A 72,089-nucleotide genomic window follows, 5' to 3' on the forward strand; every position below is an offset into this window, starting at 1 on the left:
GATCAGACTGAAAGTCAGGGTGGCCTACATCAGAAAAGTTGCATTTCACAGAACATTTGCTATTGATATGTTGGGAAAGTGTCAGACTTGCGGGAGGACTGGAGAGTATTTGCATGATACATTAATAAGAAACAGTTTAGTATACTAGATTACTAAAGCATGGTTAATTTTGAAGCCAAAACCCACACATTCTTAACTTTGTTTCCCAGCTTAGGAGCCAGTATACTCATGTATTGTACAGGAACTGGAGCGTTATTCTTTGAAAGCACACCCAGCATTCAGAAAATCCAAAACTGAGCTAATAGCACAGTATACAGGCATTGCACAGGATGTTATTTTAAGCTGCGATGCAGTAATGTCACTACACTTGATATCTTTATTTGCAGCACGTGTGTTTTGAGAAAACAGGTTACGTATGTTCTTGTTCCATGTGTACTGTGAAGTGGAGATAGTTTTACGTGTCTTGGGAAGCTCGTATCTGACAAGCAGCAGGAGGTACGCAAAGCAAATCCAAGAGGTTTTAAAAGAGGCAGGGATGCACACTACTTGTCTTTGGTTTTGAGGGGAAGCTACTTTTTGAGAAGGCTCTCCTCATCTCAGGAACACTTTGACAAGTTAGTTTCTGAACTGCAAAGTTTAACTCAGTTCAGCTGCATTTGCATTGCAACATAAGCGCTACCATGCTTGGCTTCTGAAAGTGTTAACCATTTTCCCCTGCCTTGAATTGAACAGTGAACCTATAGGGAAAAAAAATGATGTGTATCTAGAGCCAATTTTCAAGTTAGTATTAGCAAAGTATTCCCTGTTCCTAAAATCACATCAAGAATTACAGATAGAAAACATTAAATATAGTCTGAGTTTGATCAGTGTAATTGAAAACGAAGTCAACCTCCAGATCAAAACTAGGCATGGCATTTGTGTTACTGCAGAGAAAAAGATCATCAAATGCTTTGGTGATGGGTTTATCACCTGTAACTTCGATGTTAAGGAACTAAGTAGAAATTTTCAGTATTTTGATATAATTAGTGTACGTGAGGAAGAGCCTCTAATATCTTGATTAATTTTTTTTTTTCTGGGAGGAATTTTCTGTCTTGGGTGGGTAGCAGCATTTGCCTTGCAGTTGGTTTCATGTGAATTGGGAAGGGTAATTTCCACAAAGATGCTCCCTATTCCTCCCCCAGTGGTGCTGAGTCATCTGTAAACCAGTGCAGGTGGAGATAGCAAAAATGACATGTAGTTAGATAATAAGTCTGTTAGAAACAAACAAACAAAACCACAGATTTTCTAGCAGTAACTCCCTATCACTTTCTTCATGAAGAACCATGTGCCACTCAGTTTTAGGTGAAGTATTACGTTACTGTATTGCACAAACATTCTGGTGATGCGTGGAGGCATGACTAGGGTTTTTTTTTTTTTTTCATTAAATTTATGTGGAATTGGAAAATTAACATCAGAAATAATACCTTATTTGAATAAGAAGCCATATGTAGAAGCTGGCACTTAATTTTTCTTTCCTCTTTACCTCCTTTGTATTTCAATATTGTAGACTATTTATTGTGATTTTGTGAAAATCCCTTGCTTAAAAAAGATTAAGAACATTCTTGCATGGCATCAGAGAAAACTAATTTTTAATGTAAAATTAGGAGGATGGTATGGGCCAGACATTAAGTATGGGGTGAAAGAAGTAATGTATTTCTTGCATACAGGCAGTGAGAACCAAGTTTAAGCAGATACCTAGAAGTAAAAGATGTGAGATTTCTAAATGAAAGTGAGATGTTTAAAGTTGATGAGGCTGATTACTGGAAAAAAAGAATCAGTATAGTGAGTTGCATGTTCGAAACCTCAAGGTGGTAAAAACTACTAGAAAACATCCACAGAAATCCCTAGATTATGGTTTAATTTACTTCTTCCTGTTTATTCTCCTCACACCTTTGCTCTTCCATATCAGTTTTTGCTCAGTTCCCCATCATGTGAGTTCTGTGTTAATCATTCATCCTCTCTTTGATTCCTGGTACTTCTGCGGGTTTCAAAATTGCTGTTGAACTGGGCAGTCTGAGTCCTTTCAGTACCTACTATGTCAGGACGTATGCTAATGTTGGGGACTATGAACTAATATCTCATGTCTCTAGGGAGCCCAAAGAGAACTTGTCTGGGCTGAAGGAATCAGAAATATGAAATGAGAGTCATCCTAAAACCTAACATTTCAAGATTTCCATTAATCCATTATGTTTTGCTTTCAAAACATGGAAAATCTAATTCCAAGATGCACATAGTTTTCTACATACAAACTAGCATTTCATCTAGGTTATACATATAAATAAAATTGCAACTTTTTTCTAAAACATAAAAAGCAAAGGTCAAATGATGGAAATAAGGGGAAAAACATGTAAGTCTATTTGTTCTACATTTCTTGGCAACCAGTGCACTCAGTATTCTGGTGCTTGTTACACAGAAAAATAAAGCTGCCTACTATGGATACTGGCAAAAAAGGCAAAAGGACTAGTTCTGTTCTTCCTGTAACAGCATCAGACTTAAATGAGAAGGTCATTTAGGAGGATACTTTGCGTCACCACTTAAGGTGCAGGTACTAAATGATTCTGATTAGGCTCAGAGGATTTATATGCTAAGTAAGGCTGGCCAAAAAAAAAAAAAAAAAAAAAAAAAAAAAAAGTCCCAGTAACTCTTTCAGCTGAAAGAATCTGGGACACAGCAGGTCCTGGAACACAAGAGCCAAACTTTGGGATGGAAGCTTAGGTTGCTTACACAAAACAATATGGGTTGAGCCCTTTGGTTCAACATGAGTTTGTGGGCGTGGTGGTGAAGGGTTGATGGTTGGAGTAGAGGATCTCAGTGGTCTTTTCCAACCTTAATGATTCTATGATTTTCTTTTTTTTCTGTCCACTTTCACCGACAGACAGTAAAGAGAAGGGTTACCTATGGCACTGACATTAAGTGCTTTTCTCTGCTATAAATGAGGGAAATGCTTATTCATTCTTTCCCCATTTTTGTGGAAATTGCACATAGAATGTTATTTTTCTTCAGGCATCACATCTCCTGGAAAAAGCATACGTTTATAAGTGATAGGAAGCAGTCCTTATGTTGGCATTTCAATGGAAAAAAAACTTCTTCAACAGAAAAAAAAAAATCAGAATAGAAACAATCCCAGCTCATAAGTGGTCGCTACCAGATTCTTTTTTTCTTTTTAATCAAGTAGAGTCATGTCAGGCTGTTAGTAGGACAGAATGTGATTTAATGCTATTTAATGAACTGATAACCCACTGTAAATTCTTGTATTGCGGATGAGGATTTTTTGATTGTGTCATATTATAATTTCCTTCTACAGCAATAAACTAAAAACAAAACAAACAAACAAAAAAAAAACAAAACGAAACAAAAAAAAAAACAACCCAATAACCGTGGGAGTTTTCTCTAGAAGAGCATCTCTGACTTCGAGTTGTTTCTTGAATAAAGGCAGGGAATAACATTGAGCAATCTTACAGAGATGTAACCTTCTTCAGCTCCCTCTTAGGCAAAGCAGAGGCTACTGTTCTTCTGAAAGTTAGATTTTATTTTACAGTCTGTAGATGCAACATTCTAGCTTCAGAAGCGTTTGCTCAAGTCAGGTTTTTAAACCAAAGCAAATGATATTGTTACATTTGCAGTTTTGTATGCTTTTTTGCTTGGCATAGAGACTGCTTTTATCAGAAAGCACAGAATAGATGTAATAAATAGCAATCAGTTTTTTCATTGCATATTATAGCTAAGGTTCCACAATTGTTTCCATTCTAACTCCCTTTTCAGCCTTTTCTGCTGTTTTCATTCCTGAGAAGGGAATTCTCCTCACAGTTATTTTTCTTTGGAAAATTTGAGTAACTTGGCTCCAATATTGCAAAGAATATTGCAAAGAAAATGAGTGTACATGAGCTTGATAATTGTTTTTATTGTTTTAACAGCTTCAATATATGCAGCTGGGAGAAGGATGCTGAAATTTCAGCTGCTGCCATATCAAGTCAACCATCTTCCATTGTTTAGTTCAGTTAGGTAGCAAAGGTTTTTTGGCAAAAATAATTAAATAGCTTAGAGTAATTTTAATTAACTGGTTAATGTGTTTGACAACATTAGTCAGTGGTTGTTATTTTCACTGGTCTGGGAGTCTTTCCCTTTGCTTTTGTCATTCTCTCCAGGAGTGGGCATTTCCCCTATGAAGGGTAAATGGTCATCAGAGTAGCTGATTGAAATCCCGAGCTGTGAGTGACTGTGCCAGTTGCATACTGTGTCGTTAATTAACTGCAACACCATTCTAGCGTGTTTTAATGAAGAAGCTATTTATGAGGGATAACAATAACATTCAGTACTCATCTTTTCGGAAAAAATGATCAGTGGGACAAAAAATCATAAATATTTCAAAACAGTTTTATTGCATCATTTGCCTCCCTCCTGCTCATGAGGAGCATAGTGTTAGGATTTAGAATCTCTCAGGGCTGAGGTTGTGCCTTCTGCTCTGGCTGCTGCTTAGGCTGCGTTGTGGCTCAGTTGGGCCACGCAGCACTTTCATGAGTGGCTGGGCTGTCCAAAAGCTCCTGGGACTCTGGCATCTCAGGGCCATGCCCACTGCCCTAGGGAGCCTGTTCCATGCCAACCACCTTCTGGTGGAGAGCTTTTCCCTAACTCCCACCTGACCCTCCTCTGACACAGCTCCATGCTGGTCTCCTTGGTCCTGTTGCTGTCCCTTGTGAGGGGCTGCAGCTGTCATGAGTCCTCCCCTTAGCCTCCTCTCCTCTGGACTGCACAAACGAAGTGACCTTAGCTGCTCCTCATACGTCCTGCCCTCTAAAATACTGGTGGGAACACAGATTTAGTTCTAAAGAATGGTTCCCCTGCTGCTAATATGGAAATACCACCTGCAGAGAAGGGTTTTGTGGTGGCCATAGACTGCATTACTGTGGATTTCTGAAGCTGGCACCCATCTGTTTTTCTTTCGGGAATTGCACACCCCAACCCATCCTCTGGGCACTTTGCTGGGGCTACAGTCCTAGGACATGAAGCATATGGTGGGAAAGGGCCCCTCTTGTTATTTGTCCCCATTCGACATCCAGTGCCTGCACTCTCCTGACCCGGTACCCCAGTGTAAAGCCTTCCCCATGGGAGGAAAGAGTTGCTTGCTGGAGTTTGATTTGAGCTGAATAATGGTGAAGAAATAAAGAGGCAAATCCCAAAGGTGTCCCACAGAGAGATGGAGGACAGAGGAGAGGAAGGAACTCCTTAAATGTGCTTTTTAGAATAAAATGTACTGTTGTGCTGCAGTCTTAGAAAAACTGGCTATCACTTGATTGTCTTGATTGCATATTTTTAGTAAGAAATTAAATAAAGCACAGAGTAGGCCCCAGGGGCAGAGCTAAGGGAAATCACAGCCAAGCTGTGAGAGTTGCTGTAAGGGGCAATGGAAATTCAGTGCAGCTGGTGAAACAAAAAAATAATAACAAAAAAACAATACACCTCTATGTTAGAGAATGTCCTTCATACAAGAAGTATCCCAAAATGCTTTAAATAAAATTAAAAACAGATTTAATTTGAAGAACAGGTAATTTTGTTTATTTAAGAGAAAGGAAAATATAGGACGTTAGTCTGAACTAAAGCTGGTATGAATCAAAAACAGTTCAATTGAAGTCAAGGGGCCTAAAATATAGTTGCTGTAAAATATACAGGATTATAATCTGGCCTGTCATAGTTGGTGTTTATAATGGACTATTTTGGCCCTTTGAAGGAGGTCTAGTGAAGGATCTCCCCATTTTATTGTGTTGTATTTTCTTCCTTAAATTGAATATATTAATTTCTTATGTTCCATTATTTCTTGCTTTTATCTTCACTTCTAGACTCTGCATTTTCCAAACAATTCATCTTAAAAATAGTTTCAGAGGCAAAAGGAGAAAAGAAATTCAAAGGGGGGATAGGGGCAGGGTGAGAAAAAAGGAAAAGAAAAAAGATTGCTCTTCTTTTCCATCAGATCCCATCATCTACCTCCCAAAAATGAAAAAGGAAGAAGAAAGACTGCAATGAATCTAATTGAACTCCTTGGCAAAACATATAAAGAGGCAGACACAACTTCATACAGAAAAACAAAGAGTTAGTAGAAAAGCAGTTAAAATATTAATAATTCTCAATGAAAGTATCAACATATTGAAATACTTCATTGGCCTTTTTTGATTTTGGCAAGAGTTAGTAGTGAGCCTGGAAAAATTCTATGAAAATCTTTGTTTGTTTAAGGCCACTCATTTTTTTCCATTAAATTTGTAAGTGTAATTAAAAGAAACACCGAAGCATATGTAAAATAGAAATGTATATTTGGAGCACTTAATCCTCCAACTTTCATTCAGGGTATGAATGCCTGTTCTGGATCTAATTTCAAACTTTGTTGTCTCTCCTCCTTAAAGATGCAAATAAGACAAAAGAAAAGCCTACTTTTTTATACAATGTATGTTAATTTAGCCTAAGAGAGGTATAAATGCATAATTACATATTGAAATACTTTTAGCAATTACCTGTAATTGTTGATTTCATCAGTACTGTGGCTCAGTGAGGCAGTTCTCAATATTTGCAGCTGGATGTTCACTGGTTGTTAATGAATGTTTGTGTTAATGGATTCTAGGCACTGGAGGTGCCACCTCATGAGGACAGCTTATGCCAACCAGCCACCTGCACTCCTCTGGGGTGGGACCTGGACTCTCCTGTGGGTGCAGTGTGTGTTTGGTGGCCATAAGCACACAAGTTCTCTGAATCACAGGGTCTGGCTGAGAGGTGCTGAGATGGTAGTGTATTGCTACCTGCAAACCCAAGAAGTCTCATGACTGTATAGGTAATAGAGCAGACTTGCTCTCTGTAATGCAGTACTAGGTGATCTCTCATGTCACTCTAATGACTGTCTTGTATGTTACATAGCATTTGGCACTGAGTGTCATTTTCAGGGTAATGATTCTTCCATCATTCTGTACAGTTTGCTGCTAGATATGGATTTGAGCAAAAGATTATATTGCTCACAAGCATTTACCCGATGCCTTTGTTTCAGATGGAACAGAGCTTTTTCTTCAGAGTGTCTGGTATGATGTTGTGTTTTGGTTCTAGGAGAAGAACAGTGTTGATAACACACTAATATTTATAGTTGCTGCTAAGCAGTGTTGTACAGAGCCAAGGCCATTCTCACCAAAGGGCCCAAGTTGCTGGGAGGGATCAGAATCAGGATGGCTGACTTAAACTGACCAAAGGGATAATTCCATACTGTATGACATCATAAGAAATAAGTTTTGAAGGGGGTGGGAGTTCATCTTGCTCTCTCCCACTGCTTAGGTGGCAAGCTGGGCATTGATCAAGGGGTGGTGAGCAATTGCTTGTGCATCGCTTGTTATATACTTTCATGTATATATATATTTGTCATAATTACTATCCTTTTCTCTTAGTAAATATTAAGTCTTAGTAAACAATATTATCTCAAACCAAAAGTTCTACTTCATATATATATATATATATAAATTCTCTCCCCCATCCTACTGGGAAGAGGAAGAGTGAGAGAAAGCTCACTCTTTGAGTGTGGTGCTGAGTCACCTGCCAGGTTATACCCCAGAAATCAACTACACAGACACAAATACCTGGTCTTTAGCTGCTCCAAATTGGCCACTCAAACTTAGTGGAGGATTTGATGGCAGACTCGCTTTCTGCCTAATTTTCATCAGTAGGTCAGCCTCTGCATTGTGTGTTTCATTTTGTTAAAGGTATGAGGTTTTGTAGTTGGTTACTCTGGTAGATCCTGCATGGTACTTACATGCATTAGAAGCTGTTTGTACCTTTGAAATTCTAGATTGTAGTGCCTCCATACGTCCGAAAATTACAGATGCTTCTTGGTATTTTTGCATCTATACAATTTTTATTTATTTTTTTTTTTAGTTGATACTGTGAGGTAGTTCTGTGTCTTTAAAAAAACTAAGAACTGCTGCAGTGAGGAGCATAGGAAATCCACAATGAAGTTTGGGAGTCTGCATTTGACCAGTTTGAAGCTCAGGCCGAATGCTGATTAAAAGCAAAAATCAAAATATCACATAACCTATTTCTCTACAAGTATTATCTATTCTTTGCACAAATACTGTGGAGACAAACAAGATCTTATAGTAGTCACCTTCAGGCTTTTGTGAAAGAAGGAAAGAGAAAGAGGAAAAGAATTCCCCCAAAACATAGGTTTAGAGTCCTGAGCCTTCTGACTGTGCAGCTTGTTGCTCAGCAGATGCCTTGCAGTGAGGTGGGTTGCTGCTGCCTCTGGATTCAGCTGTTGGGACAGCAAAGCCAAGTCTGTTCCTGTTTCTTTAGAAATGCTGCAAGCTGTCTTCCCATCAGAGCAGCAAGTTACAAGATAGGTCTTGCTCTGTTGGAAGGATACCTGCTAATTTTAAATTAATATCTTTAAAGTCATTTGAATCCAGATGACTTATTAACTTCATCCTTAACTGAATCCAGAGTGATTAAAAAAAGTGAGTTTGGGTGTCTGTCTTTGAATGTCTGAAAAGCTTTGAGCTGTCTTCCACATTGTCTTCACATTTTTGAAGGATCTGAATTTACGGGGACTTTCTTATTTACTTCAAGGAAGTTTGAATGCAACTTGCTTCTTATATTTATTATGTAATTTTATTATGTTACTAATAGATATTTAATTCAGACACAATCCGCTTACAGCCTGGCCCTTGTACATGCTACGTGCCTCTCTTCAGTACCACACATGTCCATGTATTTCAAGAAGAGCTGGATGATACTTGCATGAGGTCATCGTATTGTGTTTCTTATTGTCATGGATTCTCGTTGTGTGTCTCATCTGCTTATTTTACCTTCTTTGTAATCCTCCCTTATTCAAGGCGACTTTGGTGGTCAGTGCTCCATTGCTGACTTATAAATTTCTGTTGCTTCCTCTGTAAAACAAGCACAGGCAGATTTCTTTTTTTTTTTTTCTTTTTTCTTTTTTTTTAAGATGTGCTATATCACAGCCAAAGCACAGATACAACATGTGGTCTTACAACACCCAATGAACTAAAACCTGCAGGTGTTATATGAATTTGGTACCATATATGAAGCGGGGCAGATTAGCACTAAGCCTCTGTTGTGACTTATGTGGAGAACATGATGAAGAGATATGAATTGTAACTTGTGTTATTCCCAGCAAGAACACAAAACGTGACTATGTCAGCCAGTGATAATAGGAAGAGGAAATTCAGGATTGACTTCTTATTAGAAATCAGGGAGCTGTCACTGGTTTATGTTTCCCCATTCAGCTTGGGCCTGTGTGAACAGGTGGGTGAGCAACTTCCTCCCTTGCGTGAGGATGCCCGTGCACACAGGCACATACACTGCTCATACATGTCCAAGTTGCCTGTTTGTGCTTTTACAGATTTGTTTGTGTGTTGATTGCTGTCAGCTTCCAAGAAAATTGCCTGCCGGAGCCTTTCCTGCCATTCTGCTAGTTGCTTGCACTGGCTTTGGAGCTTGAGAGGGGTGAGGGCTTGGTGACAAAAGTCAAGTCTAAAGCAGTCAAAAAGGACTGGCTTTTATTACTGTCTTGTGAGATTGCAAACTGCTTTCTGGTCTTCTTGAAACATTTCCTTGTAAATGTCATCAGGAGTTACTTATTTTACTTAGTTTTTCATTCCTTACCCCTTACATGAAGCTGAGTACAAGAAAAATTGAAATGAATTATTGAAATGAAATTAAAATGAAATTTTTAGTCTGAAATTTTAACGTGCTTGGCACAAGCAGGCTGCCTTGTGGATCCCAGGAAGGGAAAAGCAGCAATAAGAGCCAGTGAGCAGCTGTTGGATTTCCCTATAGGTGCAAGGGGATTGCTGGGCAGCCTGAGTGCCCAAAAGCCTCTGCCCCCAGCCTCATGGCTCTGCCACGGGTGGAGTGGAGGAGCAGAAAGAGGAGGAGGAAGAGGAGGAGGAGGAGGAGACATGGTGCTTTCGCTCCCGCTGACTGCATGGGCTGGGGCAAAAGACAGAAAAAAAGGAGGAGGGGAATAAAAAGTAAAGAGAAGGGGGAGAGAGAGAGAGAGTGAAAGAAAACGAAGCCCAGCTTCTGCCGGTGCTGCTTGGATTGGATCTGGTTTGAGTTTCCTCTCTGCTGGCTTATGCAGCAGGAGAGGAGGAGTGGGGGAAGTAACTTGCTCGCCGCCCTTCCTCCGGAGCTGAACAAACGTGCTGGGGACTGTGCCGGCGGCAGCTGCCCGGCTGCACTGCCTTGCAGCCTGTTGCTCTGAGTTACTAGAAAACTGCTTGGACTTCTCAAGAACCTGGAGGAAAAAGCCACCACTTCACAGACCCGCTTAGTTGCTCAGTGTCTGTAGACTTGACACGTTTTTGTTTTTGTTTTTCCTAGGGAATTCTTTTTTTTTTATTACTTTTCTCCCGTCTTTCTCAGAACAGCAGCTCCTTGAGTGTGTGGCATTGAAATCTGTTGCCTTATTAACAACACTGGGAGATATTTTTTCCAAACGTTTCTCCCCCCCCTCTTTTCCTTAAAAAAGAAAAAAAAAATCAAAATCGAAGGAAAAAATATAAGCCTTCTGGGGGGAGGGGAGATGATCGTGCTGATGTGGAATAAGTGCTCCTGCTGCCTCCTCTTACTAGCCGCGGTCCTGATCGTGGAGAGCTCCCAGCTAGACAGCTCCAGCTCCAAGGTGAACTCCATCAAGTCCACCCTGATGGGGGAGGCTCCAACTCAGGCAACCAACAGATCCGCAGGCATCCACCAGGGACTGAAGCTTGCTAGCAGTAAGAAGGGAAAAATGCTAGAGCAGATAAGAAAACCTCCCAAGCACTATCACCGGCAAGGAGAGGTAGGACATTGCTTCATTGCTCAAGTGTCTGTCCGTCTGCGTGCTATATGCAAAGAACTGCTAGTCTCCCTCTCAAGTTGCTTCCAAAGCTTTACTGTGTTGCATTAACTTTTTCAGGGTTGTCTGGCACGAAATAATATTAAAATAGGTGTTAGGAACTGTGAGAGTAGTCACTGGAAGGTCTTAAACCTTTAATTTTTATCTGTAGGATCAGTAACTGATGAAAGAAAGAGTAACCCAATGAAAATCATCCTCAGTATCTCTTTGTCTGCCTACAGCTGGAAGTAAAGGAAGAAACTTCTTGTTAACTCTCAGACAATAAATGAATAGAATTTTAAATAGATGAGGAAAATCTGAATACAAGGTGAAAAGATGTTTCTAGTGGTGAAGCAAATTTGCTTCTAAAAATCTTTCCTAGTAAATTAATCTAAGTTAATCTCTGATATCTTTCCCTGTGGTGAGAATGAACAGGCATTCTGTTCCTGTAGTATGGCTTAGGGCATGTTCATTTGCTTATTATGATAGAAAATAAATTCTAGGTTTCTTGTGCAGTATACACTCCATTGGTTGTGGAAGTTTTATTTAGTTACAACAAATTGGGATAGGTGGTGAATTGTGGTCTTGAATATGAAGTTTGAGTGTAAGGAAAAATAAAAGGTTATAGCAACTATATGGAAAAAAAGCAAAACCAAAATTGGACTTGGTTGTGAATTATGCTGTCTCTTTCCTCCTAAGCCCACCTGAAAATAGGAGAGCCTGATAGAAAACATTCTTTATTTCTGATAAACTAAAAAGCAGTATTTTAAACTGTCAATCCTTATTGATCCTCTAGTTCTCTTCCATCAAGCCTCAGTTTGGATGGTGTGAATGTTACTCATTTGTGGTGTTGAAGGAGTTAGACTTCTCCAGAAAATACAGTTTTTATACTATTGGGTATTATTAGTACCTCAAAATACAGCTGCTTTTCATAAGCAACAAACAGTGTGGCAGCAAGAAAGCTGCCAGCATTCAGGACTGAAAAGGCAAAATACTCAGTGCCCGAAGGGTCTCTGTCTTGCCTACATTTTCCTTAAAACAGCAGAGAAGCTGAAAATTCAAATGACCCACTGAATTTGTTACATTTCATATCAGCTTCCTAATAATTAAACGTTAGCATTTGGTTCTGTGTGCAGGCATAATAATAATGATGGTAGTTTTTGTTTTCAAACATGGTAAATTTGTTTTTAAACTACTCTGAGCTTTCTTTTCCCTAGCCACTCAATTGTTTTATAATTCACCCAGAATTTGGTTGCATTTCCTTACCTCTGAGCAAAGTTTAGTAACAGATGCTGCGCTCAAGTTTCATATTACTGAAGTACTGCACTTTTTCCTTGTGCAGTTTGTAATAAATATCATGCTAAATCACCTTGAGGAAATACAGGAGCATGGTATGCTTTCTTTTACGTTTGCCTTGTTTTTTCTTTAATGTGTATTCACCAAAAGTCAGCACATAGGGCCATTTTCCAAGTGAGCGTTACCTGTCTCATGTGTTTCAGTGCAGATCCTTGTGGGGCTGTGCTGTGCAGCCCACTCGCAATGGGTAATTTTGCCTTTTGGAGAAGTCTTGCCGTCTTTCTCTGAGTGCACCATCCTAATTTCTTGAGTGTATATTTATCGCAATGATGAGGATGATTGGGTGTAATTTACCCAGCTTCTGGAAAATAGGGTGTGCTGACCACAAGTTACATTTGGATGGTTTTGCCCATGTAAACATGAATTGTTTGCCATAGAATTCTAGCTACTGGCAACCCAACTCTTAAGGTGTATGTCAAGCAGGAGAAAGCATTTTAAGTGTCTGTAATCCTGGAAGAGGTGGCACACGCATTAAGATATCCTGTATGTAGCGCTTGCCGTGAGTTTACCTGAGGAAGCCTCTTTGTGCTTTTCCTCAAGCGACTTGCTGAGGATTGGTGGCTGTGGCTCCGCAGGGAGTGAAACCTCAGCTCCTGTCAGGGCTGTTGATCACAATTCCTTTCTCTCTACCTGGGACTGTCCCCGGGAGCTGTGTGCTCTCACACTGCTGTACATCATGAAAATGACTCAGATTTACTAGCAGTAATTGGAGGTATTATTTCTGATCCTCCACCCTGAGGCAAAACAATTAACATAGAATTGCTGCAGAAGGAAAAAAGAAAAAGTTACTCTTGCTACAAGACTTTATTGTTGGTGTTGCTTCTAGTTGCCGGGTTGGTAAGCCGCTGCATTCTTTACGGTGGTTTGACACATGGTTTCAACCAGGACATGACATTGTAATAATTGCTGTAAATTACTCTTTTATTAGATTGGTTATTGATTTGTTTAGGTTATGGGACTTTGCATTGAAATTTTGCGTGCCATTTGCCAGAAGAATAGAGATGTGTATGCCTTTCTTTCTAAAACAATCCTTTGCATTAATGGAATTTATAATACGTTGAAAATGGAAGTATCTTTCATATTTTGGTAATGTGATTTGAGTAATTTGCACAACTAGGAAATAATTTTACTAAGGAGTAGGGTTATGAATCTTGAATAGATTTTGCAAGGGCTGCTGTGACAGCTCTGAGGTGTGCAGTAACCTATCTGCTGATACCTGCAGTGGAAATCAGAGGACTGCCACCAAAACTGCTGGGAGCTCCACCAGCCAGCAACCTATTTGGTAGACCAACACGCTTGCAGAGGGTTTCTTCAATACATTAATTCTCAGGACTAGTAGCAACTTGGGAGTCTTTAATCAGCTATAAATCAACAGATACAATAGTTCATGGCTTATCTGAAGTGTTGATGTATTTCAGCTGGTGGTTACAGTGCATCTACCCAGAAAATGAAGATCCTGTGCTTTGCTGTCAGGCAAAGTTCCAGTTCAAATTAAAGAAATTACTTTTTGTGAACAAAGTAAGCTGATTTGGCTTGCTGGAGAGACTGTCAGGTCAAGCGTGGATCTTACTATGACTTGTCTTTTTATGTCTTTCTAAGGAATATTATTTATTTTCTGTTCTTATTCCCTTTGCTGCCTTGGATCAGTAGAGAATGAGTACTGACATGCTAAATTGGTGAGACTTCACTGTCATTGCTATTCTTCATTTTCACTCCCGTTTTCCCCTTTCTGCAGACTGTTAATGTTTTCCCATTTTCACAGGGAATCACAAGGTGGCTATAGCATGTGCACAAGAGAAAAGTATGCTCAGAAATCGGAGTGTACAGTGCATGTGTGATTGTTACTTTTCAGAGCACTCAGTTCCGTATGCTGTCTGCCACCAGTTTCCTTTCACAACTTGATTTAGAGGAATGACTTTTGGGAGCAGCCAACATTTTGGTAGTTAGCCACTTCTAGAAAGTTGTCATGGATATGTTGGATACATCATTTCTCTCAATAAATAAAATGCAGTGAATAGAGCCATAAATAAAAGAGGCCAGATTGGCAGTGTTACTTTTTCTGCATGTTAGATACAGCTTTCACTGCATTAGTAGGGAAAGCTCTTCTGTGTCATCGTTCTGCTACAGTGACACAACCTGAAAGGGAAATGCCCATATATCATAATTAGGATTGCAAGTCATAACTGTTCATAGATTTCTTTATGGTGGCACTGTAGCAATTTCAGTTCACCACATTTCAGATTTCTTCCCTCCAGATGGTGTTCCCTCTCTCCTCCTCCCTTGATCAGCACTGGAGTTTCCTCCTCCATCACAGTGATGTGGTAGGCTGAGAGCTACTGAGCTCCATTTCCAGCCATTTCCCTTCTTCAACCTGTAGGTTCCATGGCCTTCTACCTTTCCCAAGCCCTGGCTGAAAGCCATTCTTGCATTTCTCTTCCTGGCAGGTTGCATCTCCCATTTCCCCCACCACTAGCTTGTTGGGTTTGTGCCTCCTACCAGGACGGGCCCTCCCACTTCCTCACATGCACAGCGGGAGCAGCAGCAGTGAGGGAAGAAGTGGGACAGCCAGGAAAGGAGATGGGTATGTCTGCAGAGTGGGTGAGAGAGAATGAGGTTTGGAACAGAGAAAAAGGAGAGAAAAGCTGGGATGAGTTATAACACTACAGAGGCATGACGGACAGATACCAGCGAAGTCTTTGTGTTTCAGATGTGCTTGGCTTAATTTGATTTATCTTTTTTTTTTTTTCACTCTTGTGCTAAGAGACTTAAACCCACAGAGACCAAAGCATAAAGGCATTAATCAAAATGGCTACGCTGACACTGACCTCATCTCTATCAATACACAGACATGCATGCACTTCTTAAACAGGATGTAGTTACCCACAAGGACTTGCTAGAAAATGCTTGGATGGTGCTTTGCAGCAAGTAAAACAGCATGAAATTTAGTAATTGACTTCAGTGCCCTGAGAATGTTACAGAAGAATGCACCAAAGACACCAAAAATGCAACCACAATATCTTGAATAGCTAGCAACCAAGACAGTATGAATTATTTCTCCATTGAATTAAAAATAAATTGATTACAATACCTAGAAGTTAAATCCAGCAACAATCCAAAAATGAAAAAGAAAAAAGAAAAAAGACCAGGAAAAAAACCCAAACCAAAAAAAGCACAGGATTGCTAAATCTGCAGAGGTCACTAGAGAATGTATTCTTTGCTCTTCTTTGTGGAATCTGGGAGACACTGGCTTACTGGCAGCAGTCTTGCTAAATAGTTGAGTGGCTTGTCTCTTGATTGCAAAAATGGGATGTGGAGTATTAGCTCCTTCCTGGGTTATGCTTTGGTGCCCACTTTAATTTGTTGTTATTATTTGACTTCTTAATACAGAACAAAAGAGCCTATAAAGCAGCTTTTCTAGAACTACTTTCTACTAATGTTGCAGTAGCGCCGAGAAAATGTCTCGGGTTCTGATGCAGTGCCTGGTGTGCAAATACTTAGGGAAATTTAGTTTCTGTCTGGAAAATCTGTCAAGGTCTGAGGACAACACAAAAGATGAGGAAGCTCAATTACATTTTTCCCTCAGAAAAGTGACTCTGATTAGCACACTGTTTGATTCACTGATGCTTTGCAGATGCTAGTATAGCACAAGCTTAATTTTGTCCTTAATTATCTCAACACTGGCTCTGTCTTGCAAGCACTTTGTATCTCATGGCTTCTCAGCTGAGTCCTATCCTTCCACAGTTGTACACGTGCATCACTCTAGAAATGCTGTTTTGATGAAATTTAACTCCACAAAGGAGTCTCATGAAGTTCCTGCTTCTGTTTGTTCGCATGGCTCTCTTCAGCTCTGTAGTTCTTGTTAGACTGTATCCAAAAAACCTCTTTTATTATACACGTAGAAATTTTGATTTGCGGAGCACCTTCAAAGCAGAGACCTTTCCTTCCCACCTGGGCTGGAGGTTGCAGCCAGCAGCATGCCCCGCCTTGGCCTGTCAGTGCATGGTGCCGACAGGGTCTGCATGGCAGCCACCAGATGTAGGTAACAGGTCCAAGAATGTCAAGTTTTGTGTGATGTTTTGGAATGAGGAAGAACAGCAGGGACTGCCTCCATGCTTTAGCTCCACTGGTACAGCTCCGTGCGCATTTCGATTCTGCTTTGGATAACTGAGGGTTGACACTTTGAAAATCCTTGTCTTTCAACTGTGAGTTACATTGCATTTCTGGTATCTGTAAGTTGAAACCAACTTCTGTGAGATTCACGTCCATGGATGTGAATGGCCTATACAAAAGCCAGGAAGAGCAGATTCATTTTGTATATTTTTTTTTTAATGAACTTTGCTTGAAAAAGTATTTTAGAGAACATATACATTCATCTGTTCTCTTTTGATCAAGTGTAAGATGTGCAAACCCAAACCATCACTTTCCTTCAGTACAATTCCCTTTTTGATTGAATTACAAATTTACCTTCATAAAAAGCATCATGAAAAAGGCAATTTTCAAGTTGTAATGAAGGTAGGTGAATGTGTGGGATTTGCAAACTGCAGAATAATCTGCTTTTGAAAGAACCACAAAAGTAGAGAGAGAAAGATCATGAAAGTATACGTGTTGTTGTGCTAAATGATGAAAGCACAGCAGTTTTCAAATGAAGTAATCAGTTTTATTCATTAAAGCTAGTTTTCTCGCAATTGACTCTAAATCCATCTATGATATATACACTTGTGTTTGCACAGAAACAGAACTCAATTTATGATATGGATGGATATAAACACACAGAAGGAACGTGGAGTTCACTCATTCAGCATCTATTTTATTCTTACTTTAAAAAAAAAACAAAAAAAAAAAAAAAAAAAAAAAAACAACTGGGGCAATGCTACCAAAAAAGAAAAAAAGAAAAAAAAATTAAGGGTTGTTTTTTTTCCCCCCTCAAAGTACATAAGCACATGGTTCAGCCCCTTGGGACTTTCTTAAAGCTGAGCTTTGATATGATTGAATTTTCATATGCGCAGTAATGAATCTTGGAGACATGCATCTTGCACATATGCAGTGCAAATGGCACTGCTTTAGTGATTTTAGCAGTAAGCGAAGGTGGACTGCTCTGCACATGCTCGAGAATGAGGTGTTGCTTCACTATGCAAGCTCTCTGCCTCATTCTCTGTGCATCATGTAAGTGTGAACCAGGCTGTGCATGCCTCTAAAGCGTACTCATCAGGCCAGGGAGTGAGAGGACAGGGCTCAGTTCTGTGCATTTTGGCAGCACTCAGGGAGGGAAGCAGAGACTTGCTGTCAGTGCAATCTCTTTCTGCAAGTCTAAAATGACGACAATGGGATCTGTTAAAAGGAATTGCAAACAGAACATGTCTGTGTTGCTGTGGCAAATGTTTATTCCTAGAATCTCAACCTTAAGTAGAAAGATAGAAATTACTCTGAAAGTAATGCATCTCATGAGAAAAAAAACAATTCCTTTTTTCCTTTTTTTTTTTTCCCCTCCACAGAACAGAGTTGTTTTTGGATGCTCTCTTTGTTGTGTGTTCCTACACAAAATGGTGAATCTCTTCAGGACAGCCTGTTGATGCTGAAGTTTGGTATTTTGGCATAAGAGGGCTCTGGAAGGGGAGAGAGAGCAAGTCATTTGTAAAGCCACTAATAGAAATGAAACTAGTGTAACTAATCTGTTTGGAGTTAATTGAGTTCAATTCATTTTCAGAAGTGTCAGAAAGATTTAATCTGTATCAAAAAAACATAGTGACAGATGTGCTGCCGTTTTGTACTTAGTCTTTTTGCTTTCATATTCTTTCATCCCCTCCTTTTAATTTGGTGGGGTTTGTTTTTGTTGGTTGGTTTTCTTCTCTCTCAGTAGAGCTCTGTTGTTTCACAGAGGACACCATGGTGCTCCAGGTGGCCAGTGTCAAGTATTCAAGTCAGTTCATAGATATCTAAGTCCTTTTCAATTGGAGCTAGGCTCCCATCTCACATAGCTTAGTGAGGTTGTTTCCTGAAGTTGCAAATAAAAGCAGCTTTTGAGGGCTTTCTAATGCTCCAAGTTCTAAGAAATACTCCATCTTATCCTGTGATGGTTAGATTTTCTGGTGGGCCGCAGTGCCTTCTGTGATTTTCTTACTGTGGGTCTGTTCATGTGAAGCGTAACACAGCAGTACTGTTGCTTATACTGTGGAATTGTAGAATAGCTTGGGTTGGAAAGAACCTCAAGGATCATCAAGTCCCAGCTCCCCTACCACAGGCAGGGTATACGATTCTGTTCATAGCAAGTTTTTACAGAGTATAGATTTGAAGTAGGAAAACCTCTGTCCAACATGATGCAGAGCTGCAAGCAAAAGGTGGTGTTAGGGAACTTTGGGCTTGGCATGCATTTTATCTCCTCTGTGTGTCTTCAGCAGCATCTGGGTTAAAAGTGGCTAAATGTTCTCTTGACCTAAGCTGGCAGGGCCAGCACAGACTTGCCTTTCTTGTTTGTTTCTTCTTTTTAGGGTTGAAAAAGCAAAAGAGCAGAGCCTTCCACCCTTCTGGTTCGTAGCGAACTTGCTTAGGACACCCTCTTGTTTTTTGTGATAAAAATAAAAGTTTATCCACTTCTCTACATTGTGGGATTAGGTTGCACAGGATACAGAGACTGAGCTGTGAGTCACCTATGTCTCTTTGATAGGAGGAGTGTGGGGTGGGAACTTTTCTTCCTTCTCAAGCATTGTCTCCCTGTTGCTCTTCAGGAAGGAGGGAGGGGAAGAGGAGCTGTGAAATGACCATCTCCTCATTAGGGGTGGGGAGAACAATTACATTCCTTACCAAAGAAGGAGTTCCAGATTGTGATTTGATGGTTAACATACAACATTCACATGAGAGAGAGAGAGTACAGTGAGTAACATGAAGGGATAACAATAACAAAAGAAACAGGGAGGGAGAAAAAAGCTGGCTGTCATCTACCAGGGAACAGGGTGACTGCTGGGCAAACCAGCAAAGGTGGCACAGCTGGTATGTTTACTGATGATAAATTAGGCAGTGTTTCCAGAGATAAATACTATGGCATCATTATTGTACAATCAAGTACATGTGAAGACATCAGGTGTTTCACTCTTTTGGCATAGTCTGCAAATTTTATCAGACTTATAATTCTGAAATACGAGTTTTTCATCCTTTCAGGTAGCAATAATGATGCCATCTGACCTACCAAACCAACCATATTGTGCGATGTGTGAGCTAAACACTGCAGATTACTCAGTGAGGCTGAAGTTGTTCTTCTAGACCTTCTCGGTTCCTGTTACTCCCAACAAAACTAAATTTGCAATGTATATTACTCATAATAAAGTAGTTCAACCAGATATTGCGGCGGAAGCTCTTGTGGGTCAGTATTTGAGAATGGAAATGCTGGAAGCTGTGGGAGGACTGGGGGAAACAGGAGGTTGCCATCTGTTTTCTATACCTTCTCCTGGGTGGAGGCAAGTGCTGGTGCTGCCACGTGACTTTTTAGGAACAATGAGGAAAAACATCCATCCAAATGTAGGCCAACAAGTCTGTATTTTGGTGGAGAGGCTATACTGCTTAACAGCTTAAAATGTTTTTGCAATTGTTTGAATAAATACAGGGCTTTTTAAATGCTCTTCAGGAATGCTTTTAAACTTCTGTACTTAGTTTTGTCCCCATTGCTATCTTCCAGACACCCCATTCCTCACTGAGGAAATGGTTTTTTAACAACAAGAATCCTCTGGAAATTACTTTCCGAGGGGGTCCTCGCCACAGCAGCTGCAAAACATTGCAATTGAACTTTAGTCTCGGTTGTTTTTAAAGGATAAGTGAAAAAGTGAATACTAGTATTATAGCTCTAATTCTAGCTTAAAGAGAGTATTTATTAAGTATCAAATTGTAGTGTGTGGTGTTGTCTAACCAGAAGATTAAGCTTTTCTCTGTGAAGATAAATTTCTCTTAGACTTTGGACCTGTGCTTAAGTTAAAATAGACTGAGTCCTGTGGTCAGGCCAACTTGGGGATTTCTTCCTTTTGAGACCTCAACTTGGAGCTTGGACAGCAGGAGCAGTGCAGGCAGCTGAGAAGAGATTTCGCGGCTTGGCAGTCTTGCCGATCTACTCCCCACTATGTAAATGAGTTTCCAGGGGGCGTTTTCTGAGTGAGCTGGTTTTGAGCAGCAGTGTGGCTCTAGCATCGTTCAGGTTATGTTAATTGGCATTTTTGGCACAGTTTTCCAAGTAAGGAACAAGGAGTACAGGGAGCCAAAGGAAGGATGCAGCAAAACCTTGGGATGATGCAAGCTGCCTTCTTGCATCTTTGAGCAGGATTTGCTGCCTGGTCTGGAGCTGCAGGTCTGCTCGCCTTCCCCACAGCCTCTCTGTTCCCACACTGGAGCCAGGAGAAGAAATAAGACTCTGTCCCTTTGTTGCTCTAGGGAAGAGACTAGAATATGTGACAAATAGGAAGTTCTAATTTTTTGTATGGTATAAACACGTAAAATAAGCTAAGTGGTGCAAAATTTTATAAAGGTCTCGTGCAGGAATTTTCAGCTTTATTAACCTATTTGTTTATCTGTATGCATCTTGGTGTAAGCATTGACTAAACAGCAGAGGTAGACAGATCATAAGCTGAAAGGCAACGCTGTTATGGTTAGTGTGTGTGTAAAATTTTTTTACCTTTGGATGTTATTCAAAGTGTAGGAAGATTGACTGGCTGGAGTGCTGAAGAAAGGATAGGCTGCTTGAAAGAATGAGTTTGAAAGTCAAAGTTTCATGATTAACTTTTCCTAATTTTCCCTCCTGATTTTGCTAACCTGAGGAGCATATATCTGGCCCAGTGCTTGGATTTAATAAAGCCATCCAGACTTTGGATGGCTTCATGAAAAAATATTTGTAGAATTTTTCAAGACGTTAGTGCATGGAGACACTTGATAGGCAGACGTTCATTTGAAATGCAAGTGGCGATTTCTATTACCAGTGCACTTCAATGAACTCAGGTTACAGAGAGTTTAAATCCCAGAGTGCAAACTAGAGACACCCCTAGTACCTGAGAGAGCAGATTTTTTAATGAGCTTCACGGGTCAAGTTCTCTCCTAGCTCAGACCTTAATGTTGCTGCTGTAGGTTTGGGTTTACTTCTGTTTATTGCTGTCACAAGGACAGCACTTTTTCTTAAACACTGTGCTGTTAAGTTTATCAGTGCAGGATAGATAAGAGAGCCTTTATTACAGGCACACATGTGCATCACAGGTGTGAAGGGAACTCTTAAACTGTTTATGAGCACACAAAGCCCCACGAACAAAGAGGGCAGAAAAGAATGTTGTCATTTTAAGGAAAAATATGTTTTAAGGCCCCATTAAAAATAAAGCCAAAAAGGAATAGCAAATAGACTGCAGATTGTCTGTGGAGCAGGAATTAGCACTCCAAAAATCTTTCATTTTTCATAAACAGGCTTGTATCACAGACAGGACATACTAGCCAAGGTACCATTCTACGTTGGAGGGGGTGTCTACTTTCAGGTGCTTATCTCAAAGAGTTACTTACAAAATCTTCTTCTGGTAGAACCAGATCAAGAGTAGGATAATACAGTTTTAGCTTTGTTTTAAAGGTTTGGGATAAATAGAAGCCAGTGTATTCATTGTATAAGCAGATATGAGAGTGATGTAGGAGTTCCAGGAGTGCAATTGTCACTGGCCTTACTGGGATTTACACTGTTTCTCACATGTAATGCTGTGGCCTATTTTACAGCTGAAAGGTGAACAGAAGGGTCAAGGATGGGAAAAGCAAAACCAAACTGTTTATCATCTGTAACAGCTATGTGATGTTACCTTCAGTTATTCAGGAATAGATTTCAGGTCCACTGTGGGGAAGTTCCACAGTGGGGACTGTTCAGTAATCAAGGCAGTGATGTAATTCATTTCCATCCAACACTGCTTCCCAGCGGATGCACCAAAAAAATGTGGCCACAGGAACAAGCTCGCACTGCCCAGAAATGCCACGCAAATGCTCCAGCCTTTGTAAAATGTGCTGTCGTTGCCTGTCTTCACCAATTGGTGAACCACACTTTTGTGGAAAGCCACCTCAGAGCTTAGCTCTTAGTTTACAGATAGGATGAATTTCAAGGGGATTTGTGTACCAAACTCCACTGACTGTTTTGAGGGAATTAGTCTGTGTATACCTTTAGGGAGCGGGGTCGTGGCCTTTCCAGACAGGAGAGAAATTCAGCTCAGAGGAAATGGTTAGGCTGAGACTCCCTCACTGCAAAGTGTACTTGTGGAGAAGCTCTGTCTGTCATCACCTATGTGCGATAATCAGAATTTGGTCACTGGAATGCTTTGTTGTAAATATTACTACATAAAAAGTTAAGTGTATGTTTTCTCCTTAACGATGAAATAATGATATGAAAGACAAGTGGCATATGTCTATCTAATGTACTAGACACTGTTCATCTGACCATTCTGTAGAGATGTCTACAGTGTAGAATAACCCTTTTCTGAAAACAGTGTAATTTGGCTTTGGTGTAAAACTGGTTGAGGATGCAAAGATGTTGCAAGCAGAGCTGTAGAGTTTCTCCTTAATGAGCCTCTTCCTGACCCACCCTATGTAAAGCAGTTGACACATCATGTGTTGTGCAGCTGGGATGGCTACCCTGGTGCATGCATCTGACACAGGAACGTATTGACTTCGGCCTTTTGGAGGCACCGGACTCATGCTGTTCTGCAGAGATGTGCCTCGCACATTTCCCAGATACCGTGTATGTCGTGGTGGGTAGAAGCAAAAGCTGAAGTGGAATTCACTAACTCAGATTTAGATGATTCTGTGAAAACAGATTGCACAACTGACACTGACACTTCGTTTCTGGGTTTGATTTCCTTTCTTTCTCTGGTTCAACCTCCAGTGCTCCTTCTGGTTGTATTTCGGGCTGTATTGTATTCTCTACTGGTCAGTACTTGGTCTCAATTTCTGTGTATTGTTCTGCTTCTGAATTTTATTTTTTTTTCCCTGACACGCAGCACTTAAATTTGAGGTTTTACCCCTCAACTGAAGGGAAGTCGAGCTTGTAGGAGAGCTGAAGGTGATGGTGGGCACAATGTCCCTGGGGATAATCCATGCTGCTGAAGTGGCATAAGCATACAGGACGAGACCTGAGGGCGACTTGCAGTGCTGTTGGTCATACAACACATGTTTGTGTTACCACAGGACAGGGAGCTCAGATGCTCCTGGGACTGCTGGTTTCACTGGAAGTCTTTGTGCTTGTAGGCTGGGAAAGCTTAGTAAAGTTTCACACTGCTTTTACTTTTGATCCCCTCCTATCCAGAATGACCACATTGGCAGGAAATTAACGTAAATTGTAGCTGCGAGAAGACATTTTGTGAACATTTGCTTCTTCTAAAGTTGATTTTCACAGTATGTTTCACCTGAATATTTTCCGGAAGAAGAAACCTCAAATACTCTACTGTCCTGCTAACATGTGTGAGGCTGAGGCTCTCCTCTTCCTTCCTGACTGCCTCCTAAAATGCTCTCTTAATACTGAGCCTTAATCGTATTTGTAAGGATAACATGAAGGTTAATGTTTCAAAAGAGCTCTCTTACCAGGCTAATGACAGATCAAACTCAAATGATGCTGTTTCTGGCAAGCAGTTTGCCACTGCTCTTCTAATACATGTGTGAACAGAGCTCCAGCTTAAGTATAAAGGCTTTAAAGAAACTGAATTGCCAAGGGATAACCCCTTTCACAGTAGATTAGAATATCTAATAAGAAATAAGGGGACAGAAAAAAAAATAAGCAGGTCTAAATGGCCAGTTTTTGTGATGCAGGGAGGATGTAAGTGGAGTTTCATACAAATCATTGGAGTCTGATGCTGTTCAACATATTGGACATTTATCTGGAAAGCAGAATTAGTGAGGCACATAAGTTTTTAATGAAATGTATCCAGAACGATAAGAACTGAAATGGACCACAAAGGGTTGCAGTAAAATTCAGTATGCTGAGCATCTGGGACATAAAACCACGGGTAAAATTCCCTTTCTGTAGGTATAAAGTAACATGTATGGATAACGTGACAATAGTTAGGCAACATAGTGATAACTTCTTAAGTAGACTCACTGTAGGTATCACAAAGCAGCAAGAAAAGGGAGACAGGAAAAGGAAAAAAAAATCCAAGCAGAATATCAGGAGCTGAGAACAAAAAAGGTCATTTTATACTACTTTTAAGTTAAACGTATTGCTCATCGTGAGTAACTGCATTTCTGTAAAAAGGATATAAGGAAGATGGGATTGGAAGGGAAAGATGTGGGAGTGATCAGAGCAGAACTGCTTTGACACAGAAGAAATCAAATGGAATGCATCTCACAGTTTGGGAAAGAGATTCCCATGGGAGAAGAGGAATGGTATAGAAAAGGTGAGTGGGGAGCAATCCCTCATTCTTTTCCTAAAAGAACCAAGAGCAGACAGTGTGCAATTATCAGACAGCCTGAACTGCTATTTCACATGATACAGCTCATTGCCCCATGATGCTGTGGGAGCCATATGGAACTGTTCAAACAGAAATGAGACAAATGCAGGGAAGAGAAATTGCACTGGTAGGTACTAAACACAGTGGCAAATTATCAGGAATTTATTATCAACATCATAAATCACTATCATCAATTCATATCTTATCAGTGTCATAAATAATGCAGCTTGTTACCCAGTTAATCAAGTAGCACAAGCATATGTGGTTTGATGTAGGCATTCATGTTGCCTCGTTTACCTCGGTTGTGATGCATACATAGATATTAGTTGGGGAAATACTGTGCTGAGCTTGAGGTCCAGGACAGTGCCCATTGAAATTGGTGTGAATAATCCCATGGACTTCAGAGTGGGTTTTTCATTCAGGGAGACTTCTGGACTACACATTAAATATTCCAGTGAGATCACTGCAGTGAATGGAAAACATGACTTAATGAAAAGGAAATGGGAAAAAAAAAGAAGAAATAGACAAAGAGGCTTAGGACAGATTTACAAAGTATGTAGCACACATAAGTGGGAGTAAACTTTTCAAACAATTTTGCTACTATTTGGTCAGCTGAGGGAAGTAAACATTTGCAAAAAGGGTTCTCATTTTCGTGCCATTTACCACTGAGAGTGAAGGTTCTGGGTTGGGAATGGCTTTCCTTTGTTACTTACTGAAGTGCTTTTTTGCTTTTCTCTTAAATTATTATTATAGGTAGGGAGAATCTTCATAGTTTATAGAAACTTCATAAATACATATTGTAGTTTTGTGGGGATGTTTGAAGACAGGGATGCCCTACACATCAGGGAAAAGTGGGAATTCACATAGCCTGAAAATACTGTTTCCTCTGCCACTCCCCCCAGATGCAGTCTCCTGTTACAGCTCCAGTTTAATGAATTGTTAGTATTAAAAACAAAACAAACAGCAACAACAAAAATGCACCGGAAAACTCTTTTGATCTCCTCTTCCAGCTGCAAGCTCCCAACCAGTCAAGAGTCATGGTTAATACATGTGTTTAAAATACTTGCTTCTTCAAACACAGTTCCCACCACCCACACTTAATAAGTAGACTGGCAGAGTCACTGCCTCTCTGCTGTACTTGAGAGCAAGATGTGATCTCCTGTGACTCATGATTGACGTTATGGGTCCTTTAACGTTTGTGGCACAGATGGTATGTGTATTCAGATAGCTGCAACCAAGTCCAGTCAGCTCCCTTCTTTAAAGCAGAGTTAGAAGCAACTTGCTATCCTGTGTTTGGCTGCTTGTAAAAATCTCATATTTTAACACCTTTTTTTTTTTTTTTTTTTGGCTTTTGAAAATCTTCCCGCTTACCTAGCTGTCATAGATACCTAGAAAACAATACTTATGAGGAGCACCTGAAGGAACTGGGGCTCAGGAGAGACCCCATCGATCCCTTCAACTACCTGAAAAGAGGTTGCACTGAGGTGGGTGTTGGTCTCTTCTCTCAGGTAACTAGTGAGAGCACACGAGGCAGTGGACTCCAGTTGCTCCCAGGGAAGCTTAGATTGGATGCTGGGAATATTTTCTTCACGGAAAGGGTTTGGAACAGGCTGCCGGCAGAGGTGGTGGAGTCCCCCATCCCTGAAGGTGGAGTCCCCCATCCCTGAAGGCATTTACGAGATATGTGAATGTGGTGTTTAGGGACATGTTTTAGCAGTGGACTTGTAGTGTTATGTGGATGGTTGGATTTGATGATCGAGTCTTTTCCAACTGAACTGATTCACTGTTCTAGTCCATTGTCTACGTCACTTCTCGAGTCAAGCATTTTCAAAAATAAGTCCAAACCTCTGCATTTTTCCTTCAGGACAGGGATATCATGCTATTGTAAGATGATATATTTAAAACAAAGAATTGTTGTTAAAGAGAGTGTGGGGAGATATCACACAAAGAAATTCAAGGAAAAAGTTGTATTGGTACTGGGCATCTGATAGCCATTATCTCCTCTATATGGAAGGGCTCACAAATAGAGAAGTTCCCAAGTCCCCTCTACCTGGTGCAATGTCAGCAACCCAAAGCAATACAGATGTGCATAACTTCATAATAAAAATAGTGGTTTGCTACTTGTGTCTTGTCACCACAGCATTGCTATTGCTGTTGGAAATGCACTGGTGAGAGTAATACAGATTTGGAGTTTTGGAGATTGTTTTCTTTTTGCAGTGACATTTATTTGCTTAAGAAAAAAAGCCACCTGAATTTCCCCAGTGTGTAGAAATGCTCTTTTCTGAGATAAATGCATACTTTTAGGAACTCAAAACATTCGGAGGATGATGACTTAGATGACAATTTACATAATTTACAGAGTGTTTTCAGGGAGGAAGGACACAGATGAAATTAATACAGAACGATGTTATTTGTCAAAAAATCCAGTAGGAAGCACAGTGGTTGAAAATGATATTGTCAAATACACAGTAGTTTTCCTAAACTTACCTTGAAAATAATTGTTTTTAGAGGTACATATCTAACACATCTAGTTTCAGAACTCTAATGTTTAAAAAAAAAAATATTCCGGTTCCAGTGTTGCTGGAAGCTTCAAAACTTGAGTGAGTGCAGTTAATTGTTAAGTAGAAACAGAAAAAAAATGTAATGGAAACAGCAAGATTTCATTGAGACTGCTTCACTTCCCCGTAAAAATTCTTGGGATAAAAAGCTCTTTTATTTCTAATCCTACAACAACAATAAAAAAGTGCTGTATTCACAATTTTTTTTTTTTTACCGATTCTAAGAAACTTTCTCCTTCATTGCGATTTATTGCAGCTAGGAGAAGTTTAGCTTTGGGAACCTATATTTGCTCTTTTATTAGCAGGCTGTCGTTGGATTCATCCTTCTCAGCTTTCGCATTGGAGTGTTTAATTCTTCCTTATCTATCTCTTGGCAGTGTTGTAGTTTGTTTCTGCAAACTCCTTAGCATACAGGAATCTAAGTTCCCAGGACTCCAAATTAGACTGCAGCTCAATTTATCTGACAGGCTTTTGAAGCTGGGGCTGTGATTCCCGGTTCATTTTGATATCTATCAACCATTTAACCTCCCGTCTCTACTTGTACTTGCTGACAAGGTGCTTTTTAGGCAGCAGAAGTCAGTCAGCCATCAGATCAGAAGCATGTGGTGCCCCTCGAGCAAACATTTTCTACCAGCGTTTTGAAGAGAAAAAATCTAAATAAATAACCTCCAAGGTTGAAAAGGGCCTATTCGCCAAACATTGGTAAAGTAATTCCACAGTAAAAATAAATGTTCAGTGAAGTGATCTTTCATTTGAAAATTGGATCCAGATTTTACAAACTGAGAGGGGTGAACGACTGTGTCAAATGTAGGGCAATGCAGTTTGTCTACAAAGTGTGTTGCCATGAAGTACTCGTGTTCTGCTTATGGAGAAATGCAATCTGGCAAAAGTAATGAGTTTATCAGCAAACTGTTGACATCACAGTACCATGAACTCCATCCCTCATGTAATATGTATATTCCTGTGTACGTACCCTTCCCCGGCTAGTTCAGAGTGATACAGTTTATGAGAGATGCATTTGGCAACGTATGGTTTTGAAAATGAAGATTTCTGTTCTTTGAAGAAAGATGGTAAAGACATTATCCATTGAAGGTAACAAAAGCTGAGTACCAAATGAGACTCATGAAAATCAGGCATTTAGTCCCTGCACAGAAAAAAAAAGTCAGTATTCATTCTTATTACTGGTAAAAGCACAGCAACTTTTTCTACATGCCTGTAGAAGAGTAGTTAGATGTTTGGAGTGATTCTGAATCAAGTTTCTTGAAAAATGGCATCAATCAACTTCTGCGTGTGTCATTTCTCAAAGTTTAAATTTAGTCATTTCACAAGATGAGTAAGAAGATGATTTCATCTGCTAGAGATGAACCCTTCCCTAGGATAAAGCTGTGAAATTTTGATGGTTCAGTCATCACTGGTAATAATAATTCTGTGATTGTCTTCTAGTTGAGAACTTTAATGGTGCTGCAAAAAGCCCAAAGGGATTTCCATTACTGTATCTGGATGCAGGTTAGCTGGAGTCATCAGTGTGGGGAAATGGTTACTGTATTAAGAAAATTAAGAACTCTGCTGATTCTGAATAGATCTGATGAGACGTTTTAACGTAATCCCTTACACCACTAACCTGATTTCAAGTACAGAGACTAATTAAGACTGAGACTTCTTTTGCAAACCCATTGTTCCTTAAAAACAAAACAAAAAAGTTGCTACTCATCCTAAAAGCACATTTTAAGGATAAAAAAAATGTTGTTAGTGTGATGCGAAAAAGGGAATAAATGCATTTGCCATCCTCTTCCTAACACTTTCGTTTTTTGCCATCTCTCCTGGGTTTGTGGACTAAGATTGTCCAGCTTCTGTAAGGCAGCTTCCCTGATGTAGTGCATCTTGTCATTTTCTCATGGAATGTCCTCTGAGAGAAAGGGGATTCTCCTTGCATTAAGCCTTTGAGGAAAATCAGGTTCAATAAAGGAATTTGCTGAGCACTGTTGAAAGAGGATGTGATTTCTGTAGAATTGAAGCTTGTCGTGCTGCCTTCTGTTTTAGAGGAAAGTTAACTCAGGTGAGACCGAAGAGGGTTAAATATACATATGCTCCAGCCCCAAATCTGCTGAAATTAGACCAAATTCGACTGACCTCAGTGTGCAGGTCAGTTGACGTTGATTAAGGCATTCCAAAATAAATAACTGCAGTAATCATAATGTAACGTTGCCATTCTACATCTATGCAAGAAATACAATATGACTACTTGGTGTAACTTGACATCTGCCTGTGGAAATCAGTGGGTGACTGCCAATTTCCAAAAACAGAAAATCTGGCCCTGCAAATAATTTTATCTTCCTTTAATTTCTGTTGTTCCCAAACTACAATGCCACAGACCAAACCTGCATAAACTATTTCCTCATTCAAGTGTGTATCTTGGCAGATGTGGTACAGAACAGTCAGGGATACCAGACAGCCTTCAGTAAGTGCTTTTTGAAAGCTCTGTGGGCCTGGAATGTGCCATGCCAAATGTATGTTGCCTCCTCAGCTTTGATGCCAAATTTTAAAGAATGGCTTTAAATGCTAGTTTGCTTGTTTAGCTCTTTCTCAGTGATGCTGTTGTGTTATTTCTGACTCAAAAGAATGCATTGGAAAATGTAGTGGTTGGTCAAATGGAATTATTTGAAAGAAATATCCATTTGTCATGTGGTGTTGAGACCCACTGGGTAAACCTATTTGTGCAGTGTGACATCAGTTGGTTTTCAAACTAAATCAAGGAGATACGTATCGACACAGCTATTTTTGTGACATTGAGGGGGGATAAATATGTGTAAAGGAACAGCTTTTTAATATTCTTTCAGGAGAATCTAAATCCCATATTTTCCATCAACATGAATGCGGTTCCATTTGAATGCTAAACCAGAAAGGTTTATAGTGCATGTGGTACCTATTTGAATTTTTAAAATGTCTAATTTCTGCTGTGGAAATGGAGGCCAGGTTGAGTTATTTATTGTGGGATGCAGAAGGAAATTGTGACCCTTTGCAGGGACACGTTAGGATCCTTGTGCCATTCAGCCAGTTTTCTCCTGTCACACCTACTTAAATTTTCAAAAAGACGCTTTAATGTATTGAGTGTGCTCTGGATCTTACTAGTTCCTGAGTGCTTATGACAGCTCTCAGAGATTGCTGGTGGCTCCCAGTAGATTGTAATTCTAGAAACAGGAGCCTGATGCTAAGCATCACCACCTGTTCCCCATTATTTTCCTTCAGAAGAAAACAATGCAAGGATAAGATTACATACTAATGGAACCCATTTTCACTAAATAGGTACATTTGGTCACATGTAATGTGGTGGCCCATAAAAGAAAAAAGAAAATAGTAAGCTCCTTTCAAAAGAGAGATACAAATAAAATTTAAATGAAGAGTTTCCTAACTATGTTAACCAAACCCAATTCTTACATGGCAAGTATGCCAATATCTGGTATGTAAGTACATACAGATCCTTTGTTGGAATAGCTGTGTTTTCAATTTTGTTTCTTGACATATCCTAAAAGGCTTTGGACTTCATTCTTTGTAAATCCACTACAAAGCTAATTTTGAACCCTTCTGGCATTTACACTGGAGTCCCTATTCCTAGTCTGCTTAGGACAACACAGGTCTAGTCTGAAACTATTGAAAGAAATTACAAGTACAAATGATGTTGCTATAAAGATACTTGCAAATTATGTGTTCTTTGTGGCATTTTGTTGTTACTCATCATACAGCAGTGTGATCCACCATGTTATCTCTCCACTATATGCTCATATAGATTCAGAGAAGTGAAGACATTTTAAAAAAGAAATCATCAGTTAGCTGCATTCACGCTTTAGCATGTGCACATAGGATAGATGGTACGCTTTTTCAAGCACAGAAGCTTGAAATCCTGAATGTGGTAGCATGATAGCCTGGCAGAACCTGTGATATCCCGATGTGTGTTAGATAGGATTTTCTAGAAGAAAGTGTTGGTTATGGATGTCAACCACTCTCTGAAGAGCACCCAAATCTCATTCTTAGCACTTTTTATTGTAGTTTGCCCTTTTGCTAATGGGCTATTCTTGAGGCTTTTATAGAAAAGAAGATTCTTTATTTGTTTGTTAAAAGTTGTTTCTTGCTTGTGTTTTTTGGTGATTCTCTTCTCAGAGTTTACATCAACCGCTCAGTTCTAAACTCTTGGGTTTCAATTTAATGTTAAAAAGTGGTGGAGCTTTTGGAAGTAACATTTGTTGCCTGAAGTGTTGTTAGTTTCCAACTTTTGGAAACAAGATTCCCTTCCTCTCTTCAAATTCGGTAGTAAAGGAAGAGCTGAAAGCAGAAGGCAGAGCGAACCAGCACCTTTCTCAGCTGGGCTTGACTTACAGATCTGAAGGTATTTTCTGTCCTCCCACCAGGAGCCAGATATTCAGAGCCATAATTGAGAGAATGTGGGAGTTTTGGGCTAGAGTAAGTTTTGTGGCTGCACAGAGCAATCTAAATCTTAGCTGTAATTACGTATGAAGAAAGGCTCGGGATCAAAAAGTAGTGGGCTTTATTCTCTCAGATGTGTTTGTTCTACAAGTACTGAACTGAGATCTTAACTCTGAAATTGAAAAAGGTTTTGCTCAAAGCATGCAGAAAAGAGAGTAGATTTATGGAGTGCTGTACAGCTGCTATTTCTGAATGCAGTAATGGTTTTAAAAATATTTTTAGAGTTGCAAACGTGTTTAATGACTTAAATATTTATAAGCTTGGTTAGCCTATAAAAGTAGGTTGTTTAAGCTTTGCAAGAGTTTTGTACTGGAAGTACAAAATTGACTTTTTGAAGGCATTGTCAGATTTTGGCTGGGAATGACCCTTTGTTGGCCAGCCACAAAACTGCCGTTCTGCAGGTTTCTGCACCAGTGTGTTGGGTTTTTTTTCCATAGAAGATAATAGTAGCACTGGATTGCACATCTAAAAGACAGCCCTCTCAGAGCGGGAGTCTGCACCCGAGCAACCAGTGCTGTACAAATAGCTTTGCAGTTATTCATGTAGCGTGCTAATGAAAACAATGATCTGGGAGAGTCATGAACAGAGTTCTGCCTAATGGAGCCTCATTAAAACAACAGTTTGCTGCTTTTCTTTTGAACTTTTCAAAAGCCTTTCTTGAGTTACACCCGATAAGAATGATAAGGGTACTACTGCACGTTCCTTGGCAAATCTGTAACATGCAGGCATTTTCCATTCAGCTGAGTGTGTGTGTGTATTTACATGAAAGACAGGCCTAAGACAGACTCTCATTTCAAAACCATATGTACTTTGACTTGGAGACTTTAAGATAATTAACTTGAATCTTTTGGTATATGGTAAACAACTGTGGCTTAGCCCTGAGTAAAAAGAAGCTGGCACTGAAAAGAAACAAGGAAAGAAGGTCAGCAAAGGTTTCTGTAGGTAGCTCAAAGAGGCATCAGGGGATCTCTTTTCTTTAGTTTGCTCCTAGCACGCAGTCCCTTCTGGCCATTAGTCTACAAACTGCTGGGTTTTCTTGGTATAATTGATTGTAGCACTGCTGCTAATGCTGACATTTATGAGTGTCTCCAATTGCACTTCATTTTGCAATTTTTTGTTACTAGATCTTGAAAAATTGGAAGAGAAATATTGAGTTCAATGACTTTGAAGGTGTGTGTAGACAGACTTTGTTCTGTTTCTAAGGAAAAGTGGTCTAACTGCATTAGTGTGATTTTCTTCCTTTATTTCTCCAAATCTCATGATCAAGCATGGTTAATCTTGTCAATATTAACTGGGAGAAAATATGAAAATATTTGGAGAGGAATGTTTTGGAGAAGAGCATTTATTTTCTCTAAAAATTTTCTAGAAAAATGTCATAAAAGCAATGTAGTAGTATTTGCATGTTCAGTTAATGTTTTACAGTACACAGAAGCCTAACTGATGATCAGTACTTGTATTGTAGGATTTACTGAGGGACTTCTCCCTGTGTCTACGCTGATAACAGGGACTGCGATGCTCTTTTACAAATTCAATCTGTAGGCCTCAGCATGTTTGCATTGGTTTACTTGAAAAAGAGATCTTTTCCACTGAATAAACCTAGACAAACTTATTTAAATTATATCAAATCTTAGTAAGTACACTATGTACTATCTACAAGTTAGGTTAAGTTTTAAGTAATTGGTAAATATCAATTCGTATGTCTTTATGCCTATTGTTTTTAGCTCAGCTAGAACTTGACACCCTCGAATAACAACTTTGGTACATCATCTAAATTACCAGGAAATGTAATGGTAGGACAAGGAATATCTAGTTTAGATTAGATACAAAGAAGAAATTCTTCACCATGAGGCCACGGCCAGAGAGGCTCCGTCGAGAAGCCATGGATGCACCATCCCTGGAGTCACTCAAGGCCAGGCTGGATGGCAGCAGGATCTGGTAGGGGGCACACAGCCCATGGCAGGTGTTCGGACTAGATGGTCTTCAAGGTCCCTTCCAACCCAAACGATTCTGTGATTCTATGAATTATAACGATGAAGATGTTTTTCCTTTAGGGACAAAGCATGTCTTTTCACAGTATGTATTTTGACTGTCAGCCCTTTAAGGCGGAACGCTGTCTTGTCGCTCGGCAGCGTTCTGAAAATGTCATGTTTAAATGAGGTTCTGTTGATTAAAATGAGAAAGGTGCACCAAAGGGACCAAGAGCAGGTTTTCAGGAATAAAACCAGAGCTTGCAATGCATTATGACAGTATGCATGCAAATTTGTAACAGCATAACTTCAGCAAGGCCCCAGATAGCCCAGGTGCTGGAAAGTGATTTACAGGAGAGTTCAGAGCAGCAGCTTCCCACTGCGGGAAATGGGATTCTGCAGCAGCCTTCAGCTCCCCTGGGACGAAGGGAGTTATTCCTGCCTTTGTTAGCTTAAGCATCTGCACTCCAAAGGAGAATTAGCACCTGTAAAGCAGGATGCAGTAGAAGCTGATAAATTTGTTGCCACTGTTACTACGAATAGCAATGAAAATACCATTTCAGTTTTTCTAGGGAGAGAACTTTCTACTCTTTCTCATCTGGACAGGATTCAAAATGCTATGTTGCAGCAGCAACTGATTTAGTAGATGCTCTAACATTTTAACGGTGATGCTTTGTTATGTTAGAACTATGGCCTTGTTTTCCTTCTTGGGAAAATATCTAAAGCCAATAGGAATTGTTCCTGTTTCAGAACTGAGTGGTCTACACGAAAGGTTTCAATGTCTGAGTTTCGGTGGGATTTTTTTTTGTTCTTGTTTTGTTTTTCATAGGACTTGTAAACGTTGAGATGAATTGAGAATCTTGCAAATATGGAGAGCTGCCTAGTGGGTTTTGCTCTTTCCTCAGAGGTGTGCAGTCCATCAGTGTAAGTGCAGGCTCGGTGCAAGTGGAGAGAAATCCTTGAGCCTGAGGGCTCTTCAGAGCATAATTCCAGAACGTGGTTCAAAGGGCACCTTGCCATGGAGATGTGTGGTCCCACCAGTACCATGTGCAATGCATTTTGTACAGCCCTGTCTCCTGGAGAACTTGAAGAGAAGGAAAATGAAAGGGAATTGCTTTATATAGAAAAATACCTTTCTTGTAAATGAGAAAAGCCATCTAGCATTACTTCATTACTTTTTAGCAATGAAATACCTTTCGTTCGCATCGGTCTGGTCTGCTTTTCTGCCTCCTTGCAATGTAACAATAATCCATTGCTTAAGAGGTAAATCATGCTCTGTGTATAGTAAGCTATTGCAAATATTCGTTTTCTTACAGGCAGAAACAAAAAAGAACATTGAGCACTTGAATAGCTTCATTGCTGCTAGATGAATAACTCTGGACCTAGACATAAATATTTTCACCTATCAATTAAATCTTCTTATTCCCTCTTCCCTCTTCTTCATCTGGGATTGCATGCAAAATACAAGGAAAACAATAAATCATGTCTCCTTTAAATCTATTAACAAACACTAACAAAGTAAATGGGGAAATCTTCCTTTGTCATAGTCACATGGTCAACAGTTGCTTTCAGAGTAGAACTTAAGGAAAGCTGTGCTCTAAGAAATGTATGGCAGCTGTTGAATAGGCTGAGTATGTTCAACTGTAAAATATGCTTCAGGTAATCAATTTATTTATATACAGTACACTTCATGAGTGAGACCTGAAAGTAGGAATGTATTTTTTCATATTTGACTGGGTGGTTGTCCTGATCTGTACTTGTACCCTATGTAAAGAGGATAATTGTCAAAGGCACGGAGTCGCTTATATTTGGTGCATCTGAAAGGAAGGGTACAAGTTCAGAAAAAGGAAAATAATCTTATTGTTAACTGCACAGTGGCTGAAAAACAGTTACCTGTGTAATGTGGACTTCTTATGTGGGCTTGGCATAGCAAAGTCATTTAACTTCCTCTATTCTCTTTCTATCTGTGTAAAAGAAAAAGGGGAAAAAATAGCAAACAAAACCAACTCTCATCAAGTAGAGTAGCAGTTAAAAAACTGACCACACAATTACAGGGAGGCACAGCTGCCTCTGGGCAGCGCTGTCATGCAAACAAAACCAACCAGAGGTATTCAGGAATGGGCTGACTATGTTTGCCTTCCGGGGCATCTAAATGTGAGAAATGCTTGCCAACAAAGTGTTCTCCTGGAGAACCCAGATCCTTCACAATAAAAGCTGTCAAGAAGGTAGTGCAATTTAACCATGATTCCTGTTACTTTGGCTTTCCTAACAATTATCAGTTATATGTGGAACTTTTCATTACAATAGAGTTGCATGAACAAAAAAAGTAGTATCAGGTTGCTGTGTCTGGCTTAGCTTCAGAAGTGGAAGTACAGTAATGGGATAAATGAAAGGCCACCCACTGTAAAGTGCGGGTGACCAGTATAAGGAAAAAACAAATCTTGCATGGATATTTATTCCAAAGGCTGTTACAGAGAAACTGTTCTCAGACTGATGTTGTGCCAAGCATAGGGGATTAAGCTTTTTAATGACTTTGTTGATTAACTTCCAAGACATCTAGGAACAAGGAAGAGATTCCATAGCTCCACATAAAGAATATTATTTTCAGACCAGAAAAGTGTGCTTTAAAAGATGTATTTTCAGAAGGTACGGTAAAATGTAGCAGGGAGGAGGATAAATAGAATTCTTTGCTGCAGAATCAGCTTATTCTGAGGATGGGGACCAGATCTGATCTATATATAGTTAATCCGCGAGCAAGAAGAGGGTGTAGCCAGAGTACGATGTCTGGAATGAAAGATGGTCCCTCAGTGGCTATTGTAGACTGAAACTTTGAGCAGCCCCTACTCGCTCAGGGGCTGCAGACATCAGTGCAGTCTGAGCCACCCTGTTCTTGCCTCCTGGACCGCATGTGCTCAGCTCTGTCTTCTGAGAATTGGGGCCTGGGTTTGTTTGAATTAATAGTGAAGTCATTACACTATGTAAATATGTTAGTGTTCATCTGGTTTTACTCACAAGTTATTCTTGCCTTGCTGTGTTGTTCATGTTTTCTTGTTTGTGCAAAATTAGCTAGGAGCATTTTAAAAGAACAGGAAAAAAAATGGTAAATAGTGTTGAAACCTTGATTGCTAAGCTTTTTACCACAGGCTGAAGTTGGGTCGGCAGCTCTAAGTTAATCATATAATAAGAGCACGATGACTTTTTAATGACACTGTCTGTCAGGGTCCTTTCCTTTTCTGCTGTCTCTGTCCTCCTCTGAGTAGAGTGTGATAATTTGCCTTAATAGTCTCATATTACAATTTTTGCTTTTACTGTAGCTGAGAAGTCAGTCGAACAGGCAACAGTGCATGTCCAACCACAGACAGACGTTGCCTGAGCTGCAGGGTTCTGTGTCCAAGCCCTTCCTCAGGGCAGCTGCTCCATTGCAGGTGGTCCCCCTGTGCATGGGCATTGCTGGCCCCCTGTACATGCACAACTGCTGCTGCAGCAGGCCAGGGTGAGGAGCTGTGGCTCTCATAGTGTGTGTTTTCCTGCAGTTTGCACTGAGAAGAATGGGATCCGGTGCATAGTCTGTGCTGATATTAAAGCTGGGCTAGCTTGCTTTGATGCCTGATTTCCATTCTTCATAGTTGCTTTGGAGTTGGAGATGCTTGGCTTGGTCCCTCTCATTTTACCCCTCCCCCTCCAAAATAGTGGTCACAACTATCACACTGCAGAGGGTTTCATGTAGAGTAGGAAGAGACAGAGCAGAGGTGTTTTGAATCTCAGATGACAGTGGCTTTTGATGTGTAGAGAAAGAACTGGGATAGAAAGAAAGGCATATGAGCCAGGTGTTCCCACATAAACGACCATCAGGGAGAGGATTAATAATGCTGACATTCAGTATCAATGTCAGATTGAAGTCAGCAGTCTGCTGAAGTGGAGACTGCGGTTCATCCCTCTCAGACATTCAGCATCTGGCTGTCTCTCCAGCTGACATGAACTCATGTTTTCTTCAGAGCTGTCCTTATAAATAGGAGGACTAGAGAAACTGCATTTTGAAAACTGGTGTCTTAAATGCTGTGCATTCTGCAATGTAAAGTGTATTCTGCAAGGAGTACCTATGAATAATTTCCAGGATGAGGACTGCAGACATTGCACAAGTGTTCCTAACTTGGAAGCATTCTGTCTCCAGACTTCAAAGCAGACAAATGGAATTTTTGCACTGATTTCAGTATGACAGGGTTTCCCTCTTTTTCTAGACTTTGTGAAAGTTTAAAAGCAAAGGAAGTTCATTTCCTCAGTAGCAGTTCTATAGAAGGTAAAATCTCATCTTTCTCGCTGAACATATGCTTGCACAGAAATGATTCCCAGCAAAAGCTCCACCTTGAAAGTGCATCATGACCTGGGGACATTCAGACCCAGATGTTCAAAAACAGCAACTTGCTGCCAGTTCCCAGCAATGTTATTCTACTCCCAACCGCAATATCTGAATATCTACCTGTTGTTTAATGCCTGGTGCTTTCTGTGCTGAAGGATCAGCTTGCTGTTTCCATCTGGTAATATATCTGGATAAAATAACCCATACTTCTAGAATTAATAGATTCAGAGGGAAAGCTCTTTTTGGCAACCCACTGTTCATCCATAGCAGTAAACATGCTGATCAAAAAGCCTGAAGAATCCTACTCTGAAACAGATGATAAATAGCCAATTAGAGACAAAACTAAAAAGCAAAATCATCAGAAAAGGGGTGGGGAAAAGGCAGAGATAAAAGGCCAAGAACAGTCTGCTGAAAAGGCTGGACATAGAACAAAGCGTGTGTTAACAAACCTTTATTCTTCAAGCAATCTTTGGTGATGCATTCAAAAATGACATAAAATCAAGATCTAGAGTTTTCCTGTCACACTGATTTATCACTACATTGTTGGCTTCAAAGATTACCTAACGTTGTTTTGATGCTCTCTGCTGTAACACTACTGCTGGTCGTTTGCTAGGCAGTATGAATCATGCAGTGACAATGGCCGTAAAATGGGGAGTCAAACTGACCCAAAACTTTTGAACCTTCTTTTAATCATGTCTTTTGTAAGGTACCAATCAAGATTCGTGTTTGCAACATAGGATGCTCCTGGTCTCTCCAAATGTTGAGATGGAAGCGCTGCTAGGTAATCCCAAGGTCATGAAACATGAGAAGGAGGGAAAACTTGAGCACATGTATGCAGTGTGCGCAGTGCAGGGGAAATGCAATATGTTTTCTCTGAAATGGGATGATTCAGTAAAGTGACACCAATATGATTCTGAGGTCAATAATTCTCTTAAAGGTGTGATAGAACAGGAAGACCCATAGCTATGCTGCATTGGGAACTATGATACATAGATATACTATATGCTGGTGTTAGTTTTATGTTGTTCTGTATCATAAAAACATACATACAAATACATTTTGGGTATAGTGTGCTTGCCTTTAAGTTACTTGAAAATACAGCTCATTCCATGCTTGCAGAACAGGAGGTTGTTTTCCACGACGTTTTGATGAGATTGAGGAAAGCCTGAGTCAGGACCCACGTGAGTCCTGCAGCCTTGCCTGTTCAGAGAGACCTCGCTGAGGTTTGTTTTAGGGTTGTTAAGACCTGAGTTTTCTTTGGCTCTAGTACATCATGAGAGCTGGACTACTGCATGTTCTTCCCCTGGTGGTCTAGAAGTAGATTGAGTATTACTTTCAAACACGAATATTTATTGTCTTAATAATGCAGGCTTCTGGGGCCATTAGCCACACAGTTGGAAGGAATGATCTTTGGAGACTGCAGCATACACATCCATGATGTAGCACTATGTCAGTCTGTGAATCAGACCTCATAACAGCAGTGTTTTAAGTTGAAGAGTTAAAAATAAGTTATTGCTAAAAGAAAGTGTCTGTGCTTAGTCTAGCAGCAGAAGATGGTGCTTTTCTCTCTTTAGCTCTGGCAGAGAAATGGGTCAGAGATGTTTATTGTTTTAACAAGAAAGAGGCTTGGTAAGAAAAACTGAATTGTTAAGCTTATCATGGCAGCTCAACGGAGTAAATTTGTTTCATTGCAACTACAGAGAGTTTTACTTTCAGGAACAATCTGTGCCCTAGCAGTCACAGGGAGTTGAGAGTTTCTGGTGAGATCAGTCTGAGTCAGGATCCATGTCTGGAGCTGTCTGAGAGCACAGCGTGATTTCCTCCATGGGATAAATTAACTGCGGCATTCTGCTTGTGCACAGTGAGATCCCTCACTATCATCTATGCTTGTGTAGAGCTAAGAATAGAAAATAGCAACATCAGCAGTGCTGTGGGAAAACTGTACTACTCCAGATGGCTGCTGATAAGCTCTTTTGTCATGTGGGATTAAAAACAAAATAGTACTAAATGACAATCATTTCCCATCCGCATCTTAATTTAAATGCTCGCTTCACAGCTAGGAGAAAGAGGAGCGAAGTTTGTCAGTTAGACATGGATTGTCTGAATATGTTTGAGAAAGCAGTTCAGTTGTCTTGCAGGAGAAAAAAAAGGCTATAGGAGAAGAGAGTTTTCTTTGTTAGTTATTTCTTTCTTCCATTTTTCTTTATCCAATTTATGTGGTTTTGAGTGAAGTGTTCTTATTTCCATTGTTGCAAAGGTTTATGTCCTGTGAGATCCCATTAGGTCCTCTCACTGATTTTCACAGGTAGAATCTTCACTCCTCCTCTAAATTGGCTATTGGGAACAATCCTATGTGTGACATATTTATCTAGCTCTACAGGCGACATGTGGTGTGTGCATCTGTCCCATCAATGTAAATCTGGTAAAAGACAAAATGATGTTGAGATCCCCACTCAGTATCAGGTCTAACCAGTGAGTCATTCAACAAATTGCATTCTTTGTAAATGTTCTTGACTGTGGGCTATTTTGTTAAAGCTTTGGATTAACTAATTCTTCAAAGAGAGAGAAAAGCAAAAGCAGACCCAGCACCCCTGTGGCTATTTCATGTGTTGACTCTTGAAGGACAAAGTCCTTGATCAGAAGGAGAGTTCTTCTCCTTGTCCTGCTTTGGGCAGGGCAGAGGTGATCACCAGGATTGAGCCAGTTGGTTGCTACATCAAGCCTGATGGCTGTGGGATATTAAGCAATGTGCTTAGTCCTGAGACTATGACCAACAAGCTCTATTGTTCATCTCGTAGCTGGAGGGAGGAAACGTTGTTCTCCCCTCTATAGCTCAGGCCCGTTGTGATCAATCAGCTAGCATGCTGGCTGTAGAGAGGTTGGCTTCCACTCACTTTACAGTCATTATTTTAAATTTTATAAAAATAATGCGAATAGGGAAAACAACCTTGTCTTCATTAGGAAAAGTGAGTAATAGACCAAGTTGCAGTACCAGTTGCTGGTAAACTGTCTCATGGTGTGTGAATCTAGGTGAGCTAAAAACAGATTATTTATTTATTTTTAACAGCAGAAAAAGGCATTTATGGATGTGACTACCTAACCTACTGGTATAGATATTTGCACGGGGTATTAGTAACTAGGGGGTCACAAGGGATGTACAAGCCTGTGAGTAGTTGCCTAAATTTGATTTCTAATATGCTGATACCTAGGAATCAAGGCTATTCCAAGGATAATCTGTGTGTCCCTTTCCTGGTGCCCTCTGTCTCTACTTTGCAATAGCTGCTACCCTTTTGACAACTGTGTATGCAATGAAGGGTTGACCTAGTAGATTCATAGTGCTCTTACTTCCCAGCTGTACAGGCTTTTCTTCTGTTCTTTAGCACAGCTCTTAGTAACCAGCACATGACAACTGTTAGACAGAGAAGCTGACCAGGTGTTCAGTACAGTAAGCACAGCTGTCTTATCATTCGTATGGTTCATAGAATCATTTAGGTTGGAAACGACCTTCAAGATCAAGTCCAACCTAACACTACCAAGGCTATGCACCATAACCGCATGTCTCTAGAATACCTCCAGGGGTGGTGACTCCATCACTTCCCTTGTAGCCCCTTCCTTTTGTGAGACTTCTCGAGTGCTGCCCATCATCCATAGAAAAAGAGTACTGAGCAACCTCCTTGCTGCTGCTTCTGCTGGAAGCGGTAGTAGCCATGATCATCTGTCAGGACTGACTCTACACGTGGACTTTATGATATTTAAAACACAAGCAAAAAGTGAGGTGCTTCTGGGCAAGTCTGTAGTGATATCTGTTCTACTGTATCACTTTTTTAGGCACAGCTATTCTCAGTGTTGGAGGTAGATCTGAAGCCAGCAGTGTTTAGGACTACTTGTGCTGGATAAGTGATGACACAGCTTAGGTGAAAATGCCAGTTGCTCTTCCTGTTTTTCTTCTGACATATCTTGATAGTACAGTGTGGAGTAGCTTTAGCGTGAAAACAAATGAGATCTCATAATACGAGCAAATGAGAGCCTGGTGACTAAGGCGCTGGCTGGGAATACTGTTTTCAGAGATATACTGGAGGCCAAGCTGAAATTCAAACCCTTATCTCCCACAGCTCAGTAAAGTGCTTGCCATCAGACTATTCACTCACCCTTCAGCACATTACAGCATCTGTCTTCCTCCCTTGTGCTTCTGCATTATGTTTTGTAGTGCCAGACAGAGAGACTGGGGCTGATTGACTCCACAGCACAATGGTTCCAGCACTCGTGCTATTTGAGCTTGTGGTGAAACTCTGTGGTTCAGGGTGACCACATTGCAAGAGAGTAAATGACTCCAGGAAAACTATTAAGAAAGCCTCATTGCCAGTTAGCTGAGAAAAGGTGCTATATTAGATCTCTGGCAAAAGGAGAAGGCAAAGGTAAAAATAAACCTCACTTCTGTACACTCTGCAAAAGAAAGGAATGGCATTAGGTGGATATGAAAGCTAGACAGTCACTCCTTTCCTCAACCTCACTGTGAATTTAATGCAAAAAAAATAAGTGCCTTAATTGTAGTCCTGGAAGGATTGGAAAAAACAAAACAAAACAGTTTTTTCCTTCTATTATCTGCATTATTTTCTATAGTTCCATAGTGTGCTCTTGCGCTTTAGAGTGTAAATTCAGGAAGGACAGAAACGGATTTCATATTCCCTCTTTGTTAAAGAGAAAAGATTTATGTTTGTGTGCTGCTTAAACCTAGCTGGCAAAGGTTAGCTTTGGTCAATAGATGTAGAGTGGACATCTTGGCTCAGAAAGAGCAGCACCATTTCAGTATCTGTCTTCTATAGAAGAATACAAAACTAATTGGAATGACTGAGGAGAAAGTGTCTTACCTCTTCAATGCTCTTCATCAGAGTAAACAATCTGAAAATGTGAATATCACTGGCAACGTAGGTTATACCATGCTACAACAACATGACTGCCTGTAATCTGGGCTAAAAAAACAAATAAGATTGCTTAAATGCAGCTTCAGGGAGTGCTGCATATTTTATCTCAGTTTCATCTGGTTTCCCATAATATCAAAGCCATGTTTAGTGAATAGAGATTTACGACCCGAAAATGATATGTATAGCTGAAGAATGTGAAAGGATGAAGTGCCTTGTAGAATTAGTTATCATTGCTGGGGAAGTAGAGCTGGTTTACAGCTTGCTTTTTCCCTCTCCATCTGGGACTGATTTGGGTCTTTGCATTGCGTATAGGAAATGTTCTCTGCTATTCTCTCATTGTAAAGACTGTGTTTTAGGCTCTGAGGTAGGAAACTCTGAAAACCTTGAGTTGTCCATGAACAACTGTTAGTATATGCTTTTCTACAAATATACTTTCTTATTCCTGTATTTTAAAATATATATACTTATTTATACAAAGATGCTCAACTACTAATGACAACGAGACAAATATGAACATGTTTTCCCTGCTGTTAGCCCAGACTAGGTACTATATTTTGTTTTTTGTATTTCAGTGAATACTGTGGAGATAGATTAATTGTATCGCAGAAGGCATGAGTTATTTCTAACGAATGTCTACTGATTAGGAGACAAGGCTGTGTAGGCATTTTTATTTAAAGCTCCCCGTGACTGATAACTAGGATATCAAATAGATGGTGGTTTTGGAAGAAAGATCAAGGCAGTTGATGGCATCAGGCAATTTGCAAGAAGGTTTTTCATGGAGCTGGCTGGCAGCTGGTTGTTTAGAGTTTTGAAGAGACTTGACAGTTTTGTCCAAGCTACATTATATATATTATATATATTATAATATAATATATTATATATATTACTGTGTAACACAAGACAATTTGTGGGTATTTGTGGGTATGCTGCAGTCATTTCCCTTGGGTAGGTAAATGTTTTGGATTACTTTTTGATTTCAGAAATGTCATCTTTGCTTAGGCCAGGGCTCGAGAGTTAGACTTGAGGAGGAGTTGTGTCTCTTATCTCAGCAATTTTTAAAGCGTCTTATGTAACTTCTACCATTCCTAAAGATTGAGTTGAGATCTAGCAATTAGGTGTATCATTTAAATGTCACTCAGCCTAACAGCCAAAAGTAAAACAGACAGTAGATATGGTATGCAAGATATTCATTAGCACCATTTAGGATCAGCTTTTTTTAAAAAAGCTATTTGAGGAACCAAAGAAAACTGCAAGTAGGTTTGTTGCTGACAAGTTGCAGGTGTATGCCACATGCCCATATTGGAAAAAAGATGCGGTTATGAAGGTCTTGATGACAGACAAGGATATAAAATGCCTTCATCTCCAGGTTACAGCTTGTTCATCTGTTTTTTATTTGCATTTTCCCCTGCTAGCAGTGTTAATATTTTCCAAACTCAGTAAAACCATGCACAGATCCATACAAAATTTCTGAATTTTCTGTTATTTAGTTTAGTAGGGTTCTGATTCAACTATATTGTAATTATTCATTAGGATTAATTATTTCTTGCTGGGAAAAATGAGGAAAAGGACCAATAAGATTGAAGGGAGCACTTTATCTAGGTCTGGTTTCCTAGAACAAGGGAAATCCAGTTATACCTTGAGTACCACAAAGGTGAGCATTTGCATTTGTCTCTTACCACTGCTCCTAGCTAAAAGATTTGACCTTCTTTGATGAATGAGGATGAACTTGAGAGGAAATACTTACTCTTAAGGGAGAAAGCCTTTTACATACGTCAAGTTCTCCAAACAGCTGTGCTCTCTATTCATTCTCCAAAGATGCATATATTCATAGGGCAGAAGTAATGGAACAGCAGCACTCTGGAAATAACCAGCCAGCTCTTCAGTTACTGTAAAATAAATTTTGAAAAAGAAGACAATTAATGAAATCATATGGAAAACGGCATGGTTCTTCCCAGCTAAAGGCACTAGTGTTTTTATCTGACCTCTTGTTTCTTCTACAGTTTTCAAGAGAATAGCAGAAAGATGGAGAAGCAGGCTGTCCTCCATCTAAAAGAACACTTTTCATAGCAAATTCTCAACATCGTCCAAGTTTTTCTTTTCTGAGAGCAGTATAATCAAGACTTGATAAAAAAATATTTTAGAAGTAATCATTCTACATTGAAAATTGAGATTTTTGTTTGTGTTGAATACATAATTGCAGTAGTCATTTTGAAAACAGCAAAAGCAACACTTTGATTCGTTTAAAATGCTGGAGAAAATCAGCTGAGGAGGTGTAAACATTTTCCAGAAAATGCCTCATTCTCATCTTTTTATCTAAACAAATTTCCTCAAGGATGATTTTGAGAAATGGAAAAAGATCTATGATTGGGCATTTTAATTAAAGATTTTTAATTAATTAATTAAATTAATTTTAATTATTTTTAAATTTTTAATTAAAAAATCTATAAAGTGGGCATTTTAATTAATTTTAAATAAATAAATAAAATTTAATCTGCATCTAATTTTAATTAGTTAAAATTAATTAAAATGCCCATTAAATTGAATTTTAAAGAAATAAATTTAATTAATTAAAATTAATTAAAATGCCCATTAAATTGAATTTTAAAGAAATAAATTTAATTAATTAAAATTAATTAAAATGCCCATTAAATTGAATTTTAAAAAATTTTTAAAAATTAAAAAAAATTAAAAATTTTTGATTAATTAAAATTAGATGCAGGTTAAATTTTATTTATTTATTTATTTAAAATTAATTAAAATGCCCATTATTATGCCCATAATTAAAATTAGATGCAGACAGTGAGTGCAGTTGAAGCTGCATGGGATTCAGCAAAAGGGATCCTGGAAAATGGTGGTGTCGTTATGTCTCTTTCAAGCATCATGTTTTCTTCTTTTGTAGGAATACTTACTGACCTTTCTCTTCTTAATGGGAGAATTACAGTGCCTTCATATCTTCTTTTTAGGAATCTGTCAATTTTTCTACAGGATAACATTTGTCTGCGTCTGTGCTTTCAGGCAATTATATGTTCAAGAGATTTTGTGTTGTATATCATAGTCTGTGATATATATATTAGGGATGCTGTTCAGCAGTTGGTAAGCTTAAGGAGAATAGTACGTACTTAAATGAAGTAAAGGCTATCAAAGCTAAATGCTGATTAGAGATGGTTGTTCACTTCCAAAGAGTCTGAATGGTACGGGTTGGAGTGAAATGGTACAATTGTGAAGAAGCTTGCACTGGTCTGGTGAAGATGTGGACTGCCTCAAAATTCATAGGCTGGCACAACTTGGTAATGGCTTTAAGTTGTGCCAAGGGAGGTCCAGGTTACATATCAAGAAAAATTTCATCTCAAAAGAGTGGCGAGATATTGGCACAGGTTGCCCAGAGAGGTGGTGGAGTCACTTTCCCTGGAAGGTGTACAAGGAGATGTGGCACTGAGAGACATGGTTTAGTGGCATGGTGGTGATGGGCTGGTGGTTGGTCTTTACCAACCTTTGTAATTCTATCTTCACTGTGAGAATGTGAATTTCTTATCCTATCTGGCACTTGTCAAAGAAAAATGCCTCCTTGGAGTTCTGATCTATATGTAAAAGTTACCTGTTGCAGAGTGTGCTTTCAGTGACTGAGAGGAGTCATTCTGGCTCTGTTTCCCTTCATTGTGGAATTTTATACTCTTGTTTATGAATGAGAGACCCACGTATCCTGAAACACACAAAAATATAAGTTCTGTTGTGACAGCATATATTTAAGGCAAGAAAAGATGAAACCACCAAAGGAATGGGTTGTAGTTTTGTCATTCTTAAGGCAGTGATCCAGCTCCACCAGCAGCTTGAGCCCAAGGACAAGGCTGCTGTAAAGATAACTGCATCTCTTAGCTTAGTGAATGGTAACTCACCTGTATGTTTCTATGTTTCTTCAACTTTTTTTTTTTTAATGTACTATGTGCATGTCTTATACTGCACACAGTATATATGCTGTGTCACTGCAAACTTTTTATTTTATCCTCCAGATTTATCCTTGCACCAATGACAAAGAATGTGAAGTTGGGCGGTACTGTCACAGCCCTCATCAAGCATCATCTGCATGCATGTTGTGCCGGAGGAAGAAGAAACGGTGCCACAGAGATGGCATGTGCTGCCCAGGGAATCGCTGCAACAACGGTACGTCACTCATTTCTTGTTTTCCCTAAAAAAAAAAAAAAAAAATCAGCATTTTGACAGTTCTACTGAAAATAGATTTTCCAAGTGTTCTCAGCAGAGGTATTTTCCCTTGTGACTGCATTTCCTTTTCTAAACCAAGATAAAATCCCTTCAGATATTGAAAATAACATACGCTATAGCTCCACTTGTCCTCCCCATTTTTCTTTGCCTTAGAAAAGTTGTTGAATGATCTTTTTCTTCTGTTTCTAAAAAATACTAAGATCTTATTTTCAAAACTGCATAAGTAAGCAGTCTAATCAGTCTGTATAAAAGTTATCTATCCATTGTGTTGTTGGACAAGGGAAATTTGGTGCCGAACTAGCCAAGTAGAAATATCAGCTACGTGAGAGTGAAATTAGATGACCGGATTCGTGGCTTTCATATTAATGTAGAACTGGATGGTGCTAGGCTTGGAAGGAGAGGAGAGGAGGGAAAGGAGAATCTGCTCCAACAGACAGTGCATTGTGAGCCAGAATCCAAGAGCTGTGCCATGCTAGAGGCTGTTCAGTCTCCCCTGCTTCTTTTGCCTTCCTCCTCTCCCTGAAACAGACCCATACCTGAAGTCATCGTTATCATTTCCTCTACTCCATTAGCAATTAATTGTTTTTTAATGTATCTATCTTTAAAACTTTTCTCCGCTTTCTTTAATAGTATTTTTATGATTAAGGCCTCTTTATTGCTAGACTTTTTCCTCTTTTGTTGTAGAGAAACCCCCCAAATGACGAGGCCACAGACAGAAAGAAATCAGAGCATTTTTCCAGCACTACTTTCCATGTTGCTCAATTCTCTGGAAATGTGCAAAGAGCCCATATCCTTAAGGAAGCAAAATAGACCCAGTGAATCCCTGAGTTACTCCCTCTTGAGGTTTCTGTTGTAATTGTACGATTTGCATTCCCATACTCTTTTCCTGAGACCTGAGGAGATGTCTCCAAGACAGTCTCCAGGAGGTCAGACTGCAAGACTCTGTGATAGGGAGTGAAGTGCAGCTGTAATGAAGACAGGCTAGGGATCAGTGACAGAGCCAAAAGTCACCGAAGCTGAGCCCAACACCCCCCTCACTTTAATGGTCTCAATACTGATCCTGGCCCAAGTATGTTCCTCAGCTTCTTCTCCTCTTGCTGAAATCTACAACTGACTGACTTTTCCCCCCAGGTATTTGCGTACCAGTAACTGAAAACATCCTCACACCTCACATCCCTGCACTAGAGGGGCCACGCAACAAGAAGAACAGTCATTATGCTAGCAAGGATTTGGGATGGCAAAACTTAGGGAGGGCGCAGTCCAAGCTGTCACACATTAAAGGTAAGATCACATTTGCACTTCACCATTCTGCTATCAGTAACATTACGCTATTTAAATACAGCAGCACACACCAGCAATACATAGTAATTTCAGAGGTTGTGAGTCTCTACTAAGAGAATTCAGAGCACAATTCTAAAAGCGAGGTAATACTGACCACCACTTTCCTCTGATTGAAATAGCATCTGCTTTCTTCCCTGTGTTAGAGGGGAATGAAAATTCACTTTTCAGTTGTACAAGATTGTGCACATCCTCCTCTTGTAAGAGTAATGTCATTATGCATTTGTCATTTTGTCTACAAACCTGTAGGTGAATTTCTCTTTACTAAGTCTTCTGGCAGTTCTTAACAGTTACTTTTCTGAACCTCCCAACCTTCTTAATTCATCTCTTTTCTTGTGTTTATGTCCTTCAAAAAAGCCACAGATGGAAATGTCATCTCTCCTTTTTCTGAGCTTCATTTGCAGCTCAGAATTTGTCCTTTTCCATTTTCCCCTGAGGTGAAACAGTTTGATTGTTCTTTTTAGGACATGAAGGCGATCCCTGCCTGCGGTCATCAGACTGTATTGAGGGACACTGCTGTGCTCGCCATTTCTGGACCAAAATTTGCAAGCCTGTATTGCATCAGGGGGAGGTGTGCACCAAGCAGCGCAAGAAAGGCTCCCACGGACTAGAGATTTTCCAGCGATGTGACTGTGCCAAAGGGCTGTCTTGCAAAGTATGGAAAGATGCAACCTCTTCTTCTAAATCAAGACTTCACGTGTGTCAGAAAATCTGAAGGGTAGATAGTACTAAGTATTAAGTGACTGGTTTTCTGTATTTAATGTGTTACAGTATGCTGGGAAATGAGGACTGCATGTGAAAGAGGAATGGCTAAATTAACAAGGTAGGAGTAGAAAAAAGTCACATCAAATGCATTTCTTTTTAAGCTGGTGGAAAACACCGGAGCAGCCAGAGATTTCCCACTGTGCAGTAAATAACTGTAAATAACTCGTACAGTCTGTGGGAAATGCTAGTATGCAAATAAGTACAGTGGAAATTTAATGCCATTTACCTTGCTGTGTTGTCCCATGATGTTCCAGGGGCCAGTATAAGGGCTGCAGTGATTTTCCACCGTGGCAATGCCTGCTAAATAAATTGTATACATTGTACTCCTATAGGAAGCTGTGCATTCCAGGAAGACTTGTCTGTCAACACATTATCAGTGACTAAAATATTATACATTGCAGGTGCGAGGGATGGAAATACAGTTACTGTGAATCTCCATACACTTGTCATGCAGGGCTGACGCTTCAGCAAAGAAAGCATGCTTGCAGGACTGCTACGAGAGTCCTGAATTTTGTAGGCCCTCACAAAAAGGTGAGAACTTGCCACCTCATCATTTCAAGACAGCAAGCGGTTTCTCTAATCAGAGTCATTTAAACAGGGTTTTCTTTCTATATTTAGGTGAACTGAAATGCTTTATGTAGTTCAATGTCATAGTAGGGCACTTAATCGCTTGTATTTGTCTCGGTTTACTGCTAGTGTACATTGGATTGAACAGATGGAACAAATACATGCATGCTGAATCCAGAATTATATACAGGCAGTTGCTCATTAGACCTAAATATACTTTCTTTTCCTAAACATACTTGCATTATAGACATTTCCAAAGAGATAGTGGAGTGTTGAATATCTAACTAATATCTTAGTGTTAGAAATTCAACACTAAGATACATGAAATTGTGCCAGAAGATGTAGGCGCTTGTTGGGGAATTTAAATTGTACTGCTATAAACTCAAAGTTTTACTTTTCAATAGTAGCAATGGCTACAGTTTGCTATTAATGCTAAATCTGATTGCTTTCTGCAAATGGATTTCTTTTTTAGCGGTAGCAAAGAAAAAGTTGGCACTTCCTCTCCTGCAGAAAACAATGCAAGAAAATATGGTAGAGCCACAGAAGACTTATTATGCATCATGTGATGATGCAGCATACCAGTTTCTGGCATGTATCTAACATGAACTCGATCTCTTCTAAAGGGATCTTCTCTGGATTTTTCTGTCAGGAATTCTGGAAGTACCTGGACAATGGAAACAACTCTGTGTTGTTTGTGTAGCAGTTAGTAGTTGAAGGATGGAGACTATCCTTTTTTTCCTCGCAGTTCTTTTTAAACTTTTGTCCATTTTACTTGTTCACAAGTAATTCTTGTGTATAGATGTTGATAAAGAGTCTGATATTTCTTTTAAGAAGTCTGGTTCTATAACTGACCTACTGCTAATCTGTAATTACCCATTTGTAATTTACTTAGTTTCACATTTTGTAACACACAAGACTTTTCTGTTTCATCAGTTCTGAACATATATACACCAATACGTAGTTTTGAGACCATGTCATCCTGTACCTAAAACACTTTTTCCACTGATACATCTCTACCAGTGGTTGTTTTAAAGTTACACCTTGTGCACCCACTGAGGCTTAGATTTCCTAATAAGAATACATTGCCTTTAGACTTAAGAGTCTAAAAAAGAGAAAGGAAAGAAAATTAAGAGTAATTCACAAGTCTCTTACCTTACTGGAGTTATTTTTTAATTGTCATAAGGGGTTCTGGGGTTTTTTAACAGTCTCAGTTAGACTTCAGTCTCACAGTCCTATCAGCTCCACTTTAGTTATTTCAAAGGAGTTCTTGTACCTAAAACAGGAACAAGGTTCAGAAATAGCATAATTTCAAGATATTGAAAAAGCGCAGGAACCAAATCTGTGTTATTTACACTGACAGCACATGCTCAGCAGAGGAGCTCTGTTGCCTTCATTGCAACTATGTGTACAAGAAAGTGTAATTCAAATGGAGCTGTGGGGTCGCAGAAATGGGCTTAGCAATTTTGAGCTCTTATCATTAGCCTGACCCTCTCCCTTTTCCTCTTACAAAACACAGTTATGTGTGATAATTTATTTACAGGAAATGTTTAATGAGATGTATTTTCTTATAGAGATATTTCTTACAAAAAGCTTTGTAGCAAAGTATATTTGCAGCCTGTTGACTTTTAATGTAGAAAAATGTATAATAAGATTAAATATATTAAATGTCCTTTCCCATTTCTCCACAAATCTTTTACCCATATTCTTTTATTTACCTGCTGCTTCAGAAGATGAGTTCTTTCTTTCTGGAAGGATGTGTGTGCTTTGGCTGTGGAAGTAAGAGCATCCGCTCACCCTTGTCTCATGGCACCACGTAGGCTGAATTGCGGTCAAACACATAAAGGCCAGGTTACAATGATCACACTTCATTTCCACCTAAACATTTGAGTATAAGATTTGAACGTAATGCATCTGGATGCACTCCTTCAACTGGGCTTAAAAAGGAAAGAGCTCAGACACATTCTCCAGAGCAATACAAATCTGAGACTCACAGTGGGTACACCCGACATTAAAATTACAATGGCATTTTGCTGTAGGTTACAGCATACAAATACATTGCGGCAAGATAAAAACAGTAGCAAATCTGAAATGGTAGATAAGTAGTACTCAGCTCTAATAACATGAAATAATCCATACAACCCAACTGGAAACATCGCTACAAGAAACAGCCAAGTTTTGAGCCCAGGAAAACCCTTCCAGGTCTCAATAACTATTGCCAAATAAAAGCTGTGGTTATTGAGCAATGGTCTCAATATTCTTGTTACTTGTTTCTGGGAATCCTTTGCTCAAACAGATGTACACTTGGAGAATGAAACGGTCCCCAGGTAGCATTAGTGTTTGTAAAAAATAATAAGGTTTTGCTACTGTTGCTTACAGTCTTTGGTGGGTAGTCTTCCTTTGACCATATTAACACTTACAGCAAACAGCACCGTACTAAGAAAGTTGTGAGTGTCTTCAGATCCCAGTGACTTCAATGGAGATTGAGACAGCCAAAGCCTTCAGAGATTTAATCTGGGAACAAAAACAATAGGCACAGGCGGCTCATTGCACACCACAAATACTGAGCAACATAGCTGAACTGAATGGCATGCAAGCAGTTTCGCAAGGCTGAATGTTGAGTGTTTAGAAGCTACTCTGTTAACATTTTGGGGAAACATACATCAGTTTAAGAATAAAAGAACAGCTAAATTTAGAGATAATTGCTCTCACTCCCTGTTGCACTCATCAAAGGAATTAAGAACGGCTTTGGCTTAGTAACATTTTAGAAATCTGCTGTCATGACACAAGTACTGAAGAGATTACTGCTGAACAATTCAAATACTCTTCCTATTAGCCTAGAATAGCCTCAGCAATGCAACATCTATTTGGAAATACTCGCTAACTTTCCAAAAACAATGGATTTCTACTCCATAGCAGCGTATATTTGATATACAATATATATGTGGGCGCATCTCTATTACTGTACAATTTGCTTTGTCTTATGTTGTTTGCAATCCATAGTATTTATAATTTAAAACTTTTTTTAAATTAAAGCAGTTATTAAAATAGATTCATGTACTTATTTTCAACGGTGTACACCCAGCATCTGACGCTAAAACACATTTCACTGGAATTCGTCACATCTTGTTTTCTGACCTCTCTGCTCTATGTCTTAATTTAAAAAAACAGTAAAGAAAAACAACAAGACACACAAACCTTCTTGAACAGGAGAACAAGAGGATGAGGAAAAGCCATTCCTCAACTTTTCCTAGTCAAGAACCTGCCTGCCTGTTCTTAATTTCACAAACCTGCATCCTCACCCCAATCAGAAAGTTAAATTCAATCAAAGAAAATTTTTTGTCATCCCTTCCTGTTCCCTTTCTTTCTAGGAAAGTCACTTACTTAAAAAAATGGCATCCTGAACTTGAAAGCCAGCAGAAACACAGGTATTCTAAGCTAAGGCTATCAAAAATCATTCACTCTAAGAGAGTTTTATAGACAGTAAGACTTCATTAAAAACAATTTAAAAAAAAATGGTAAGCCGTTCTGAAAATAACCATCCACACTGGGGAAAGTAAAATAAATGCACAAAGCTAACCTCATATTGAATCCATGACAAAGCGAATGCAAGTTCTTTGGTTGGGACTTTTTTTTTTTTTTTTGCATTGGCAGAGTTTCACTCAATTCAGAGCTGTCATTAAGTCTGTTTTAAGATCAAACTAAGAAAGAAAAGTTGTTATGCTTTCTTACCTTGCTCACTAGTCTGATGCACAGCATCTACCTGAAGCTGCAGGAAACAACAGTGACAGAAAGAGTTAATTCAGAAGGTCTGTACTCTCCCGTTTAAATTAATGTTTTGCTATGCATTGAACAGAACCTTTTTGCTCAGATGCCCTATTTTGTAATGCTATTTTTAACATGTTCACGGCTACCAAAGAGTGCCTACAGTTTGATGTTATTCACAAGGCTTTGGATGTGTCACCAGCCCTCAGAACGTTGTGCAGACACCACTGCCACAGCTAGCAGCCTGCCCGTGGCTAGGGATCTGAATGGAAGAGCAGACAAAAGCAGGAGACGGCTGCGCTGCAGAACTCCAGCTGGTCCCAGAGCTGTTATTGTGACCACCACTGATGGGATTGACCCCGATGGATATCCAGCACTGGATGGATCTCATTGCAAACTTGTTTATCCTGGCAGCTCCCTGTTTTTTTTGGAATTGCTCATTGTTATAGCATGAGTGTCAATTACTTATTTACAAATGTCTGGTACCAATAAACTCTTTGTTTTTCTACAGTACCGGCTTGCAGCTTGATTTAGAAGTGGTTTGCTGCATGCCAGGTTCCTGAAGTGGAGGAAATCTTTTAGAGGAAGTTAACATTTTAAGAAGCATGTACTTTTTTTCTTTTTTCTTTTTTTTTTTTTTTTAGGAAAATTCTATTTAAAAAAGGAGTAGTAGGGGATTTACACAAGTTTTCCTGACACACATCTTAGTATTTCAGACCTTGGCAAACCTCCTAGTGTAATTCTTTGCTGCTGTTATCAAACTTGGTGCTTGAACAGCGGTCAACAAATCAGAAATGCTGTGTGATTGCTACGGCATATACATGCTTGATTTCTGTTGCTTACAAGCTATTCTTTGTTTCTGAGAATATGCTATTCATCAACATTCACTCTATAGGGTTGAAAAGCTTTTTTCTTTTAAATCAAGTATTAACCAAACATTCAATAATTCAGTGAAATTATAAGCCTAGATCTCTAAATCTCTTTCCTTCATTATAGTAATTTTTAACAGTCATAAAAATACGTATACACGCGTACAAATAATGAATGACAAGGTTCTGCAAGAAATTTGCAAGGAAGTTTGGAATGTGCCACATTAATGAATCCAATGACTTCCCAAAGCTTTAGAAAAATGCACCTGCAAATAATTTGGAGAGCATCTTCTCTCTCTACCCAAGCAGTTATGGATGTTGTAAGAAATGGCTTTTCAGAGCAACGGATGACGATAAAAGAAAATCCTTATGAACATTCATTCTCTCAAAGGAACATCAACTCTTCTGTTTTAAAGGATGTTTAACTGTGCTATGCATACAATAAACACACTTTCAAAAACCAGATGAAATCAAAAGAAGATTTCCCTCTAAAGTTTAATGCTGAAAACTAAAATTGACTCATGATAGAGTGCAACTGTTCAGCATTTGCTTTGTATTTTCCAGAGTCTATCCTAATGACTCAAAGTAAAAGCGCACGGGTGCTTTAGTATGTAGCATTATCCATCTGAATGCCTGAATGACACCAACACTAAAAATATCACCAAGGTAAGCAGTCCACTGCTGTATTACTTTCAGGGTTCACAGCAACACAAGTTCACCTAGGCTGTGCTGTGATGATCACTTGAAAACAAGCAGTTATTTGGAAAGAAAAAACAAACCAAAAAGGCAGTTCCCATCACATCTGAGCTCTTAGCCATATAATTTATGTTTTGAAGGTCATTATAACCACTGGTGAAAATCCTTCTCAAAGTAAGTCACAAAAAGAAAAATAAGCTCACATGAAGAAATCTTTTTTTGCATGCAAACATTGTAACGAAATGTAAAATTACTTAAATTGTGTCTTACCTTTAGTAAGGGTCATCTTCTCTATTACTGTCTTCCCAACAAGAGCAAAGAGATTCACTGTATTTAATGGACTCCTCTGCTGGCAAAAGGAAATGCCAAAGTAATTTTTACATGTCCTAAACAAAAAACAGGGAGGTAATTTTCCTACAGGACTTCAATTATAATTCTCTTCTTGGATATCATTTCACATTTTTGCTTATAAAAAAATCTGCTAGGGTTTGCAGAATCGATTCCACCTCTGTTAAATAGAAGTAATTACAGGAAATATAGAAGAAAAATCAGATCCTTTTTTTCTAATTTCTAGCGAGCACTAACAAATTGATTACACAAATGGCCACAGAAATGTGAGATGAACTTTGGAAGGAGTTGAAATAAATGTTAAAATTCCTGTTTCCTTAAGCACAGCCCAAGCATTTCCTACATCTCTGTGAAACATGAATGCTTTCAGTGTATGGAGCCTGACTTACCAGTGATCCAATAGACAGAAAGTCCTATAGAATTCAGTGGGACGGCTGAAGTGTGGCACTTGTGTAATGTTATCATTCAGTGCCCTTGTGTCACCACAAGGCATGAATCATCGCCCCTGGAAAACAAAAGCAAAATCAGAAAATGTTCTGTAGAACTGAAAAGGCTTTGGAGATCAGCAGTGAGAACAGCTGCAGGAAAAGAGCTGCACAAGAAGTTAGGAGGTTTGGGCCTGGGAGTTGAGGGTTTATCGGCTGTTAGAGAAAGAAAATGACTGTGAAGATGAAGTGCTATAATATAATGATAGCTTGTGAGAGGGTAACCTCATACAAGAATTCAAAATTCTGAGTATCAGCAGGCAATCTTAGGTTATCGTGCTGTTTCTGTGCTTGGAAAGCTACTGTATTTCAGCCACTTAGCTATTCTAAACACAGTCATGAGCATACACTTACAGCACAGTTTGCGTGTGAGTTCTAACAGTAGTTCCTCATGGTAATCTCAGTCTGAACTCACCAAGACAGGAGGTGTCTTGATCCTTGCTTAAACACATCTGGCTTATCCCCACTTGCTTTTATCTAGACTGGTTTTTTTTGCCAGATTAAGGGGACACCTAGTAACTACTAGTTTCTCTTTGTTAAGGTACTTCAACATGGAAAACCACATCTCGATCTCCTTAACGGTCTTTGCATTACAGTCCTTTTCGTTGGGAGTGCATATCAGCATTAAAGGACAGCTGGAGAGTTGATGGGTGGTTTTGACATCTGCACTGAAGGCACCAGAGGCTTTTGCGTCTTGGGAAATCGGTGAGACTGCTCGTCACTTTGAGATAATCGTGGTAACTGCTAAAATGATCATCAGTTAAATACTTGTATCAGCATGGCTGACATTTAGGCTGCTGCCTGTGGATACACCCAGATAAAAGCAGCAGCGTAGAGATCATCAGAACTACAGCTGGTAGGAAAATCTGTGCAGAAGACTTTTAAAATTATTTGCTTTCATTGCTTTCCATTTGGTGAGAAGACACTCAGTAGTATTGACAGTATTGACTAAGTAGTATTGACAGTATTTCATGTTAGGTCAACTAGATAAAAATAGATTTTATACGAATAACGTGTTCATAACCTGTGCTGCATTTTTTTTCTCCAAAATAATAATACTAAGGCCTTTACACTTAGAAAATTTCCTCAGGACATAGAAAAAAATGTAGAATCTGGTTCTCTTTGCCTAAGTCCCCATCACAGAAATGTTTTTGTTATATGGGTAACACCGGCAACGGGAAATGGAGCACAACTTCTGTTCAACCCTGGTCACTTCAGGATCAAATACATTATCTCTAAAAGCAGTAGTTTTGGCACCTGGAGCACCATGGTGTCCTCTGTGAAACAACAGAGCTCGGCTGAGAGAGAAGAAAACCAACCAACAACAAACCCCACCAAATTAAAAGGAGGGGATGAAAGAATATGAAAGCAAAAAGACTTAAGTACAAGACGGCCGCACATCTGTCACTACCTTTTTTTGATACAGATTAAATCTTTCTGACACTTCTGAAAATGAATTAAACTCAATTAATTCCAAACAGATTAGTTACACTAGTTTCATTTCTATTAGTGGATTGGGAATTTGAATTTGAAGTTTAACTGCATTTTCACAATTATTATTTGTAATGCTTCAGAAACGCACAGATACCTAACAAGGGATTTAGTCAAAGAGGAGACCTGGCACAGGATTCCTTTCAGCTAATTCTAACTGTATGAAAGTTAGATGTCCCAACAAAACTAGCCACAGAGACAAAAGGTGCTAAGAAAATACTTTACCTGCCCCACGGTAAAGGCTGCTGCTATAGATGTCTGTTTGTTCCGTGTCTCTGTTTCCCCACTGAGTAGAGGTAGAGCAGTGACACTTATTTTACACCAGATACTGAGCTTTCAAATGGGTAAAGCCAGGGAAGATGAACTGTGCTGCATAGAAGCGAGGGGTTTGAGCAGTATGTGGAGGACAGTAGGAAATAAGAGAGGGTGAAATACTGCCTAAGTTTTCACTTCTCAATTAATCCTTTCTGGAAGAGACTGCTGTAAACCACCAGGGCATCCACAAGCATCTCTGACAGCAGCACTAGAATGGACTTATTGCCTTGTTTGACCTATTCCCTTCCTTAATCTGCAGTCACTTATCTGTACTTGAAGTCTAAATCTTTGGTGCTGGGACTGACTTTTACTTTTGTGTTTGTACAACATTCAGTATAACAGCACTGTGGTCCACTATGAAAACTCTACTATCTTTACTATTTTTACTACCATATGTAATTGCAAACAAATATATCAGATGGGATATACTCTGTTCATGGTTCCTTAAAGACAACATAAGGAAAACACTGTCCTGCCTCACACTACAGCAGTTTTCATTTTGTGGTACATGAAACCCCTATGACTGGGGAACTTAAGACAGAAAACATGCCTGTTGCCAGCTGAAAATAAAATAACTAGTTTGCAAATCAAAAAGAGGCTAAAAAAAATACTGTTCTAAGCCAAGAGTGAAAAAAACTCATACTCTGTGTAAACGTGAGGCTGTTAAAAGCTCTGGGAAGTAATTTTAACTTTTCAGCAAGAATATCAATCAAGCTGTAGCTATCTCAGAAGATACACACCATGCAAATCCATGCAAGATGATGCAAACAAGTCCTGCAGTCTCCTTCCAGAAAGGCACGATGTCTGGTTCTACAGCTGTGTGTTTCCACGTACAACAATCTTGTCTTTACACTTGACATCACTTTTGATGACTGCAAAAATTCCAATTATCTGCTCTTCCCGACCCATGAAGAACAGAGGGCTTGGGTACACAGGGATTATGAACTGCTCCTAAAGCAACGTGGTAATCAAAATTCCATTTCTCAGATACGCAAGGCAAACAAGCAGTAGATAGACCTTCCAGTTAGCTTTTTAAAAAAACAAATGAATAAATGAGGCATGACAGTCATATGCTAAACTCATTTTTCAATCTCATTTTTTAATAATTGCCTGGAAAATGCAGCAACCTAACCCCAGCCATTGGAAGGATGACTCTAGGGCTGTGAATTAAAAACAGCCTGCTAGGGGGGACGAAGACAGGTGCAGGCTTTGGCCAGCCAGCTACAGCGGTGGAGCTGATTGTGAGAAGGGTTGAGACAAGGCCATTAATTGGGATTGGGGAAGAACAGGACACTGTGACAAGACAATTTTAAATCCTCTGACCTTTCACCTGAAGAACCCTGGCCCAAGTCCAGCCATGACCAAGGGGACTCCAGCTTGTCCTGATGATGTGACGGCAAAATACTCTGTCCTCGAGATGGTTGGTGGTCTTGGACTTCTTCCCAGAGAAGCAGAGTTTCCAGCTTTGCTTAACTTTGGTCCAACTGGCAGCCCTCGTTTTTCTATAATGAGGCCCAAGGCGGAAATGTGCTAGAGAGATGCATTCTTTCTTTCCTTCTGACAGGTGCCTCCAGTGTGGTTCTTTGCACTCCAGTGCAGCAACATAAGCTGGGGCCACAAACATCACCAAGTGAGGTGGCAAGGCATGGCCACGGCATGGCCCCTGAGGAGGGGTCTCCTCAGGAAAGAAAAAGAGCATGTGCTTCCACACTCTTCCTAAAAATAGTGTACAGATTTGAGTGCCAGGGAAGTGGTCACAGTCCCAAGCTGATAGAGTTCAGGGGTGTCTAGACACTGCTCTCAGCAATAGGGTTTTAAATTTAGTGGTTTCTCCTACCAATTCTCCTCTGCAGAGCCAGGAGTTGGATGTAATGTTCCTTGTGGATCCCTTCCAACTCAGGATATTCTATGATTCTGTGAAAACTCCCAACCAGGCTCTCAGGAGCATGATATGTCCATGCTCAGAAAGATTGTGTGGCATAGTTTACAGCCAGCACAGTGCAACCCTCAAGGAGATGTGGTGCTTTAAAATCTAAAAATTAGTTTTTAAAAAGTTGCTTTGCCACAGGACAGTCTTCTTCCCAGTGCTTGGCTTTTTTGTGGTTGCAAGGGAAGGGAGGCTCAGACTTTTGAACAGGGAAGACTGCTGACAGGAATCTCCTAGGAAGTCAGATTGTATCTGCCCATCTACTATTTTCTGTTTGCAGGTGTTTACTCAGTGAGCATAGTGTTCTGGGATAAATGCTGGATCAAAATCTGCATGAACAGTAAGTAATAGGAGACTGCGTTTAGACAGGGAAAGACGGCCACTTTACATAATATAAAAACATTTCTTTTGAATGTTCAAGACAACTCATAGCAGGAAGAGAAATATTTCTATTACTTAGCAATTCTCAGACAAGGCAGGTTCTTAGCCATAAGCTAAAGCTACGTATCCAGCAATCAAATATTTGTATTCAGATCTTACTAAAAAGTCTCCAATCTCTAAATTCATGTAACGTTGTGTACCAAACACAACTACCGCAGTTTTCCCTATATATGCAGTAAGTTGAACTAATCTTGTCTCTGAATAAGATCATATTACAGTGATTATGATAATCAAATTGAATATATAATTGTAGGGAAATAAACAAAATTCCCTGTATTCTTTCCTACACGATGAACATTTGCTAGGAAGAAAGAATCTAAATGTAGGGATATATATTCAGAAGTCCTAAGCTGCCAGCTTTGCAGTGTAGGACATTTTTAATTTGTCATTTGTGTAATAATAGGTAAAAAAAGACAAATCCGGCAAGATCTTTAGAGATGTTGACTTCTTCTCATCTTTCCTGCATTTTCTGATAAACTTTTCAGTAATTTTCATTAAATAAGTTCTTCTTATGACTGCTGGAATACTTGTTTCAGTTCCAACACTTGTATCCTTCGCAACATTAGCAAACAAACTTTCAGCAAAAAATCCTAGCAATAAACTTCTAGTGCACTGCATAGAAAAAGAGTCTACTTACTTTTGCAGTGCTTATAAACCCTGCACACCATGCAACTCCATTTACTCAAATGCAACAAACTTTTTTTTCCTTACGCTTAAAAGCTTCCATCTTGCTCTCTCAAGCAGTGAGAACAGCTTCCTGAGGGGTCAGAAAGAGCCTGTTCCCCTGCCTTGCAGCATGAATACAGGCACTCGGACATCCCAAAGGCAAAAGTCAGAGGTGATTTCCTCTGACCCAAGCCTGTTTTGCCCTCACTTCCCTGTCCCTTCACCTCTGCTTCACCCCCCAGCTGTCCTTATCTTCCTCTCCTCCCCTTTTCTGTTTTCCATAGATTTCTCCTTTTTCTTCTATTCCCAAAGTAACAATCCTCTGCCAAAAATAGAGAATTAGAGTGTCATCTTTCATCACAACATTGATAATTACGTTCTACCTCTCTCCGTTTCCTTTGCATTTTGTGTATTTATATCACATCTTTTCACGATGGAGATTCTCTCTTACTGTACCAGTATTACAGCGTCCAGCAAACCAGGCCTGGCTTTGGTTGCTGTCTCTTAAATAACACAAAATCAAATCTCTGCAAGAAGAAAAGCAGCCTTTCCATGGACTTCTGGGGGTGATGAGATACTTTTTTCAATCTGAACTTTGATAGAAAGTACCATGGTCTCACAACATAGAAGCTTTATCTCATTAGCCATTTGACTTATATGTGTTAGACATTTATACTCTCGGACGAGCCTGTAATTCTTTGTCATAGCCTAATAAGATGCTTCTATTTCTAACTTTGTTTTTTCCTTTGAATTTCTCCTTATTGTTCAGATAGTATACCTACAAAATTTAGCTTTTTACAAATCCAGAAAATAGAACACAACCCGGACACCCGTTTGTCTCAAACTCCCACATTTTTATGCTCAACATAATTTTTAAACTGATTACACCAAAATTGAGAGCTTTTGCCTACAAAAGTCAGCAGAGTCTAGTGTGTAGTTGGAGAAATTTCTGTTCTGTGTTCAGATGTTTACAAGTTAAAAAAAAAAGAAAGAAAGAAAGAAAGAAAGAAAGATTCACAATGACAAATTAGACAGTATGAGAAGAACACAGCATTGTGGAAATCTGGAAAATCTCCTTCAGCAAAGCTATTAAACAAGCTCCCAACAGTGTTTGTCAGGTTTTGCAACGTTCTTACCCACTGGATTTCTGAACAGGCACTCATGGCTTTCCATGGCTTCCCCTTGCACCAACAGTCATTCCTCCGCACGTTCTTATGCAGCAAAGACCGAGGCAAGTCTTCGTGCGGATCCATCACTCGGTGACTGTGCCTTCCCTTAGTCATGACCAAAACATGCAGCAGAACCCTCTCCTGCCAGATTGCAATCTGCCTCCTCAGATCTTCCGGTTTCTTGATTTACCCTTCCCTGGACTCTCTCCTTCGCCCTTGTATAGACACGGTCCCTTTGTTATTACCTGCAATAGCCACAAGCCCTGTGGGTTTTATTCTCTTGGCCTGGTTTCAAGTTTCAGTGCTTCCCTCACTTTTCGCCCTCCATGTGCTAATTAGTGGTTCCCTAGCGAGGTCCGGGATCTAGATGCCTGTTTAACTTCTGTCCTCAGCATTTCAAAGATATTAGTCAGGGCCTGGATTGTGGCCATTAGAATACTACTATTGTAAGGCAAACAGTTACTCCCATATATTCTCCACCCCCTGCATCTGGAAGACAAATAATGAGTCCCCCGGTGTATAGTTTATTCTCATCCCATATCAATTTTGGTTATAATGATAAGCTAATAGTTGCTTCCTGGCAGCATAGTGATGCATGGTAAGGTACCACAAGAGCAGTAAGGATATATCCTGAGATGAGGAGGATGGCAGAGTTGTGCCTTTGCACACATTGCCACATTCTGAACTTTCTCTCCAATTAAGAAGCCTGCTCATTGTCACTCTAATGAGTTACTCATTGTATTAGCTGTAAAAGAAATACTTGATCCAGGCCAAATTATTGTCAATGCAAACTTCTATGAGTAAAAACCTATTAAATCCCCAGGTGATCGTGCCTTTAGCTGCCTTGCTATAAATACATGTCAGTGCTGTTAAGTAGTCCAACTGTTAAACTCATCTGCAAGTACTGTGCCTTAAGCTCATCACTGCTAATTCATTCAGGCTCTTCTTCATTTTAAATAATTTCAAGTTTCTTCTCTCTTGGGTGAGGAAATTCTTAGTTTACAAACTATTTGTGCAATTTGTGGGAAGAATAGAAGACAACACAAGCTTGCAGAAGACAGCAATAGTCAAAGAAAACTTGAAAACAATTTGCAGCTCTCCTCTCAGTCTCAGGCATCAGATACTGGCGTCTATCGATTTACTCAAATTATCTTTCAGCAATGTCTCTTTCCTAAAGTATTTTCAATATTCTCTGATCATTAATCACAGCACTTCGCTTTTGTCTGTGCAAATGTTAGTGTTTTCCTTTATTTTAACTTGTCTCTTTGCTTACCTCCATTGAAGTTCATTGAATACTTGCTTTTTGCACTGTATTGTGCTCAACTTTAGAACATATGAACTACTTAAACAGTACTAATGTTTAATAAACTATAGACTATTCTAACCATATAAATTTTGATAAGTACTCAACACAACTTTAGGCTGTTCTCTTCGTATTTGTTTACCTAGCAAGCCTACCCTCATAAGTGCAAGTCAACTTATTGTTTCATCACTGTAATATCTGAGGTCCGGTATACTTTAATGGTCATCAACATCATCGCAAAAAACAGTGAATATATGAGAAGAAGATAGATGCTTCTTCTAATGACCATAATAAAGAAGACTAATTTACAGACTGGAAATATTTGTTAGCATGATTGACTATGATGTAATAGATGATATATCTCCTGCCATATGCCAAAGAAAGCCTCTTGTCTTGCTTTAAAATAAAGGATATAGCACCAGCCCAAATGGATTGAGAAAAGACCAAGGATGGAATTATGCAGGAAAGAGAAAATATTACAGCACAAGAGGACTGTAATTTAATTGAGAAAGAAAGACAAGACAGAAGCAAAGGAAAGTTCTAAGTAAAGAAAATTTTTCTATGGCAACAAGAGGTGTGTCTGCTTAGTCTTCATACACACATACATTATGTAGTCTGGATCAAGAGTAAGCTTTCGAAGCACTTACCATGCTTCAGTTCATATCCAAGAACAACCTTAGAATATGCAAACTGGACTCATTCTGGATGAAGCCAAAGCAGCAGATGTGCTCCAGCTGCTAATGGGCAGTAAGTCAATAGGAGCAAATTAGAGCTTGCCTAAAGTAACTCCTCACTGTCTAAAACTGGTCCTCAGCATCACTGTTCTACAAGTCAACTCCTACTGGATCACTACTTGGCAGTGCAGAAAGAAACAGGGATGAGAAAAACCATGCAAGGGACTAAGATCAAATTCAGTTCATTTCAAGTTGGTTACCCAAGAGGCACTATTCATTTTCACTACTTCAAGGATGAATACATATCCACAAAGGAAGCACGCTTTTTCATGAAGCCAAAGAAAATACCAGCGTGCATTTAAGTATGATGTAGATTTACAGTAATTTTGGTGAATAAAATATGAGTACCAAACTTTTCTGAACTGAACCTTCTAAGCAGCAACTCAATTTTCACATTTTGGTTTTCCATTAAAAAATAGAATATTTCTTGTTTTTAGTTTTTAAATCTTTGTCATCCAGTTGAAAAGAAAAACAAATGCAAAATTTTAGAGAGGGAAAAATCATAGGCTTACGTAAGCAAGTGAAAGTTCCGCCACTGACTTTAATGGGGCCAGAACTTCACCCAGAGTGTTTGTACTGACTTTGAAATACATGGGCAAGGTTTCTTTTGCGCTACAAAATGTTTTGTTGAAGCGATTATAGCAATAGTATTGACCACTGAAAGGAATATGCATTGTTCTGCTTGGACAGCTGTGTTATTTCAAGAAGTACCTTCATCATCACTGAATTTTTGTGTAATTTAATCTTACCTCATTATTACGGACTAAATATCTTCTTCCTTCTTCTTGTACTTCATGGGTCTTTCTTCTTGATCTTGTTTTGATTAGCCAATACTTTCATCCTCCATCAAGTGCCTAAAAATGAATAGAAAAAGAGCTGTCAAACATAGGATTAGGTCTTATAATATCAAATGGTATTTTTGACTACATCTATAATTATTATGATAATTATAGATCATACAATCTTTTTATCTTGTTTCATGCCAACGTAACACAATAAATATTTCCTTTGATTGCAGCGGGAATTAATCCTGTATTAGAATAATATTTCTTCACAGATAACGTGCTCATTTTTTTGCTATGATTCAATACTGGGAACTGGTTTTGGTGAAAATTATAAAATAAAAATAAAACAAACAAACAAACAAATGTAACCGCATCTCATATTTCAGGAAGATGCAAGATAAAGATTTATGCCTTGAAATATTCAAATTGAAATTACTGTCATATCTCATTACTAGAAAATATTCAAGAAAAGAAAAGCAGTGGGAGCATCACAGCACAGACGAAAAGTTTTGCTGGGAAAGTTTTGCAGAAAAGAAAGTTGTTTCAAGGAGATTTGAATGACAAAGACAGGTCTTTTGTGTTTGAGAAACTGAAAGTGCTAGACATTCTGTGGGGTAGCACAGTAAAGATGTTAAGCTATAAAAGAAAGAACAAAAAAGTCAGAAAAGTTACTGGAGAAGGCCAAGAGGGAAAACAGAATGACGACTCTCTATGGATATGAGAGCTCATGCTCCTTGAAGTCTACAGGAGATTAGCTTAACCTCCATGTAAGTGAAGCACAGATTGAAGCCCCGTCATTTATATGCCCTGGCATTAGGTCAGCAGAAATAATGCCCATAACTTCTGTGTCCTCAGGATTTCCACTAATGTCTCTGCATGATAAACCCAACAATAAATTTAGCTCTAGGGGTAAACTAGACACAAACACACAAGCAAACATAATCCAGTACTAAACCTGATGCTTATCTGTGCTGATTTACTACACATTCATAGGTCCACCAGTTGCAGACTCAAGGCCTTCGGCTCAGAAATATTAGAGGACTCCATACTTCCTATAGGCATCTGCAGAAGTGCTTACACATTAGGAAGCTAGGCTCCTGACAGCCCCAGGAGCGAACTCAGCCCTTGCTTCAGGTGGTCTGAATCATTCCCTGGCAGGTCCCCTGTCTCTGCAGGAAGCACCAGCACCAAGGCTCAACAGCCCCTGCATTGCATCCTTGGACAGCCAGAGAGGTAGGAGAGCATCACACGTCTTCTCAGGTTTTGCTGAATGCCTTCACTTTTACTCTGAAGACTACTTTCTCACTCTCACACCATAACATTAAAATGCACTATTGTAGAAACCTACATAAATTAATTTAATACGGAAGAGAACTGAAGTCAGTGCTCAATTATATGCTTCGAGCGTTATGTACTTTAGGCACTGAGCACAGAACAACTCCGACACAAGCATTTCATTGGATTTCCTCCCCTAAGGAGCAGATTCACTCTCTCTCTACTCCCCCCAAACGGATGTAGCAATGAAATAAACTAACCCCAGCCAGAAAATGCAGATGTGCTGCTCTGCGTGCTATTGACACCCAACACTGCATCCACCGATTTTGGAGCCAGAAATGTCCACCACACCCAAGCCATCTCTGAAGAATTAGACAACTATGCCCTTTCTCCAGCAAATAAAACATGTAAAAATTCTAGGGCTTATTTACTGCATCCATGCAAAGCTTTCTTTTTTCTTCCCTATCAGCCTCTTTACCTGAATTAAGCCCCTGTTGAACATCATTTCAAGTAAAAAACAAACTTTCACAGACACATTCTTTTCAAACATTAAACTTAGGCTATTGCATAGTCTGTCTTCTGTTTTACACACTACTCGTCTTAGAGAATGAAAAAACAAACAAACAAACAAAAAAACCAAAAACCCACACAATAGCTGTGGAGTAAGGAACACTAAAAAAATACAAAGCTACTTCCAGAAAAAAAAAAAAAAGGAACCATTTCTTGAAGTACAAGTCCAGTCACTCCTCTTTGCTCCTTTGTCTTCCCTGCCTGCCTCTGTCTCACGGCCGTGCACTGCTCTTTGGGTAAATCGCAAGGATTTATACAGAATAAAGAGCAGTTATTCTCACTGACAGTCCTGTATGAAGCCAGAAACTGGGAGTAAATGTGGTCAGGCCCTTTGGGAAAAAGGCCAACAGGATTCCAGGGTATTTTTTCTTTCAGCGCTAAGCAACCTATAGGGAATCAAAATTTATCATTACACTGGACTAATGCTTGAATGTATCAACTTTTTCCTTCCAGGAATTTTGGTCCATGTAAAAATACAGACTAAACATATTTTTATACGCTTTGCTTTTGCGACAGGCATTCAAATATGGTCATAAGAGAATGACTACAAGTAAATATGCATGGATACATGAGCAGGAGTATATTAGACACAAACTGCATTTAAAAAATTTTTTTTTTTCTAACTATACTTAATAGAGCATGAACTTGAACTTATTGAAAAGATATTTACATATTTATCGTTTGCAAGCAGTATTATAAAATGATTTCAACTTTCTTTATAAAAACTTTAATTATTCAGCTATAGCATTCTGTGAAATCAGACATTACAGAGGCACGTGAAAAAATCAAGTTTCTGTCTACAGCCACACGCATGGTCAAAAAGCTAGAATTTAAAAATGTGGCTTCATTAGTAATAAAATAACATAATGGTGATGGATAGCCTGGAGACAGAAGCTGAACATTTGTTAAAGCACCCAGAAAACAACCACAACCCCACAAACACACACGTTCCTTCCCATGGTAAAGCACTCAGTTCTCCTTCAGCTGCCTCTCCAACCTTTTTTCCCCAAACAATAAAACTTTCCTTAATGACTGAATTGCTGGAAACATGGAAACCCACAAACAGCCCATAGATTCCCAGTAACAAAATCGATAGCCACAAATTCTCTCAAGTTTTCAAAAGCTTGTCCCAAACCAAAGGCTGGTCATTTACTTGTCGTTCGGCATCGATCCAGCAAAGCACTTACGCATATAGTTAACTCCAAGCACATGAGCAACCCCATCCATTTCAGTGGGACCTCTCACAAGTTTGATGTTAAGCAAGGGCAAAAGTGGCTTGCTGGAACACTGCCACTGAACAGAAAGCCCTTACCAGAAAGGCTGAATATTTCCATGCACATAGATAATGTGCATGGCCCCTTTTGTGTGAATGGCTACTTAAAGATAATGATCACAAGAACCTCTGTTATTTCAGGTACAGTAGGGGATGGAAGACTTTTTGATGAACATAAGAGAAAACAATCATCTGTCCATCCAAATGGGTATGACAGCCACTATCAGGTGTTGTTTCTGTGTTTCCTAGGACAACCAAAATAACACTACTGCGTTGCCACGGCAACACAAATATATTATATCACAATGCTAAATACATTCACAGTATGCAACAAGAAAAATGCCTTATTTATAGTAACTTAACAGATGAAATATCCTTATTCAGCTCAAGAACAATCTTTCTTCCTGGCAACCTGCATACTAAATCAATCTAGAATTTATTCTTGTCTGTCCCTGAACAGTGCACCACCACAATTCTACTTCACATCAGTGAAGCAACTCACAACCTGCCGGGTTTTGTATCGCCTGATTAATTATGGCTATCAGTCAGAAATGGCCTTCTTCCTTTGCTTGCATGTGGCTTGAAAACAATTTTCTGACCTGGTCGTTGCTTGTTGTTTGATAAATGTATCATACTGTATATGGACAAGAAACAAAGCCTGAAATCGGTGGCTCATTGCCTGCATAAGGTCTTTCCATCAAATAGCTGCTGGTCAGATATTCTTTCCAGTCTTGGATAACACATTTCCGATTTTCTCCTGTAGGAGAAAAGTCAGTCCACTGTCTCCTACCACTGTGTTTCAGCTAGATCCTGCGTGATGGCACTGCACCATGGTCCTTCACTGACCTGCAGGTTTGCAGATCAGATAGCTGAGAAACAGCCTCCACTACAGACAGCCTTTTAAGAATACAAGGAACTAATGCAGAATAACAATAATTCTTTCTCCTGAGCTATGATTTGAACCACTTCTTGTTTCCACAGTCTGTTCTGTGGTTTTGGTATAAGTCTGAAGAACTTTCTGCTTCATTTAAAAACACTGAGAATGAGAACTTAGGTTCTAATAATAATTTACGTTGACAAACAATTCTACAAGTCTAGCTGTGGACAAGTGCATTAAGTATAGCGGCAATAGAGAAACACAATTTCAAGTTCCTGCTGCTAAAAATGATTTTGCCCTTATGTTAGAAGTGCATTTGTTCCAAAAGCTCTTGTACGCATCACCCTGTGCAGTCTAGTACTCCACACAGTCACAGGTAGCAATGAGATAGGCAGTAAGCATTTAGAAAACATACTTATCTTCTGATCGCTTCTTAGTAGAACTGATCTGTGGGACAGGGCTACCTTACGCCTGAGCTTCCTGGAATGAAGCCTCTTATCACACAGGGAACTTCAGATATTTGCTTCGGGCTTGCAGATGTCTGGCAAGCTGGTCTGAAGTCCAGGCTGTTGGCTGTCAGACTCGGTCATTAAAAAAAAAGGAAAAGCCATCACTGCCCACATACAGGCCAACACCATGGCTCAGGCACAGGGAACCAACAACATTCAAGGAGTGTGGCATGCATCAGGTGTGCTACATTTCTTTGCTACACCAAAACCAACCCACACAGCAGTGTAACAGATTCAGCACAGGCTGGATTTGATGGACTCACCAAGACCACTGATTCACACTGCAAAGTCTACATCATGCATCTGCAGTAAGTTTGATGTACATCAGATACACAGAGTTGGCTATTCATGGCCCACCACAAACACACACATTGCTGTTCAAAAAGCCTCGGAATGAGATATAAAATCATTATACATCACAGAGTATTACAGCCAAAACTGCCACTCTCTCAGTCCCACACAAAGATGCCAGTACCTGAATGGGCTGGGAGTGGAAGAAATGATTTTCCCTACAAAAACACAGAGCTGTATGATGAGTCCTTGATTCTGTTACTCCATAATCTGTGAAGAGCAGCAGAAGTTGTGTTCAAAACCATCAGTCTACCCACTGGTCAATGTATGCTCCAAAAGGACTTGATCAAGACTGGACCAAAATCATCCTCGCTTTAATGAATTCATAGCCAGCATTTTGCCAAAGGGAATCAATTCTACATAGCTGCACTCTTGATTTTACTATTTAAAAAAAAAAGTCAGCCTCAAGCTATAGCAAAACCTAAACAGAACTGGTGGGACAATGTGGCAAAGGTTGCCTGGCTGACCTATCTGTGAAATATAATTATTTCAATTTTTGATGAGAAAAGAGAGATCAGGGTCACAGATACAAGTATTTACAAATGCAAGCTATTATCTTAAGGACTCTGGGATTTAGCTGGGGAAAAATACATTTACTGGAATGAACACTGACAAGTAAAATATTTAATCCCCAAAGTTTTATTTCTCCTAAACATAAAATAATATTGCTTTGAATGGTCCATAAATAACATTAATGGGGAGATTTTGAATGGAAAATCTCTAATGATATATGAGAGAGGACTTACATAGGTTTAACTGGGCTCTTTCTCAAACTTGGCAACCGTGTTATAAAAGGTTTTGTTTTTTTAAAGGAACATTACAATATGTTATCTGCTTTGGATCAAGTCCTAAAGAAGATTTTTGTTCCAAATTTGCAAATGCCTCCAATGCAGAAGCAACAACGGGAAACATATTTGTTACTGCATTTTACAACGTTAGAGAACAGAGGTGTTTTTAGAGCTCTGTGTTGTGATGTGAGCTGTCTATATATGCCACTAGATGATTATGCTAAGCCTCATTTGTGCTTAAACATAATGTGCATAAAAGAAGGCTTCCTAACAAAGTCATGTCTGCATAGCTTCTATGAATATACATTAAAAAGCCAAATAGATTAAATGTTGTCTTTTCCTTCTCAATTTTCTAATACAGTGCTATTTAAAAAAAAAAAAAAAGTTTGAGATAGGTTAAGTGCAATCAATCCCATTTCTGCAAGTTAAAAAACAGAAGCAGAAAGATGGGAAGGCTGTGTAAATAAGCATATGAATGTTTTTTCCCTAGTTGAGGCCTTTCTAGTCCTCAGGTTCACACCTAAAGCAATGCAGCAATAGCAATACTGGGACACAAACCACAGGTCAAAATATGAGCTCATGTAAATCGACGATGTTCCCCAGCATGAGAATTTTAAGCAAAGTAGTAAATCCAGCAATGATGAATCATCAGTGTGGAATCAGTTCAGGATTGGAAACTGAAATGAAATTGTTGTTGAGGTAGTAGAAAAGTGTGAACCACTGTCTTAAATATCACACAAGGGATTTATATGATAAAGAATTTAGTGACTCATTTGCACAACATAAACATGCATTAATCTAGGCTGCATGCTGAACAATTTTGAACTTAATAAAAGAAGTGATTGCTGAACTATGATATATGTATGCCATATCTTCTCATTTCAAAAAATAAAATCGTATCCAGTGTATTAGACAATCTAGGAAAAGTATGCACAGTATAAGTTACAAATTCAGATCTCTCTACATAAGAAGAGAATTGTTCAAGAGTGTAATTATAAGAAATGTTGATTTTGTGTAACCAAAAACAATAAATTACCCAAATTACTTAGATTTGTACTCAGCAAGCATTAGTTAAAATGTCAAAAGCAAGATTTTACAGTAAGCCAACCATTAAGATGCCTTACGTAAGCATTAGTAAGACATATTGGTGGAGAGAATTCAGTGAGATTATTAGCCTGTTATAAAAGTTCTCAGTTACCTAGATTTTAGAAGGAATACTTCATAAATATTTCAACATTGTGAATAAAAATTAGGAAATAATCCACAAGCAGCAAATGCCTTGTTTTATCTTCCTACAACATTCAGAGTTCATTCTCTTCAAACTTGCAGATGTTGTACTGGATTTTTTTCCAAAAAGACTTACATGTTCTAAATGGCTCCTACAGCACGACTCTCCAAATTGTGCACTACTCACTTCATGAGCACTTGTGAGCAATAGTAGCAGTTCTTACATACAAAAGCAGCAGCACATAAGCAGATCCAATCTACCCATGGTAAAGGCATAGTAACAAAAACATCGATTTAAGAATACAGGCCTATCCACGGTGGCTTAAAAAAGAAAACAGTTTAATTCTGTACAAAACCATAAAGTTTTGAGGTT

At 39.3% G+C, this 72,089-nt stretch overlaps 1 protein-coding gene across 1 annotated transcript; it reads left to right on the plus strand.

Moving 5' to 3' along the window:
• Window positions 1-10,606: 10,606 nt before the first annotated feature.
• Window positions 10,607-49,238, plus strand: DKK2 (dickkopf WNT signaling pathway inhibitor 2; the record flags this gene model as incomplete). The annotated part of the gene is made up of 4 exons (XM_079534998.1): window positions 10,607-10,864; window positions 46,975-47,125; window positions 48,317-48,466; window positions 48,988-49,238. The coding sequence occupies 4 exons, from the start codon at window positions 10,607-10,609 to the stop codon at window positions 49,236-49,238; spliced, it is 810 nt and encodes a 269-aa protein (XP_079391124.1).
• Window positions 49,239-72,089: the final 22,851 nt, after the last annotated feature.

This window comes from Tetrao urogallus, assembly GCF_951394365.1.
Source record: "Tetrao urogallus genome assembly, chromosome: 4".
Lineage (NCBI taxonomy): Eukaryota > Metazoa > Chordata > Aves > Galliformes > Phasianidae > Tetrao > Tetrao urogallus.